Genomic DNA, 72,089 nt, shown 5'->3' on the forward strand with positions numbered 1-72,089 from the left:
ATATTGTAAATAGAAAGATGTGGGGTCCACGTATAATAAGAAGGAGGACACGTTCCATTAGGACGCAGAGAAGGTGTATTCAATTATCAAAAGGACAAAAACGTAAAATCAATCTGTGAAAGTGAAGAACATGGCTTAAAAAATGGAGGAATTGAAACCCATTTGGAACACAGTTTAATTTACAAAATAAATAATTGCTTGGTATTTCCGATTATAATATCAAATCTAATAATTTTTTAAAAGATTAGAAATCTAAAAGCTTAAAGAAGAAATCGGATATGAAGTTCGAAATTTCCTTAGCTTAATATGAAAAAGAAAAAAAAAATCGTAGAAAGAAAAATTAAAGAATATATGATATCTAAGAGCTTCAAAATGGAAACAAGAAATAGATAAACAAAATCAGCACTACAGCAATACAGCAATTAAAAGAGAAACAAAACCAAAAACTAAAAAAATAAAAATAAAAATAAATAAATATTAACAAATCAAAGCCAAATGAAAGGCCAAAATAATGCCTAAAGCAACAAGATAATAGCCAAAAATAATAATAAGAACAACACCACTAAAAGGAGGAAAGGAAGCGGAAAAATTGATAAAAGTAGCAGCTAATTGACGATATGGCTGCTCATTGAGGATACGATGACGGCTAACCAGGATTTTAGAACGACACGATTGAGGAGAAGAACAGAGGTTGGGTTTCAAAGCAAAGAAAGCTGAGATTTGAGAAGAAGAACAGAGGTTAGGCGAAGAAGATAGGGTGCATCACGTAGAAAGATAAGATTTACAGAGAGAAAGTGTCAGAATAAAGGGCAACAATAAAATTTCCATAGTAAATCTACGTGGGATCCAAGTGTCATGTTGATGTGGTATTATCTATGTGCAGCTGCCAAGTCGTTGAATTTAATGTTATCTTATAAACTCTTATATTCTTCCGAGTAATTTTATGGGACTTCCGAAGTATTCTAGCTATCTTGCAGTCATAAAGCCTGTTGAGTAATTTTCATAGGAGCTTTAGCTTCTTCATACTTTTTGTAGATGTGCTTAAGGCATATAACTTAATATGTTTGGATATATATGTTCATATATATGAGATTTAAGTAAATGTATGAATATGAATACTTTAATCTAATTACTTGTTTTTAATGCATACGAGAGAACTTTCATTTACTTTATTGTATATAATTTGAGTAAAATCTTATAAAAGCCATGAATTCATGACAATAAAAAGTCTACTGAGAATTAAGACAAGTTTTATAAATAAAATTGATTTCAGGCCCTTCAGTATGAATTTGATGCTTTGGTACAGGTGGACATGATATATAATATTTATCAATTTTTGCTATTTGGATTTAGGCTATAATCATATGTTTGGCACTTAGTGTCCTCTGTTTGAGCGAATGCACTCTTCTGCACGTAACTACTTAGGGTTGGTTATATATATCTATAGATTTCATTGAAGGTCTACCTATATCAGCTACTATAAATGCTATTTTAGTAGTGGTGGACAAGTTCTCTAGGTATGCCCGTATTATTGCTATATCACACCTATTTACTGCTGCAAAGATTACTCAACTTTTCTGGATAACATTTTCAAACTGCATGATATGCCTCAGAAGATTGTGTTTAACAAGGACAAAGATGTTACCAGTTTATTGTGGAAACAACTTTTCAGGCTGTGGGTACAAAGCTCAACTTCAGTTCTGCCTATCACCCTCAAACAGATGGCCAGACTGAGAAATTGAATAAATGCTTAAGGTGCATGAAATCATCTCCCCGCCCCCATTATTGCCTTAGTTGAGTTCTGGTTATATCACTACTCATTCAGTTAAAGATGTTCTTATATCACTACTCTGTTGAGAGCCAATCTTCTTAATTCTCAACATCGCATGAAGCATTTTGATGATTCGAAGTGGATTGAAAGGGCCATTTTTCCGTGGGTGATTGGGTTTATCTAAAGCTCCAACCTTATAGATAGATTTCAGTGGCTTTAAGGAGAAATTTAAAGGTTTCGGCAAAGTTTCATGGACAATTTCAAACCATTGAGAAAATTGGTCTTTCTGCTTAACAAGTTGCAGCTTCCTCCCTCAAGTCTCCAGTTTTGGACACACAATAGCAGAACCACAGCAGGTTCATATTGCTCGTGTCTACAGTGAGGCCAACACCTGCGCTAATTGGTTGGCTCACTATAGCAAATAAATTTAAAAATCGCATCCAAGCTCTTTCCAAAAGGTTAGTTCGTCCTTTCAGGTAAATATGCATCCAATCAAATTTCCTCTCAATCCTCTTCCTCTTCTACTTTCATCCAATCTGCAAATTTACAGTCTATTAATTTTTTTTTTTTTTCAATTCCAATAGTTCTATATAAAATACAGAGAATAGTGGGTGAGACACGAGAGTTCGAGGGGTATATAACTGGTAGAAGGTATAGTGAACGAACATATAGGCTTTATTATTATTATTATTTTCACTCACTTTGTGGCATCTTACAGATGTGCTCTGTGCTAGCGCGGAAAGGCCAAGATATAATCAAAATTCGCAAGTTTCGTGACATATAAGTGTCTCGCAAAATGTGGTAAAAGTTACAGAAATTAGCGTTGGATTCATGCGTAGGCAAACTATTATATGTTATCAACATATATTTATTATACATCAGATAAATATTTATATATATTATACTGAAATTTCTTCCATCATTTATCATGGATACTAACTCGAACACCATGAAGAAAGTCTGCTTGTTTTACTCTAATCTGCTTCTTATTTACTTGCCCTATCATATTAGGATCTGCACGGACAATAGCATTGGAGAGAGCAGAGTTAACAGCACTGGCAAGCTCAGCCCCGGTCCAACCAACAGTCATGGAAGCTACACGAACAGACATTAAAATCATCAGATTACCTTGAAGAATTCATCCAATCGCTGTAAGTAACAAAAATCCAAGGCAAAATGACTTGCCTATTTGTTCAAGGTTCACATCTGAATGGAGTAAACCACAATGGTTCATCCTTTGTGTGTGAATCTTTAATATGTTTACACGACCTTTCTCATTAGGAATCCCAATTTCAATGCGGAGATCCAGTCTGCCAGGTCTGCACAGAAAAATATTTAAAGTTCAATATTATCCATGGCTGAAAAATATTTAGGGAGAAGTATCTGCAGGAAAACAGCCTCCTGGAAAAACAAGATGATAGAGCAGGCATGTATGGCTGTTAATTTTAATTACCATGGCTTCCAGTGTCTATTTCTAGTTATGCATACGAAATTTTAAATTATGAAATATTTGATAATCTCCTGCTACAATGTCTTTACTCCGCAGCAACAGTACTGTTCTTAGGCCTGAATAATCTCCGATTTCATTTCTCACACTGGCAAGCTCTAATTCAATTTCCTAGTCTAAGCTGAGAACCTTAAAACCCATCTATTTCTTGAGATATCCAAAATGTGTAAGTGTTCATACACTAGTTACTCTTTCTACATCAAAAGCTAGAAACTTTCATTGTTCTTTTAATCATTCTAGAAACGGAAATCGGCGGGAGTAAGTATTAAAAAAGAATACCATTGATGGAGGGCTTTTGTGGGGCTCAAATCCATTCTAATTATGGCTCTCTAAATTAAATAATATTTTGCTTGTTCCTAAAATTGTCAAATTTATTATCAGTTCAATAATTTACTGCTAATAACAATGATTTCTCTGAATTCTGGCCTGATTATTTTATCGTTAAGGATCAAATTTCAAGGAAAATTCTGCTGCACAGACCGAGTGAGCATGGTACATATACCATGCCATCCATTCCAATGAAGAAAGAAGCATCCATGTGTGAGACATTCTCTGCAAGATTGACATCACAAATTAGGTCATCCAAGTTTCAAAACTGCATCTAAAATTGTTAATTAATTTAGTTTACCTTGTCAAAAGTCTTGAATTGTGAATCCTTGTCCTTCTTGTTTACAAGGCAAACTTGCTCGCCTTCCATTAGCGCCTGTTAGTCACCATAGTCGAGCAACCTTTGACATTATTCACTCTGATGTTTTGGGGGCCAGCCCCACTTTTGTCTTCTTTAGGTCATAGATATTGCGTTATTTTCATTGATGATTTTAGTTGTTAGTGTTGAGTGTGCCTCTTGCATAATAAAAGTGATGTCTTCAATATTTTTCAGAGCTTAGAGCAATTGATTTTAGATCGGGGGGAGAATTTCATAAATTAAACAAGTATTATCATCAACATGACATTATTCACCGAATTGCTTGTCCCTATACACATGAACAAAATGACGTCTCTAAACATGGAAAATCCATCATATGTCATATTGTTGATACTGGTCTCTCTTCTTTCTCACTCTTATGTTCCACTCAAATATTCTTTCTTTCACACCCGTACTAAGCATATCAAGTTAGATTCTCACTTTGTTCGCGAGTTGGTTATCCTTGACAAATTGACAATTCAATATGTTTAAGTGCAGACCAAAGCTAGGTCTACTTTCCAATCTAACATTAGCTTGAAGGGGCTAATAAGGAAATATGTTTTTCTATATTTATCTTTATCTCTCAGTAACTAAGTCTATCACTTGTAATCATCTGTAATTATCTTTATCTCAACTAAGTCTATTATACATACATACATGTACATCCACCATTACGAATAAAGAAAACAAAAAGATCCTTTTATGAATCTTCACAAAGGTAATGTTAAGTTTTTGGGCTGTTTAGCGAAGAGTTTTCTAACGGAGAGAGAAGTATTCTGATGCTTATTTGAGAGATTGAAAATCCCCAAAATCGTTCATTTTTCAATCTACCAAATTAACTTTTGGAGGCAATTAAAAATTTTTGTTTCTGATATTATTCATTTTTATTTTTTAAAAGACCCAAATTATCCCCTTTCATATTTCTTTCTTTTTTTCTTCCTTCTCATTCTCCTCTCCCAATTGTTGTAGTATTTAAAATTTGTTCAAACTTCCTAAAAATTATTATATCTAAAATATAATTATAATAATAAGAAGAAATATTTAAAAACATTTTTATAACCATATTTTAATTTTCAAATGGATGTCCTTGAAAATTCAGTTCAGGAAGTGGTGTAGAAAATGAAGGGAAATTATAAATTTGTTCCCATATTATGCCAAAATTAATTTCTGTCCCTCTATTTTTTAAGATACAACTATTTTCTTCCCATATATTTATTTTGTCCAACTTTTTGTCCTTCTATCAATATTTCCATTTTTTGTTGTTAAATTTAAAGAAAAAAACAAAGATACCCTTTCGCTTCTTTCCTTCCCTTCCTCTCTTTCACCATTGAAATGCATGATAAATAGATGTGAGTCCTTGCATTCATTTAGCGGGTTAATTAACTCCTTTTAATTCTTTTTTGAGAAAACATAAGGACAAAGTAATTAATTTTGACATAATATGGAGACAAAATTATAATTTTCCCTAAAATGAATCCTCAACAAAACCATATACAACCAGACAACCCACAACTTCCCAACTTCAAGATTGACCATACAATGAAAGCTAGGAACAAATGGAAAGCTTGAGAAAACACGAGCCAAGAATGATAATCAATGCAAGAAAAAAAATGAAGGTAAAATTCTTAGGTTTTTTTATATCCTAAATTAATTTATTTTCTTAATGTGAATCTTTACGAATGTTCACTAAAATCATGGAAGTTTGTGAACTGTCCATAAGAAAGGACTCATAATTTACCTTTTTTCTTTTTAAGAAAACAAATTTTGGGGGGCTTGCCACATAAAAGCAAGCCTTACCTAAAAAGAATTTGAGTAATTGTATTGAAAAGGTGTTTTCTAATATGATTAAAGAGTTCTACTTGAAGTGTGTATAGGAGATCTACAAAGCAAGCTTGTTGATTTGCATTGAAGAGCAATTATTTATTAATTTTTCTGACGGCCACGTTATGCCAGACAAGAAGTTTAACAATCTACAACGTACAACCTTTGGGAATGACCAGTTTGAAACCCAATTCTTTTTTTTTTTTTTTTTGCAACAGATTATACTTGAGCAACTAATAAGAAATTCAGTAAAGATTAGTTGACCATTGATTAAACTAAGCCCAAAGGATGGCCAATGGCCAATGTAATTGCCCTAAAACCCTAGTAACTAGGGTAGATCACCATCCACAGAAATTCTAAGAGTTTTTTTTTTTTTTTTTTGGGGGGGGGGGGGGGTTCATCATTTTATTTAAATTCCACAATTAATGAAATATAAGCAATCATGCTTAACCGTTCACTGAGGCAATTTGTTCCTGATTGATACCTTTGAAAAATTACTAGGTTACGTATCAAATATAAAAATGCTAGAATAATGAATCATGTGTTATTTCTAACTTCAAATGTTGAAATGCAAATATCATTGACATATTAAGCAATGCAATATATCTAACATATGAGAGGGAGTAGTAGTTACCTCAAGAGTGACTCATCGACTAAATCCATCCTACTCGTTGTTCCAATAATAAAGATATTATTATATGCATTGACGCCATCAATCTGGATTAGATAAGGTTTATGATTTAGTACACAGAAGGAAAAAAATCCACGCTAAAAAAACTTATTTTAATTAAAGAAAGAATTACCATTCCCAACAATTGATGAACTATCCCAGAGCCCTATAAAAGAAAAAGGAAAAATAAAATCATCATGCTTTACTTTTATCTAAGTGCACTAGAACCTACAATGAAATTCAGTCTCATGCATAACTTTTACCTGAGTGAAGCAATCAATTTCATCAAAAATGATCATGTGGAGTGGACTTTGATCTCCTACAAAGGGCAAACAAAAAATTACAATTGCATATCCAAGTTTAAGGAAAACAATAGGGATATAATAATAATCATCCTTTTTGTATATCCACTAAAGAAATTGATAAATAATGCAAATATGTCATACAAACCATATTTTTTATAATCATTTATAGCATCATCAAATAGCTTTCTCAAACTGTGTTTTGATTCATCTCCATAGCTTGACATCAACATAGGCCCCATAACAACCTATAGAAGAAGGCACATCAAATCATAAGATCCAAGCCAAATAACTCTAGGAAGAAAAGACTTCGAAAATATGAGTTCAATATTTTCTTTTTGTAGCCAGTAAAAGAAAATGTAACAAATCATAAATCCACAATTGCTTTCTGAATGTATTACTAATGTATCAGAGACAAATATCGGGGCATGTAAAAAACTGACTCGTACGTAAATTATGCATAAGCAGTTATCCTATCTTCTCTCAATTTGATTTTTAGAACGTCTCATTATTCATTATAGCTATTACAGTTTAAAATCCAAGATATTGCCAAGTAAAAATTTTGTGTGCATTTGTATAATTGTAAAGTGGGAGGGAGATATCAGATTCCTTAGCGTGTAGCATCTTTGCAAGTGCTTTTGCCAATAATGTTTTCCCAGTCCCAGGTGGCCCATAGAGAAGCATCCCTTTAACATTATTGATCTTTAACCTGCAATGTCAAGAACACTGATTTTATGAAGTACAATCAAATAACAGTGAAAACAAAACGATTTCAAAATAAAAGGGCCAAATGATAAATAATATATACATATACAAACTTTTTGCATATTTTAAAAGGCAGTTACAACTTACCTTGGGTGAATTACTATTAAGTTCCTCTATCATAATGAAATACAATAGATTTCCAAAAATTTATTTGATAGGTATTTAACTCCAGTTAACTATTACTGCTGTGTGAAGGGAATTTTCATTCAATATTATGTAAAAAATTGTTACAACCCGATTTATACATGGGACTAAGGCTATATGGAACTACCTAATCTATCCTTTACAATAAAGAATAAGTCACTAAACATATACAAACATACAAGAAAAGACAATACAAGACACTCCAAAATTCAAAAATTCAACTAGTTTCTAAGAAATTCTTTTTTTTTTTTCCTTTTCTTTTTGGGACTGATATGCATTTGGCCCATCTTTGATTCCTATATGATGGGAATGGGATGTGCATATATTAACAAGTACATGAATTTATTTTACATTTGTCTAGTTACTATAGTTGAATATAAAACCTTTTAGGCAATGTGCGTTTAGCATCTATTTCAGAGCCCAATTATTTAACTAGGTAATATATATATATATATATATATATATATATATATATATATATATATATTTTTTTTTTTTTTTTTTAATTCAACATGACCTTGTAAGAAAGAAAGAAGAGATTGAGAGTGAATAGGAAGGAAGCTTGATTATTCCCATACTAGGGTACATATAATACAGAAGATTCTATATGGGTGATTAATCCCATAATTACAACCTATACTGCAGCATATTAGTCCTCTAATTAAAGCCACACAATCACAACCATAATTTCAACATTTGAACACTTCCCCTTCAAGCTGTTATGTACATGTCACATGTTCATAAGTTGTCATAGATGTATTCAATTTGAGAACCTCTAAGAGATTTTATTAAAGACATCTGCTAATTAATCACTTGAATTGATAATGGTGATAGCAATGCATCCCTACTCAATTCTCTGCCTGATAAAATAACAATCTACCTCTACATGTTTTGTTCTTTCTTGAAACACTAGATTGAGGCGATACGAAGTGCAGTTATGATATACCAATTTTATTTGTTTAACTCCTCCACATCTTAACTTTTTAAGAAGTTCATTTAGCCAAGTAAGTTTACAAGTGGCCAAGGCCATATGATCTAGGTACAATAAAACCTCTATAAACTGATAATGTTGGGACCGTGAAATTTTATTAATTCTGAGTAGTATTAATTAATCAAATAATTTAATTATTTATCAATTTAAAGAGTTCTTTTTTTATTCAACAAATATAAATCTAATTATATAAAAAATCATTGTATGTATTTCACTACTATAATGTATCATATTTCGCGAATTAATTTAAAAAGAAAATTCATTTTACATATATAATTACTATTTAATGACATTGTTTTTAAGCATCATCATATTTCGTGTTAAAAATTAAGTAGTAATTTTTATCACAAAATACGAGGGTATTCACTCTTTTTAATAACATTCAACATATGATGATGAAGGGAACTACAGACGAGGCGACCCAGGAATGAAAAGCCCCATTGCCTAGTGCTCTGGAACTCGGTTAAACAAAAAAGGTTCAATCTTGAGAAATCATGTACTATATAAACAATATAGAAAAGTCCTTCAAATCATACCCCACAATGGCTTCTCATCTAGAAGGTATCCAGAGATCAACCATGACTGATCAAATACGTAAAGCATTATGTGGGTATAAGGGAGATCACACCACATGCACTTAAGATAGATCACACCACATGCACTCAAAGCAGTGGCTTGATGAAAAATATAATTTGAAATTTAGTCAAGGTACAATATCAAACACTCTCAAACGATCATCTGAGTACCTTTCGACTAACTTAGAAAAACCAAGCGACACAGACCAGAAACATTTCCATAAATGGAAAAGGTTATTTATGAGTGGTTTCTCCAATACCAAGATCGTGTAAATATAACTGGAGATCTAATTTTGGAGAAGGCAAGGGAGACGATGAAACTTTTATACCCTCAACAGCCTTTTGAGTACCACCTTTCTCAAGGTTGGCTTGAGAAGTTCAAGCTAAGACATGGTATCAAGTCATTATGTTGTTTCGGAGAGAGTGGTTCGATTGACACACAAGACATGGAGAAGAAATTGGAGTCCATAAGGGAAAAAATAGACCATTTCCCTATGAAAGATGCTTTTAATATGGATGAAACTGGTTTATTTTACGGGTTACAAGTTGATCATTCTCTTGCAACGAAGCAGCTTGAAGGAAGAAAACAGGACAAAGACAGACTTATAATTGTTATTTGTTGCAATGAGGATGGCTAAAAAAAAATTCCTTTATGGATTATTGGAAAAATATAAAAATTATACAAATAGATCTATTATTATGTTATTTTAATTATCTTATAATTAATTCAAATTTTTTTTCAAATTTTTTGTTTTTGAAAAATAAGTAAAAATCATGTATTGATGTGTCCTACCACCATCCAACATGTTTATATTTAACCCATTGCTTAACATGTAATTTTTAGGTGATAATGTAATTTTCTTATTATGGAAAAAAATAATGGTGTTCTTGACCTAATTAACACTCGAGGATCCCTGGTTTCAAAAGCTAATTATCAAGTCCCTAAATTTTGATTCTATTAATAGTTTCGTCCTTCTGTTCAAGATTATCAATTTTTCTATTAATCTTAACAATTTAAGATAGTCTAATGAGAGACAAATTTTAATCCCAATAAACACCCCATCAGACCCAAGAACTCCCTTATCACCGACCCAACCTACGCCACCAGCTCTATTTTCACTTTATTCAATGCAGCAGCCTCCTTCACATAGGTCGCTCCTCTTTCACAAGTATATCAATCTCAACAAAAATCAAAGTCTCTTAAAGTATTTAGTCTTCTCCATCAATACAAAACTCTCTATTTTTCCTTTATAATTCTTGATTTTCTTGAAATCAAACTGGAGTGGGTTTCTGAAATCAAAGTAGGCTTGCAAAATCGAGGCATGCCCAGAGGCTAAAGTCATTACCATCAACAAGGTCACGAATTGCATCGACTCTAATTGTGACTCCTTACCAACTGACCTACAGTCCATGCCTCAAACAGATCACATTGATAGCCTCCTCGCAAATTAAAATTACATGAGGTTGTCTAATTAGGTACTTTATTGCTATTTGCAACTATGGTTTGCAAGCTTTTTTTTTTTGTCTTGGGTTTTTGTTGTTTTGGGGGGGGGGGGGGGTGTGGGGGCTTTAGAAAAATTAATCCGCTGGAGATTACTTTCTTTAGGAGCTAAAACCCTTGTAAGTGTTACTTTTCATATGCAAGTATTTTGAAAAATGATGAAAAGTTGTATTTTTTTTGAGATACAATTGAGGAAGGATTTAAATTGTTTGATTAGGTGTAATTTAGAATAAAGAAATAATTTTGATTTTGATACATTGCTTTTAATAGCACATTCAGAGTGCTTTTTAATTTTACATTTTAGAGATTCACTGCAGAAATTCGTTAGGAGTTTGTGGTTGATATTACTACTGATGATCAGTGATTGAGTTGGTTCTGGATTTGTCTATGTGCTTGTCTCTGCATTTTTTGGGTTTCTTTCTTGTTGCAGTTAGGGTTTGTTTCTAGAAATTTGGTCTTGTGGTGGAAGAGGAGATGGTGTTGACAACAGTTTGATAATGTTATTTTTGAATTAGGGTATTTTGTACTTACACATCGATTTGACAACTAGAAGTGAGTGTTTTGAACGGAATGATGCAACTATTAACAAAATCAAAATTTAGGGACCTTATAGTTGCCTCTTTTAAAATAAGGTTCTCAAGTGTTAATTAGGTCAAATCTCAGGGACATGATTATTTTTTTCCCCTTATTATTATTATTTTTTTTTTTTTGCAACCCTATGCATAAGGATGCGAAGCGGCTTTTTTGGGTATCATCCGCAAAAACCTATTCAAAACAGGTTTAGATTTTAATTAAATAAGCCTAGAACAAGTATGGGTATTAAATTCACTACAATGCAGGTCTGGGCCTAGATTAATTAAATATTTCAAGTGAAAAAGTTAAGTGCATGTTAGATTTAAGATAGGAATATAATTTGGGCTTAAAATTTTGTTAAAATTAATATAAATTAACCCATGCCCAAGACTCCAAACCTTAATATCATCAAATGTGAAACAAATCAATCACCAAAAGAAAAATATTAAAAAATTTTACACGACTAGGATTTTGGAATTGTCTATCATTTATGCTTCTCTTTTATAGTTCTTTGTCCAACTCATAAAGCAAGTTTGTATTAGTTAAATGGGTTTAGTACATATGCGGATATTAAAATTTTAAATCGATTTGGATATAGATATTTCAAAAGGAAATTTAAACGGGTTTGGAATAGGCCTAGGTATCAAAATTTTAAATGGATTTTAATATGGTTGTGCCTATAGCACATTTCATAAAAATAACATTATACATACAATCGAAAAATCAATCAAGATGATAGTTTTACCAATATTAAAAATATAACTGGCAAACAATGGTTTCTTGTGTTTTCAATTGGGAGACACAAATCTCAATTTAAGCCTGAGTTTCATGAAGGCATACCTCAATTATCAAATGGGGCATTTTTTGTAACCTTGTGGGGTAAGAATAAGTAATCTAATGAAGACAAATCCAGCTAACACATGTAATCTACAAGGAAAGCCTTAGGTGCAATGGAAAAATCACATTATACATACAATCGAAAAATCAGTCAAGATGATAGTTTTACCAATATTAAAAATATAACTCGCAAACAATGGTTTCTTGTGTTTTCAATTGGGAGACACTAATCTCAATTTAAGCTCGGGTTTCTTGAAGCCATACCCCAATTTTCAAATGGAACATTTTTGTAACCTTTTGGGGTAAGAATAAGTAATCTAATGAAGACAAATCCAACTAACACATGTAATCTACAAGGAAAGCATTAGATAGCAAAGGCGGCAACCTACTCTACTCTATTATAATTTCCACGCTATTCCTACAATAAGGTTAGATTGGCACCTACTCTATTATAATTCCCACGCTTTACGCCTTATGCTCACTTTTTAACATCAACCAAATTCACTTCTAACAACACTATGGAACCCAATATTGTCATGTATCCCTAAGCTATCATGTTCAAGACCAACATGTATCTTCCAATGTGGAAGCCAATACTATTGTCAGGAATTTCTAAGGTATGATGTTCAAGACCGACAACTAAACTTGAGAATAATCTAAGGAAGAAGTGAAATAAAGCTAATAACAGCAACACAATATATTAACTAAAAATTTCCCAAAAAATGCAGTGCTCCATTTAAGTATGAGAAAATGACTTGCAGAGTCAAAGAATTCCCAACTTGGCAATAATAAAATTGAGGCCAAAGTATACAAAGTATGATATATCAATGACTTCAATTGATACAAGCATTTGCATGGTTTGAACTCCAGAAGCAGAATCGGAAATGAAATAGCTTTTTTTCTCAAGTGTTTGATTTGAAAGGGAACAAAAATTTGGTTCCTTACAAAATTGGTCTTTTTAGCGCAAGATTAGAATTAAACAATATATAGTTCACATGGTAATACTGAATAGTTTCACTTGATCCCCATAGGAATAGTGATCTCACCAGGGTAGGTCATTCCCTATTTGGTCTTGATTCTGATTCTAAGCATATTTTTTTGGTGAACGAAATGCCCTTTAGAGGTTTCCAATGCAGAAAACCTCTAACATTGTAGACTCCAGGGAAACTGGATGCATTTAGCCTTCCCACATTGCAAGGAGATCATTGCAGTTTAAACTTTTAACTTTAAACTTTAAATTGATGACCTCCATGTCACAATAGAGCAACTAACTTCTATAGTATTCACAGCAAGTTTCAAGTTTTTTAAAATATAGGATAAAGTCATTGTTTGGTTGAATGAATTAACAAAGAAGGAATGAATCATGTATTCAAGTGGGTTTTACAACACAAATTTTGCAGAACTTTTGCACCGAATGAATAATTTGATTCGCACACAACAAACAACTTAATACCACCTAAATAGTGATCAAGTTCGGCTTAAACCAACCCAACACGAGTAACATGAAGGGTATTAACAAGATACGAACTAGAATCTAGTACTGGGATTTCCAAAAATTTCATGCTAAAATCAAAGTGAAAATTTGAGGAAAAACAATTGCAATGAAGATCTTTTAAGCAAACCAGATATAATGTTTGGGAGGTACAGATATCTTATGTAAAAAGTGGATATATATATGGGTTTTACAACACAAATTTTGCAGAACTTTTGCACCGAATGAATAATTTGATTCGCACACAACAAACAACTTAATACCACCTAAATAGTGATCAAGTTCGGCTTAAACCAACCCAACACGAGTAACATGAAGGGTATTAACAAGATACGAACTAGAATCTAGTACTGTGATTTCCAAAAATTTCATGCTAAAATCAAAGTGAAAATTTGAGGAAAAACAATTGCAATGAAGATCTTTTAAGCAAACCAGATATAATGTTTGGGAGGTACAGATATCTTATGTAAAAAGTGGATATATATATATATATATATATATATATATATTAAGGGTAAAAATGGGTAAAATAACTTTTATCAATATGCTTTTCTGTCAAACAATGCAATCCAAATGGGACGGAGGGAGTATTATTATAATATAAAAATATAAGCCTGACCTACTGATTATAAAAGAAGACTAACAGTTGAGATAAATTGGAAAATAAGAGAATGATAAATTTGGTTTTATCTATTGAGTATTCTCACCGTGTAAATTGCCCAGCGCTTCGCAATGAAGTATCAAACACCTTTTCCATGATAAAATCGTAAATTTTAGCCAATCCACCAACACCAAGTGACATTAATTCCTTTTCTGTATCGTCTTCTAAATCTGTATCCCCTTCGAATGTTATTCGATCACAGGCGGCTACATCATTAACCTGTAAAACAAAATTCATTATTGTTCTGGTAGTCCAGAGTAAGATTTTTACAAGCTTCTTACCTGATGATTTTTTTTCCTCCACAATTTGGTCGGTATGATTATTGTGACAAAAACGTTGAAAAATGAAACAGATTTTCGAATATATGTATCCGACCATGATCGCAACTTCAGAATAAGAGAAGAAATAATTTTTGATCGTGGATCGACTACTATGAGATTCAATGAAGTTTCTTTTGACGGTTTTGTCCTTCCGCTCAACCTCATTCCGATCTGTGAAAGAGAGAAATAAATTTGGAATTTGAAATTGCGAGACTGCTATTTGTTTGTGGCGATAGTGTTCCTGCAGTCTAATGGATTTCCGCGTCAATGGCCCAAAAAGAAATTGAAAGAAAATACATGAGACTACTAATCTGTCAGGTAGCAGGTAACAAGGTTACCGGTTCATCGGGTAGCTTTTTTTATTTTATCTGGCGTTGTTTTCTGAGACAAGAATTTGTCATTTTATTTGTGATAACTTCAAAAAAAAATAGAAGCAACAGAGGGGAAGTGTGAGTCCATAAGTAAAAGCAATAGTGTCATTGGAACAGCGTTTGTCTTAGTGTGTGTTGTACACATGGCGGTAGGGTTTCTGATACCGATTAGTTCGCAGAGAACAGAACAAAAGGACTATGGAGATGATAGGGGGTAAAAGAAAAAAAACTAAAAAGAAAAAATTATAAATATATGAGGCTACCGATCTGTCAGGTAGCAAGTAACAAGGTTACCGGTTGATCAGGTAGATTTTTTTATCATTTTAGAACCTGCCATTGTTTTTCTTGGATAACTCTTACGCCATTTTGATCAATAAAGTTTAAAGTTTTAAGTCAATGGTTGTAGCTTTTGGAATACAGAACCAAATGCTAGTTTCATACTAAAAGTTTTAATATTTATATATATGAAAGGTAAAATTTATTATATAATATGGCCTAATCTACAAAAGCACCTTAAGTTTAGGCGTTGTTCGTACTATCACTCAAAAATTAACTTCTCTCTTCGTCACTCTAATTTTGAAACTTCAATATATAGTCACTTTAGATTCAAAATTCACCTAAGATTTGCAAGATAATAATATAAAAGTGAAATCTACCAAACCAATTTGATTTAATTTAAGCCAACCTCCTAAAATTTATGAAACGCATCGTTTTGATACTGAAAAACAAAATCCCTAATTTCCTTTGTAGATTTATCAAGCTCCTTTTCTTCCTTGTTCCCTCGATAATCTCCTCTATTCAAATTTCGATTTCCTCGTCCTCATTTTCCTTCTCTCTTTGGTATTATCGTCTCTTCCGGACTCAGCAAATGAGCTTATGAGTTGTACAGCAGCTGGCCAACAATAATTTTTCTTTGAATAGTTGTCCTTTTTCTTTCTGTATTTGAGCTTCGATTAATCACACCTAGGTCTATTTGAACTTATGAGATGTTTATTTTCTTTGTGATGTCAGAGGTGTGTTTTTAGCTACTTGGATATTTTTTTTTCTTGATCTCTTTCTCTCTATCTATGACTCATTGCCTGTAGTTTTCATTTTCATAATCATGCAATTGCTTTCGCCATATTTTATTCTCTCTTGTTTAATAATGTATTTACTTCTTTTTTGTCTTTTCTTTAATGGGTAATTATCTAATTATTTACAGTATATATTAAATGAAGAATTTTATTTCTGGATAAAGTGATGGATGTTTTATATTTGTTTATTATGTGGTTTTTGATAATGGAATTATCCATTGATCGATTTTTTTTTGTTTTGCATTTGTTGGTACTTGATGGAGCTACAAATGAAACTAGGAATTTTGTTTTTCAAGATCAAAATCCATTTCATAAGTTTTAGGAGGTTAGGTTAAGTTAATTCAAGTTGGTTTGATGGGGTCACTTTTATGTTATTATATTGCAAAACCCTAGGTGAAATTTAAATCTGGGGATACAATATATCTAAGTTTCAAAGTTGAGATGCCAGAGGGACAAAGGTCATTTTAGAATAATATCACAACAACATGAAAAGTTGAAGATATTTTTGTAGGTTAAGCCATATAATATGCATAATTTTAAAATTAGAGTTGGTTTAGGTTAAACTATAAATTGGTCAGTATGTAAAATGTTTTTTTATTAAGGACAATGTTAAATGGATCATTATGATCTGGATCAAAACCACCATTTAGGAAGAAAACCATTGTAGGATTTAAGTAGAAATAAAACATTGTCCTGACATTGTTTTGGAGGAAAAGCTTATGTGGATCAATAGATGTAATAATTGATAATGATGAAAAAGATTTAATATTGTTCTTAGAAACCTGAATTCTAGCCCTAAATTAATTAGCTTGGAAAAACAAATTTGTTAAGTTGGGTAGTTATTAGAGATAATCACATTTTGCATTGAGGATGGAAAAGTCTAGACCCATAGGGTCAGAGTTAATTCCAACTAAATGAATAAGCCTAAATGGCATCATATTGGCGTTGAAGGAGTGCTAACATGAAGTTTTGTTTTTAGTTGCAATTTGCTTGTTAACATGAAGGTCAAATTTATCACTTAGCTCTTATTTTAATCATATCCATATGATTAGAGGAGAAGGTATATCATTATATTGACTGGAATTGAGGTAAAAGTGAGAGAATACTAGTTGGAAAGGATTGAAAGCAGCAAAAGATTAAACTGCAGAAGCTGAGTTGGAGAAGCTTTAAATATGGAAGCTTGTGATGAAATTAATCGTAGAAGCAGCTATTTAATTGAACAGTTGTTTAGTAATAGCGGCAATGACAGTGATTCTAACCCCTGTGGAGAATCCAATGAACTGGCTGTTAAGTGGTGGAGTTAGTTGCTGACAAGAAATGTAGGATGGAGTTAATGAAAGCATAGAATACACTTAAGATGGATTGTAGGTTGATTTGCGTTGCGCTGAGGAAGGTTCAAAACAAGGTATGTATGTTGGGTTTCAATATCAATAATACACAGCGGAATAATATAATTATAACAAAATAATTATACTAACAGGAATCCATTTAAACGATTAAAGCAATAAAAATTATTTAAAAAAATACCTCTTTTATAGATTCTTCAAAACTTCAATCTACACGGCTAGGTTGTCGCAAACAATAAGCCGTCCAAGTGTCCGGCCTCTTGTAGTATCCACACGAATGGACAATTGAAACACTCTAAAACTATTTTGGAGGGTTGAGAGGTGTTGAAATCCTTGTAATTAGAATAAATATTGTCTTTCTTAATTTAGGTTTATTCCTATTTAGATTACTTCTTATATTGGAACAATCTTTTGTGTATATATATAGTAGAGTAGAGATTGGACAATAACAACACAATATAGAGAAATAAAACTCACTCTTTTCAAAAACTTCATGGTATCAGAGTCTTGCCGTGATTTTTCAGTATAGGTTTTTTGTCCGCAAACAGGTCTGAGTTTCAAGTACCGCTGCTAGGAGAGAAAGTTGGTCATTACCGCCCACTTCAGAAGGAGGAGCAACCGCCGATCATCCTTTCGGTCAAATCCCGTCGCCATTTGGTCACGCGCATGCACACATGCGCCACCGAAAGTTTCTAGCCTTTCTTCACGCGCCAGCGCGTGCTATGTTTTTCAATGACCTTTGCTGACGATTTTTGTTCCAGTGGTCTTGTTTTGATGCTGCAACTCAAACCCACTACTCACTCTCTCCCAGTTTTGACTTTATGGTGATTCCTTTTTTTTTTTTCCATCTTACGTACTGTTGCCTGTGTGATTTCTGGTTCCGAATTTTGAATCAGCTATCAAATTTTTTAAACTGACAGTATGGTTGACGAAAAAAAGGTAGACTTAGATTTTCATTCGGAGAATCCTTCACTCGAGATTAGTCCAGTGAAGTTAGATGGCACAAATTACTTGGCTTCGTCTCAGTCCTATTTGCTATTCATTGAGGCTACAGATTTGCAAGAGTATCTTGACGATGGAGCACCAACACCAGTTTTGACAGATCTGAGTTATAACAAGTGAAAATCAGAGAACTCCCTTATTATGTCTTGGCTAATCAATTCTAAGCAGTCAACCATTTCATGAGGATATTTACTTCTTGATACAGCTAAGAAGATATGGGATGTCGCTTCACTGACTTACTCACAAATTGGAAACTATGCTCAGAGGTATGAATTGCGATAGAAAGTTCATGAAACCAAATAGAGAGATCTGACTATCGCTCAGTATTTTGCTGTACTTAGTGGCTTATGGCAGGAACTAGATTATTACTAAGACTTTCAAGCAAAATGTATTGATGATGCAGCTCAGGTTCAGAAGTTAATTAAAGTAGAATGTGTGTATGATTTTCTAGCTGGCCTAAATAACGAGTATGATCATATTCAAGTCCAAGTTCTTGGACGAGATCCTTTTCCATCCTTGCGACAAGCATACTCATTTGTACAATAAGAGGAGACTAGGAGGAGTGCTATGGTTCACAAATCTACAATTGATAAAGCAGGATTAATTACTAATTCTGCAAGAGAACAGATACAAGTTGCAAAGAGCAGTTCTTCAGACATAGATCAATTATTTTGTGACTATTGCGGTAAGAATAGGCACATTAAGGAGTTATGCTGGAAATTACATGGACACCCAACTAAAGGGTGTGCAGGGAAGTGGGTCAGCTCTTCTAGACCACAGGCACACATATCTGATAGTGGAGCTTTATCTAAGGAACCATCTATTGCTAGTAGCTTTTCTAATAAGGAAGTTCAGTCCCTGAAACGATTGTTGTCACAGCTTGATTCTTCCTCAACTCAGACTGCAGCCTCTAATTTTGTTAATTCAGGTAATGCTTTTCTAACCTTTCTTGCAAAAATTGCAAAACCCTCTTGGATTATAGATTCAGGAGCAAATAAACATACAATAGGCTCTATAAAACATTTCGTCGCATATTCTAAGTATCAAGGCATAGAGAAAATTCGCATTGTGGATGGCTCCTTAGTACCGATTGCTGGCATAGGTCCTATTGACTGTACTTCCAATATTAAACTCTCTTCTGTTCTTCATGTTCCTAGATTCCCTATTAATCTGTTATTTGTTAGCTTAATCACAAAAGCGCTTAATTGCAAGGTAACTTTTTACCTTACTCATTGTTTATTTCAGGAATGGGACACAGGGAGAACAATTGGCAGTGGTAGCTTGCGAGATGGATTGTATCTATTGATGACGTTTGTCATTTTTCAAATCCGAGTACCAATCAAGCTTTGTTTGGAACTTCTAGAAATCCTTCCCATGAAGTTATTCAATGGCATAGGAGATTAGGACATCCCTCTTTTCTATTTTAGGAAATTTATTTTCCACTTTGTTTACTAAGTGTGATTTTAATTCATTAGTATGTGATCCTTGTGAACTTGCCAAACACACCAGGCATTCTTATTCTCCAATTAATAATAAAAGTTTGTTTCCTTTTGCTACATTCATTCTGATGTATGGGGTCCTACTAAAACTGTCTCTCTTTTTGATTATAGATGGTTTGTGACCTTTATTGATTGTTGCACTAGATTGACTTGGGTTTATTTGATGAAAACAAAAAATTAAGTTTTTCCTGTTTTCAGAACTTTCATAAAATGATTTGTACTCAGTTTGATGCGCATGTTAAAATCCTAAGAACTAATAACGGTACTGAATACATGAATGCAGATTTTCATACCTATTTAGATTCTAATGGTATTATACATGAAACTAGTTATGTCAATACTAGTGCTCAAAACGGAGTAGCTAAAAGGAAAAATACGCATTTAATAAAAGTAGCTAGGTCTCTTATGTTCACTGTGAATCGTCCCAAACCATATTGGGGGGATGCTATTTTGACTGCTGCTTACCTTATTAATCATACACCTCTTCTTACTTTAAATTTTAAAATTCCATTAGAGGTTCTTCAAGGAAAAAAAATCTTATATTGTACCTTTTAAAGTCTTTAGCTATGTTTGTTTTGTTCATCAGAATGGTCTAAGCAAATTAGATCCTAAAGCCTTAAAGTGTGTGTTTGTTGGTTACTCTACTACTAAAAAAGGATACAAGTGTTATTATCCTCCTTCTAGGAAATACTTTGTAAGTATGGATGTTACCTTTCGGGAATTTGAGTCTTATTTTCCTTCCCAGTCACCTTTTCAGGGGGAGAAATATTGTAATGCCCCAAAATTTTTGAATCTTAAAATGATATTATTTTATCGGGTCATGAATGGTGCTACAGAGAGGGGGATAATATTTTATTTAGATCCAAGGAAGATATTGAGTATGATTAACTATGAATGGATAGTGATTTACCAGTCTATGAATAGTACCACCAATCTGTGAATAGTACTACCGGTCCGGGAGTCGGTATTATTTTGGTCCGGAAAAATTACTATATATGTTTTATATTTTCTTTAATATTTTTGGAGTATGTATGCATGATTTTTATGGATAGAAAGTAAGTAATGAATATTTTTGGAGAATTTAGATAATTAGTAAATAGTGAATTATGATGCTTTATTAATTAAGGAAATTTGAGGTTTATGATTTGTATGTTAAGTTAAGACGGTGTCTCCGGCACCAAATGTGGCATCCGTCGTCGGGTCTCACAGGACTAGACGGAGGGTGTTACAAATATCATAAGGAAGAGGTGATGGATGACATTCCTTTTTAGAGGGAGATTCATGTAGACATAGATAATAAGAGAGACTAACCACCCAAACCTCAAGGAAGATTGGATAGACCTGATTTGAAAACCTACGCACTGCAGACTAATACAGATACAACCATGGAGCATAAGACCTCTGATCAACTGTCCTCTCCAATTTCATGCTCTGAAAATATAGAAGAATAAGAACCTGGTGAGTCTTCTTTAATCCCTATTGATTCTGATCCTAATCTTGTTTCTAGCCCTTCTGACAATGACCTTGATATTCCTATTGCTCTTGGAAAAAGAGTTAGAACATGCACTAAACATCTCATCTCCCATTTTATCTCATATAATACTTTGTCCCCTTCCTATAGAGCCTGTGTTTTGTTTATTTCTTCTATTTCTATAATGTAGGATTGGCAAGAGACATTATAAGACTCAAAATGGAAGGCTGCAATGGTTGTGGAGATGAGAGCTTTGGCAAAAATGAGACATAGGATCTTGTAATTCCTCCACCAAGAAAGAAGCCAGTTGGATGTAAATGGGTGTTCATAGTTAAACATAGGGCAGATGGTATAATTGAGATGTACAAGGCTAGATTGGTAGCCAAAGGATTCAGTCAGACCTATGGAGTTGATTACTAGGAAACATTTGCCCATGTAGTCAAGATGAACACAAGCAGAATTTTGTTATCTTGTGCAGCCAATCTTGACTGGGAGTTACATCAATTTGATGTTAAAAATGCTTTTCTACGTGGTGATTTGAAAGAAGAGGTGTATATGGAGATTCCTCCTGGATTTGATGATGACAAGACTAGAGGAAAAATTTACAAGCTGAAGAAGTCATTATATGGGCTGAAGCAATCACCAAGAGCATGGTTTGAAAGATTTAGTAAAGCTATGCTTTCTTTCGGGTACATTCAGAGCGATGCTGATCATACTTTGTTCATTAAACATTATGAAGGTAAGATCATATTACTTATTGTTTATGTTGATGATATAGTGATGACTGGAAATAATAAAGAAGAAATGACTCATTTGAGAAGTTTGTTAGCTAGGGAGTTTTAGATTAAGGATTTGGAAAAGTTGAGATATTTCCTTAGGATAGAAGTTGCTAGATCAGAAAAAGGGATTTTTATTTCTCAAAGAAAGTACACCCTTGATCTCCTTAAAGAAACTGGTATGTTGGGATGTAAACCTGCAGAACCACTGATTGAAGTCAATCATAAGCTTCAAGCTGGAGTGGGAAGTCCAGTTAATGTTGGTAGGTATTAGAGATTGGTCAGGAGGTTGATTTATCTTGCCCATACTAGACCAGATATTACCTATGCTATAAGTTTAGTGAGTCAGTACATGCATGACCCTCAGGAGTCTCACTTAAAAGTTGTGCGTTGGATTCTAAGATATTTAAAATTAGCTCCAAGTAGAGGACTCTTATTTTCTAAACATGGCCAGTTGATATAACAGGCTATACAAATGTGGATTGGGCTGGTTCCCTTGATGACAGGAGATCAACCTCAGGTTATTGTGTTTTTGTTAGAGGAAACCTGATCATATGGAGAAGCAAGAAGCAGGCTGTTGTTGCAAGGTTCAGTGCAGAAGCTGAATATAGAGCTATGACACATGGAATCTGTGAACTCCTATGATTGCGCAAATTAATGGAAGAGTTAAAGTTGGTTGAAACAAATATATCCTTATTTTGTGATAGTCAAGCAGTCATCAGTATTATGAATAATCCAGTCCAGCATGATCAAACTAAGCACATAGAGATTGATCGTCACTTTATAAAAGAGAAGATAGTTGAAGGTTTCATAAATGTCTCCTATATAAATTCAAAAGAGCAACTAGCTGATGTTTTCACAAAGGGTTTGAATAGCAAGTTGTTTCATCCTTTAGTTTGCAAGTTGAGTATATGTAATATTTATGCACCAACTTAAGGGCAAGTATTGAAATCTTTGTAATTAGAGTAAATATTGGTCTTTCCTAATTTAGATTTATTCCTATTTAGATTACTTCCTATATCGGAACAATCTTTTGTGTGTGTGTGTATAGTAGAGATTGGACAATAACAACACAATATAGAGAAATAAAACTCTCTTTTTAAAAAACTTCAAGAGGTTAGTGCGTATAATGGTGCTAGCTATCGTAGACTCTATGTTTAATTTTGTAATTATGAGCAATAACTTTTATATTTAGACTAATCTATCTTTAACCTTATATATGAAAACCCTTAGTCATAAATAAATAAATTATAATTATTTATTTAAACCTTTTAAATAAATGAATTATAACTAAAATATATATATCTGTCTATTTATTTATTTAAACAATTTAAATAAATAAATCATAATACATATAGTAATAGGATTTTCAATTTAATCAATTATATTTATTTATTTAACTATTTAAATAAATTAATCATAGTTAAAATATTAAGTTTATTTAATCTTGTCACAACCCGTTTCCGTGGGTCAGACCAGCACTATGGCCCAGGTAAGCTTAAGGCCCCCGAGGCCTGTAGTAAGCCTAAAACACTAGAATCTATTATCTCAATATAAATTTCAACATTCAGCCCTTATGACTATGAAAAATAAACCTCAAGATTTTATTATATCTCAGCCCAAGTTTATCTTCTACAACATTCCACAGTTCGGGCCTAATTTACAATACATCACATCTCTAATATGGGCTCACAGAATTATTTCGTCTATGTTAATACACGACTAAATGTACGTAAATTCTATAACTGCGGAGTCACTAACTGTTTGATATACATAGCTTCTTATACAAATAATTACATAGCAAAATAAGTATGGAACTAGGAAAACTTCTTTATAGCCCTACGGCGAAGAAACATAGCTTAAACTGAATTAAAGAGAAACTTACTTCCTGAAAAATTAAACAAGACATGTGAGTTTTCTAAGGAGTAATAATTATTGCACAACACACGCATTCACACAAATGTGTAAACACATCAATCTAGTCATCCGACTAGTTATATGCTCACGCAGCCAGTCACACAAATGGCATATCACTAGCACTCATAATCACTAACATCTTTATATAATCACATCACGTGGAAATTGGTCTGTGACGTCACCCAAACACCCGATGAGCCGTCCTCCCACATGGCCCATCCTCTCATAACGTGTACACCAGGGAGCCGATCCCACATACATGGCCGACCGGTCTAATCCTCACTTGACCAGCCCTCTCATTGTTTTTTCATTATCTCTTTTCTTTTCCATGCCATTAGGAGACCACCCTGTGGTTTTCCATACCATCCATATCATATCATCAAGCGCACACGGGGGCGCCGATCTCCCCATACATGGCCGACGGTATCGTAGCCCGTCCTCACAGTCCCTTGTTGACCCTCTTCATCCCAATTCCACACAAACATGGCAAAAACATTGTCACATCACAACTAATCAAGCATTTCAATTAAATGCAGACATATTGATCAATTAAACATCGAAATGCAATGCACAATTAGACATCCATACTCAAATGCAAATAAATAAATAAATAGTATTAACAATAATCAACAATAATAAAATAAATAATAATAAACAATAATAAGGAAAATAAATAATTGAATAATTAAATGAATAATAATAAAATAATTAGAGAATTTTATTTATTATATATCAATTTAAAGGATCCATTTGAATAAACCTATTAATCATGTTATTAATTAAGACTAATCTAGATTCTATCGAAATTTCGACAGAACTTCCCCTAAAAAATAGGACTATCTACCTGTTTAGATATCACAATATTATTATATACTTATCAATCAATACACACAGTCCATCCGTCGGGCAATCAATCAACTTAATTTCCATCCTCCTTCAATAGCAACGTCATAGCTAACAAACCATTTAAATCATCTATCCATTATACATTACTCGTTTATACATATATATATATATATGCGTCCTTCTAATACAACACAAAAACTCAAATGATTGATGCCAACTTGCAGAAATCAAAGTTTTCTATGTTAAAATCATGGATTAAACATTAACTAACTATTCCTATCAAAATCAAATTTACAACTTCAATGTACTATACTACGCTACAATTTACCAAAAAAAATAAATAAATTGAAATAATTGCTGCCAAATCTAAAAGTCTAGGCTTCATGATTAAATTTTCATATTTTACATACTAGCTAACTCACTACCCTAGAAGAACTTCATTTACAACTTCAAATACCCATCCCAAACATTATAATTCAAAGAACTAACTAATTAACTGCTGCTAGCTCAAGGAATTCAAAATTTTCTATTTAATACCCAAAATATATCCACTGGTTTGCACATAACTTATTAAAATTCAATTTAATTTACTTAATTACTCAATTAATTTCATTAATTAATTAATTTAGAAGTTATATAAAAATCGAGAATTGAGTCTTAGAGCGTACCGATCGAAAATCGGGCAACGATTCCACGACCCGCACGAAGAGGAGATTATTCTGTCTCTTAGGGCTCGCCGGAGTGTCGCCTGCCGGTCACCGAACCGCCGCTGCCGGCTACTGTTCACGGTGGCCGAAATGTCAAACTTCACTGGAATCGAGCGATTCATACACCATCAGACTCGAAATCTTGTGGGGAACCTGAATGTGATGTCAGTTTGTGGAATTGTTGCGTCAATTAGCTGAAAATAGACCCTTCCGCCGCCGTGCCCACCATTCGCGGTTGCTCTCTAAAACTCCAGCAAAATCACGAATCGATGGAGGGAAAATGTTCATGTGGCGGAGTGGAGTCGGTCGAGACCATCCCCAGCACTTAAGGCTGACGAAACGGCGAGATTTCGTTGGAATGCTCCACCGCACGGTGCTCCACCGCACGGTGCGCCGCCTTCCAAGCACAGTCTCTAATGATTCAAGCCACCATTGCGCAAACCAAAACTACCAAAGTGATTGTCTCGTCAAGCTCTTGAGTTTAGATTCCTTACTTGTCGAAGTTAGTGGCCATTTGGCTGGAAAACGGGAAGGACAGGGAGGAGGAGGCTGCTGCTCACACTGAAAAAACGAAGAAAGAAGAAGAAGAGAGGAAGAAAAAGAAAATAAGTCGGTCTCTAGATCATTTCGGTTCGATTCGAATCGGTTTGGTCTGATTCAATGATTTGGCTCGATTTTCGCTTGATTCTTAGGTTTTTTCATTGGTTTTCAAGTTATTCGTGTGGTTTTGAAAAATCAATTTGATTTCCAGGTCCGGTTCAATTTATTTGATTATTTTAATTAGGTTCCGTAATGTTTCCTCCATTAACTCAATAAAAATAAAAATATAAATAGTAATGATATTTGATTTTTTTTAGGAAAATTAATTTACATATATATACATAATAGATTAATTGCTGGAGTTTCATATTATTTTTCGAAAATTTAACTGTTCTCAATTCAAAAATTTCGACAATAGATTTGGGCTTGGGCCCAACTCGCAAAACCTGGACTCAAATTAAGATTATTTGGTATTTACAGCCCATATCGTCAAAAAAATTCGAATTTTTGATTTAATAAAAATTCTAAAGTTTTGAAAATACAATTTCAGGGTGTTTCAAATCTAAAATTTTTCTTAATAAATTTTAGACATAAATCAATTAAGTCAATACTTAATAATTTAGATAAAATTGTAATTAAATATAAATTGCAATTTTGCACTTAATGTCCCAAAACTAATTTGTAATCAAGTCATACTTGATTCGATTTCTCATTTTCACTTTTTCATATCCATTCTTATGTGTGTGACCTTCTAGGTTCCAAAAATGTTGGCAACAAATATAAATTTAATTAATTAATTAATATTTAAAGGTCAAGTACATTGTCTAGCAACATGTCAAGACTACTCAAATATTTGAAAAGTCAAGGTGGTTTGACTTAACCTTTCAATGCATGAGTTATCAGTGTAATTAATGTCCCTTCATCATTAATATTCTGATTGAGTAATAAGACATGGAGTGTGTCTGTTTTACTAAATCATGTTAGTTTTCTTAATATAGCCATTGATCATTTGAATGAAATTCCAAATCTAATTTGCTAATTTCATTCGAGCTTGCGCAAGGATTTCTTAATCAATACCAGTATAGAACAATTACAACATTTTCTCTGATTTACCTAGGGTAATGAATCCTTTCTTAATTACACAAGTATCTCCATACGGATCCTACTATGTCCAAAAAATCATTGTTTATTATTCATGAATGAATAATGTGTATGAAGAATCAAAATATAGTCATCCCCATACAAGATAGCTTAATAATTTCAAATTAAAGGATCACTTACACAAACATCACTTGAGTATTCCATAGACATAGGTAACTCTCCATATGGAATTCTCATGAAGGTCAATTCAGTGCACTTGTTTAAATAATAAGCACCTACATATTAATTCTAGATATCACATATATCCCAGCTTATGAGAACAGCTGCTTTCTTAAGGAAAGAACATAGTATGTATTAGTCTCAATAGCTTTAATCATCGTCCAATAATGAGGAGAACATTGCCTAAGAATATTTAGAAACATTGCTTTAATGCAAACATAAAACTCATAATTATAACCACATTATAATTTATTTCACAAACCAGTATTGTCCCATGGGCTTTATCTTTTACCAAGATTCAATCAATAGAATATAAAATGTAAATAAATGCCTTCTATTAATAATAAAATACTTATTACATGAAATATTATGTCCAAAATATAACCAATCAAATTGACTATAGGGCATATAACTAACAATCTCCCACTTGCACAAGCCAATTATCCATGTATTTTATCCTATGACATCAATGTATCCATAAACTCTTAGTTTATTAGTTTCGCCATAACTGAAAAGTATCCTTACTTATTTTAATTACTTAAGGATAATTTTACCAACAGTCCAGTGACTTTCATCCGGATCAGATTGATATATTTGCAGGTATCCTCTTTTGGATTCCTCCATGCTAAACCGTTTTAACACTTTACCAACATATGTGGATTCAGATAATCCTAGCAGCCTATCGAATCTATCCTTACAGATTTTAGTACCAAGTATATAAGTCGATTCTCAAATGGAGAAGTTCTTGGATTACCAAACTTTTATAGTAGTAGAATGTAATTTTCTATTATTAATATGTTATCAGCATATAAAATAAGGAATATCATTCTGCTCCTGCTGACCTTCTTATACACACAAAGATCATCCACAGTTTTAATGTAATCAAACTATTTGATTATTTCATTAAAATAGATGTTCTAAGGCTTGCTAAAGTCTACCAATGGACTTTTCAGTCCGAAACTATATTAGGAAATTCTTTTGATTAAAAAATCATTAGATTTGCTATTTAAGAATTCAGCTTTGACATCAATATGACAAATTTCATAATCATAAAATGCTGCAATTGCAAGTGAATGCCAAACATTTCTCCCTTATATTTGTTAGGTTCGAGTCTCTACAAGAAGGTCCAACTTTGTAGGTGCACAGCTCATCCTAATAGATTTACACGGTGGTTCTTTAACCGATGTATTTTGATTGTAATAATTTTTTTTGTTCTGGTTCCATCTTTAATGTTTATTTGAGGTTCTTGAAATTTTCAAGTTCTACCTGGCTCCCACTGCTTCCTTTAAGGATAAATACCTTTTCTACAAAGGTAATATGTTTTGAGATAAACATTTTTCTCTCAACAGGATGGTTGAAGTAATATCCAATAATTTCTTTTGGATATCCCACAAAGGCTTCACATAAGCGTGTTGGCCCATATCTTATATAGATTTGAAAGACTCATCATGGATCGTACTATATCTAATAAGGTACGATTCCTCCTTCCTAACACTCCATTGTGTTGGGGTGTTCTAGGTGGTGTCCATCGTGAAAGAATCCCATTTACTAATAGATAATTTTAAAACTCCTGGCTTAAGTATTCACCATCTCGATCAGATCGAAGTATTTTACTACTTTTTCCAATTATTTCTCAACTTCATTTCTGAATTCCTTAAACTTTTCAAAAGATTCAAATTTATGCTTCATTAAATATATATGACCGTACCTAGTATTGTCATTAGTAAATGTAATGAAATATGAATATCCATCTATGGCTTGGGTTATCATTGGTCCACTTACATCTGTATATATTAGGTCTAATAACTCTTTTGATCTTTCACTCTTTCCAATAAAAGGTGTTTTAGTACCCATTAAACAAGATTCACAAGTTTTATATGATTCATAATCAAAAGGTTCAAGATAACCTCCTTTATGCAACTTAGTGATTCTTGTTTCTTTAATGACCAAGTCTAAAAGGCCAAAGATACGATAAACTTTTATTATCTATTTTGGGTTTCTTGCTGTTTATGTTGAGAATGACTTATCTATAGAAATACTATATAATCCATCTGTATAGATTCCAGTTCCATAACAAACATCCCTTTTGTAAAAAGAACAAGCAATGTTCTCAATAACAAATTTGAATCCATCATTCAAGGCTAAAAATGAAACTGAAATAATGTTTCTACAAAGTATTGGAATATAATAACAATTATTTAATTCTAATATCAGATTCGAAGGCAAAGGTAAATTATATGTTCCTACAGCTAATGCAGCAACTTTTGCTCCATTAGCTACATGTAGGTCCACCTCTTCTTTCCTCAATTTTCTACTTTTCATTAGTTCTTACATGTTGTTACAAATATGATAACCACATCCAATATCTAATACCCAAGAACTATAACTAAAAGTAGAAAGATGAATTTCAACCATAAACTTAAAGCAGGAATTTCAATAAGCTTCTTTCCCTTTTTACAGCGAAACGATTCCTTAAAATTTGGTTCAGTCAGTTTATTAGTATTAAACATGCCACGTAGGTATAGGTTATTACTCATGGTGATAACCGATCTACAAATATAAAGAAATCAATTGTTAATTTCATGCAATACTAAATTAAATAAGGTCCTTAATTTTAATTTAGGTCTCCTACTATTTTATTCAAATTAATAGTCCTTCCTATTAATTCGGAAAATCCAGCGTTCAGATCCCCTAGTAGGCTAAGATCCTAATTAATCCATATAATCTTGGATTTTCCCAACAAGTTATATTGAATTAATTTAGGTAGGTAACATAGCTTATCAATCACATCTTATGTGACTCTTACATCAGTTAAGTAACAACTCTTTGTCTAAGCATATTAAATATATTTCGCCTAACCTTTGCCCTAATATTATATGATCATGAGTTTTCTCATCTAAATCATATAAATTAATTAAGTAAAACCATTGTTCAAGTTATTTGATAGCATTAAACATGTTCGATTAAAAATGACCTTGGATTTCCCAACAAGCCAAATATAATAGAGCTTGTTTTCATGCAATAACAATGGGTAGTAATCAATTATATTCTTAATATGTACTTAAAAATTTTAATAAGTGATTTATTTTAAATTTTAATCGCAGGATTCATGTTTTGGCATGAAGGTCATATCATATATCATACATACATAACATACACTCTTAGCATGACATTCTAATTAGATGATTATGAACATTTCTAAAACTAATTTTCTTGGGCTATTAAGAAAATTAAATAGTCGAAAATCCTAGGTAGCATCTTCTTAGATCTTCATGAGGACCAATAGCAGCTCCTTGGCTCAGATTCTTCAATGCTCTATGTAATTTCTTCAATTCTTCTTTTCTTCTTGGATTACAAAATAGTATCCTATATACATATTTCAATTATCTAACCATTACATAATTAAATGAAACAAATAAGAAATTTTACAATCCAAAATAAAAGAGAATCAGGACACAAAGACCACATTTAAAATTATATAAAACCATTCAACCAAATATTATAAAGTCAATCAAATAGGTCTTTCTAATTTCCATAATCACTCATCATGCATAATAATCATATTAAATACATTTAAATATTATCTTATATAAATAAATATTAATTCTTGGTCTCATGTGCTGAAAATAAAATTTTAACAATTTAAACTTTATTTTGATATTTTCAAAATCAATTTATGAATAAAATAATTTTTTTCATGTATCAAACCTTATTACAACTAATTTTAGAATTTATAAAATTATTTCATAAATCAATTTACTAATTCTAATCATATAAGAATTAATAAATAATTAAACAATTTAATTTATTCCCTAACCCAATTAGGAATAAATTCACAAATAATTTTATTGCAAATTAAACTCTTTTAATTTTCTTTTCTAACTAAATTAGAAAATATTCTAAAATCAATTTTAATTTACTGAAAATTAATTTTAATGGCCTTTATATTTTAATTAAAACCAAATTAATTAAAGTACAATCAAAATTAATTTTAGAACCTGATTGAAACATATTAAAACGAGTTTGGACCCAATTGCAAAATGGGAAAACATGCAGGGACCAAGACGTAATTCACGTCATCATCTTCACAAACGGCAAACTTTTTCGATTGAAAATAGTTTGCCACCGCCGCACATCAAACCTAGTAAAATCAGCGTCGTCGCCGACCTTGCCACAGCTCGATGCAAGTCACACGGTGACTGAAAGACTACGAACAGCTTTGCCTTTTTCTTTGGGGTTACAAAGAAATTGACATATAAGTATGGCGATACATTCAAGTACCAGGTGATAAGTTGCGACTCGAGTCGAAAACCGTATTATGAAAAGACAAGCAAAATGATAAATTGGCCTGCAAGGGTGCATGCAAGTCTTAAAGGAACCGAAATGTGGGTGGTTACAGAAGTCGATGGAGATCATAATCACGAGTTAATCCTTCAATGTCACAGGAAATACCTTGTAGTATGAAAAGAGTGCTGAAGGCAAACTGGATGAACTAAGTTGTTTGCCAAAAGATTGCAAAAATTACATAGAGAAAAGGAGGAGGGAAAGTATACAAGACAGGACGCAGAAGAAAAACATAGATTTTTCGTCCATTTGCAAACGAAAAATACTAATTTCTTTTATCTGATGAAAGTTGATCCCGATGACAAGCTTGCAAATGTCTTTTGGATGCATCCACATGGTATAGCCGCATACCAAGAGTAGTTACTTTTGACACAATATACCTTGTAAATAGATATAGAATGCCGTTTGCTACAATTGATGGAATAAGTCACCACAAACTATCCATTTTGTTAAGATGTGCTCTTATAGCACATGAAGACACAATAACTTTCAAGTGGAAGTTTGAAACATAGCTTGAAGCAATGGGTATGATTTATCCCATGGCTATTACGACAGATCAGTGTGAGAGCATAAGGAAAGTTGTTAGAGAAGTTTTTCCTAACACAGCGCACCCATACTAAATTTAGTCATAATCATCTTGTTTATTGGTATAATAAAATCTAACATAATAGCATAGGCATGCTACCAATTTACCTTGCAGGTTTTGTTTGTGGCATATGTTTTTACAAGTTCGCTAAGAAGTTAAAAGGTGTCAGTGATCATGGCAATAGTGTGACTGTATTTAAAGCACCTGTATTCAAGAGCTTTAGCATAGAAATGTTTGAAAGAAGATGGTCGAATTTTCTGACTGAGTATAGGCTACAAGGAAATGAGTGGCTTTTGAAGTTGTATTTTGAGAAGCAAGAATGGGTGCCAATGTATTTGAATAATTAGTTTTGGGTTGGAACTATATAGATAAGCGAGGTTATGCATGCATATTCTAATGGATATATTAATTCAAGGAGCACACTAAAACAATTTGTAGAGCAATAAGAGATTGCTATATGTGACAAGATAGAGAAGAAATTCCAAGAGGAGCACAATTCAATGTATAAGGTAATTAAATGTCAGCCGAGTATATGTTTAAGAAGCAATTCCAAAAAGTCTTCACTAACAAAGAGTTTAAGAAAGTACAAAAACAGATAGATGACATGATTTACTGATATACTGCCACATTATTCATCCTATAACGGTGGAATCCCGATAAGCCAACAATGAACTAGACATGACAGCTTACAAGGTGATGGAGAGGAACATAATTCAAGATAACTTTCTAGTAATGGATGATGATGATTGTGATGACCTAGAAGCCCAAAAGATGCTTGTGCAGAACACAATTGCCACTGGAAAAATAGAATATGTTAACAAAAATGAAAGCGTTGTAAGTGATCCTCATGTAGTTCGTGGGAGGGGCACACTCGGGTCAGATAGGTACAAGACTTGAGGTTAATTAGAACTATTGTTGATTGATGAATAGAAGAATTAGGATTATTGTTAATTAATCAATAATATATTTTTATAAAGCATTAATTATGGATACATAAAACATGAAAATACCACTATTAGTGATATAATATATATTTTTAGAAAATACCATTATTATTGATATAATATAAAATACCACTACGATTATTTTATTACACACTTTAACTTATAAAATTAGATCAATTGAGCACTTATTAAAAAGTTAAAATTTATGAAAATTATTATTCCAAAAGTCATGCTAACTACATATTAAGTCAATATTTTACAGATAAAAATAAAAATCCTAAAAATTATTGATATCAATGTCAAAAGGTGTGTAATGTTACTAAAATTTAAAAGTTCAAGTATATAATAGGTCATTCACAAAGTTTAAGGTGCCAAAAAGCTAAAATTATAAAGTTCATGGGTAAATTTATGTATTATGCCATTTGAAATAAGATTAAATTTGGTGTCACAACTTATCAAATTTTCTATCTTACTGTCTTAATAGAAAATATTTGCAATCACATGTTTAAACTGTTAAAAAATTTGTCTCCAACTAACATGGCTAGCCAAATTTACAAATAGGAAATGTGGTGTCAAGTCACGATGGAAAGTATGCTGATATGAAAAATTTGCTGAGATGTCAACTGATGATTTGTCAAATTAGTCTCAAGCAAATCAACAGCTTTGCCAAAGCAAATGCGCCCTCTCTCACTTTATCCACCACCGTTGTGGCTTCACCTCTCCTCCAAACCCTAAAACTACGCACCATCGTTGTCGCTTCATCTCTTCTCCAAACTTCAAAAAATTTCATCAAGAAGCCATAGGAGATTCGATCCTAGGTTCATGGAAAGTTACAATTTTGGTATAGTATAAATAGATTGTATTGGGCCTTTAAAGTTCTTACTTGTTTTTCCCTTTTTTTTTTTGGGCAAAATTTGAATTTTTATGTGTAGTTAGAATTTTGTTGCCATCCTTCTAGGTTCTTTCTTGATAAACTTGAGACTAAACCATTTGAAATTGTCCTATTTCGTTGAAAATTGATTTATTTATTTACTTAAAGTTATGGTTTTCGGATAAGGAACTATTGGGTTGAAGAGGATGAGTCTACTAAATGCAATTAGTTTCAAATCTTAAAGTTTTTACACCATATTATATCAAGATTAAGAAATGAGTTTTTGAATTAGGATAGTAGTGATCTTGTTGATGATGGTGATGGAGAAGGATCAAAGTATTTTGATAAAAGGTTTAACATAGTTGATAATGAAGAAGGGTGGTGGGTTTGGCGGTGCTGGCGGCGGCTTAGTAATGGCACCAACATAAGTTAATGTATTATTATTGTTGTTCAACAAACTACAAAAACAAAGCATAAGGTAGCAATAGTAATGATAAACACAACTTTTTAATTGATGGCGGCAGAGAAAGAAAACGATTTTGAGTTTGTGTTTACTTTTGTTTTTTTTTTTTTTTTGCTGCAAATATCAAAATTAGATTTTTTTTTTCTTTTTTTTTTTTTTTTTTTTTTTTTTGTTCAAGAGAGGGAAGAGACAAGGGAAAATAGAGATGAGTTTTGTTATATGGGTTAACATATGAATCTGACGTTGCATACCCACTTAAAATATAATTAGCATATTTCAAAATATCAAGTTGGCTCCATATTTCTTATTTATAATTTCAGTAAGTCATGTAAACCGGATACACTTTATTGAAAATTTTTTAACGGTTTAAACACTTAATTGCAAATGTTTTTCGTTGAGATATCAAAATAAAAAATTTTGATAAATTGAGACATCAAATATATAATTAACCCTTTGAAATAAAATCAAACTCAAAATGCGTGTTAATGTCCTTTAAAAGAAAACAACACAAATCTAATTTTAAATAATAATATATTCTTATGTGGATAAGTCAAGCTAGCAACGTATATACTTCAAAAGTGAAAAGAGATATTATTTCCTTATTTTTTATTTTAAAAATGAATAATCCAATACAAAATGCAAAATATATATATATATATATATATATATATATATATATATATATATTCACCATTTATAGGGCAACAATAATTTTTTTTTAGGAAAAAAAAGACGTATAGAGATTAAAAAAAACAATGGATTTACATTTAAGCATATGTTGTTAGAAATAATAGATACAAAATATGAAAAAATAGAAAAAATTCTTTAATAGTGTGTTTAATATCCTTAAAGAATTAAAAGTCCCCACTATAATTGAATTGCGGATATAATAGCAGTATTTCTCTAGAGAAAACATGATCATATGAGTTTAAGAGCTAGGACTTTTATAACGATAAGGAAACCTTGAACAGATGTAAATTCTGTATTCAACGGACATTTAGCAGTTTATTAATTTCAAAATTAATAACGGTTTTCATAACTGTTAAAAACAATTACTTGTACTATTTAAATAATTAATTTCAAAATTTATTAAATAATAATAATAATGATAATAATAATAATAATAATAATAATAACAATAATAAGTTTGCATAAAAAATAAATTACTTGATTTATTTTAGGTGACTATAAATATACTTAAAAATTTCTTTTGACTATAAAATATTTAAAATTTCTATAGTCAAATTTTGATTTCCTCCATATTTCCCACCATCTATTTTGTTCAAATAGATATACTAATACTAGGTGTCTATAAACACTAATTTACTTTTGTATCTTTTCCATGTGGGATAGAAACTCATATAATCCACTAACATATGTTATAAAATCGGACTGTATAAGAAAAAAATAATAGATATCATATATTAACTTTTGAATTTATTATCAAACCATATATAAAAAATTATTAGAGTAAAGACTTCCTTGATTCATTCTGTCGTTTTGAGTTCATAATAAGGTTAGTATGCTTATTCAATTAGTTACAACTACTAGCAATTGTTATAAACAAATTTGAATAGAATCAAGGTTGTTGTCAAATCAAATTGGATCTAACCATCTTGGTTTGTATGGTTTTAATTATGAAAATTTTTGAAAAACATGACTTTCATTTTAAATGAAAACAATAATGTATGAAGTATAAATTAATGTCTTAATGTTCTAGAACATCTCAAAGCATCGATACCTGAATGACTAAGATCCTTAAATGTTTGACATTAATTTTGAAAAACTTCATCTCAGATGTTATTACAAGTAATATCATTGCACAATATACTTTCTACACTAAGATCCTTCAATCTGGAAAGAGAGAAAAACAGAGATCCCAATGGGAAACTAATTGTGTTGGTTTAAGCTCCAAACCCCAACATTTTTGTTTGAAAAAACCTGTGAGCGGTGAGATAAGTTTATAGGCTATACAACACACAAACGCATTTTATTTATAACACAAGTTTACAATACACACAACAGGAAAGTGGGAGAAAATCTTATATACTCAAACCAACTAAGCTCAGTATCCTCAGCGAATACTGTGGATACCATGGAGAAAATCATATTGGTATAGCCTTATCTGGCTCTCGCAAATGACTCCTTCATCAGAACGTGTGCGATTAAGTGCATGAGAGAAGGCAGATCTCACAACACCAGCAAGATCAGCCCCACTCCAACCATCTGTCATGTAAGCTGCATAGAAAACCAAAACAGGGTTCAAGGAGCAACAAGTTAGTACTGATCTTATTATATATATACACACACAACATTCTATTTTGTCCAAGACTTGAAACAAACTGAAAATTACCAAATAAATCACCACTGCGTTGTTCTTATTTCCAATAATTTCAGAGATGTATTATTTGTTCCAAATCTAAAAGGAAAAAATTACCATACCAAGTTGAAAGATTATGCAACTCTTGTCAAAAACAGGTTTTAGACGTATAATTACTCACCTATCTCTTCAAGGTTTACATCTGGTTGGAAGTAACCCCTTTGCTCCAAAGTATTAGCATGCACCTTTAATATGTTGAAACGAGCTTCCTCATCAGGAAGGTCTACTTTAATGTGGAGTTCAAGCCTTCCAGGTCTGTGTGACAAAACTTAAGTTTCAATAAAGTACAATTTACTGAAAATATAGAAGAAAAGATTTATAATCCCACAATGATGTAGAAAGAAGGCAAAGGCAAACTTAAAGTTGTCAAACTCGCTTTTTCAATTACATTTGTCGAACAGTCCACAAAATTGAAAGATTTTGCAAACTGCCTAAAATAAAATAATACAAAACATTCATAATAAGTCGAATGACAAAAAAAATTGACACATAACAAGTCAAGAATTTCTTTATATATACACATATACGAACAAACATACAACATATATATTGAACAGCCTAAATTTTTGAACAATAATTGTTGACTTTGTTGATTTGGAGTATCCTTGTATAGGCTATTTAGGAGCGTATATTTCTCTTTCCTTATTCGTTCTTTTCCTATTTAGGATTTGATACTTCTGTATAAATAGGATGTATAGGATCTCATTAAAATATAAGAAATACATAACAAATTTTTCCCAAACCTGTTCTTAAAATCAACATGGTATCAGAGCCAAAACCAAACTCTTTTGGCCTTTTTTGAACCAAAACCAAACCAGATCAGAAATCGTATAGGCAGAAGGGTACCAGAACTTTTTTCAAGATTGGTAGGTTTCTGGGTGGAGTTGAAGTACACTGCCACCCCTAAAAGAAAGCCCAGCCGCGGGCGACCCAAACCCTAAAATCTGGTAGCCGTGCGACAAAGCGCATGAGCTCACGCGCCGATTGAATGTCCGGCGCATGGAGGCGCCAGCGTGAAGCCACCTTCCAGCATCCTCTCTCGGCGGGACCTACTCCGGCAAGTTCGTCCACTTCCGGTGAATTCATTCCTATCCAGTACAGCCTAATTAGTGACCATTTTCTATGCTTCGGCTATTTCAAAATCGTTTTTTTCTACTGTTCTTTGGGTTTTTATCTGTCCCTGCACTGTTGTGTTCTCTCATCCTAGTAATTATCTAATTTCAATAAATCATGGGTGATTGATTTAAAACCACGGAAACATGTTGGAAATTACTTCGACGACCGATTAGAGGTCGTGAGAGTAAAAGCATTGGTCGTGGTGGTAAAAGGATCGGTTCGACTAGACTTGTTGCACACCTACCTAAACATCTTCTGCTAGGAATTTTTCTATTGAGGAGGTACAATTGTTACAGCTTTTTGTCAAACCTTCACTCTTCATCCACCACAGCTACTTCTAATTTTGTGTAATCTGGTATGGCCCTTCTTACTAATTCTATTGATGATTCATGGGTTATAGATTCAAGAACAAACAAACATATGACAGACTCTTTTCATAAATGTTTAACCTATTCATCTTGTACTGGCAAAAAAACTGTTCGCATTGCTGATGGTTCTTTCGCACCTATTTCTGGCACAAGTTCTGTTAAGTGCATATCCACTAGTGATATAGCTTCTGTCCTTCATATCAACTAGAAAATTTGGTTCTAAGATTTGCTTCTTATTACAATTCTTTAAGTGACCTATCGTGAATTATGTTCAAACTCATCAAAGGAAGCTTGACACCTTTGGACCTTGTTAGAGAGAGCATCAATCTCAAGTTTGGAAATGATACCTCTTTAGGAAATTATAAAAATAGGAAGTTTAGTCTATTTAGGAATAGACTAACTAAAATCTAGGAGTCCTATACTAATTAAGAATCCATATTTTATTGAATCCTATTTAAGCTAATAAACTAACTAATTAATTTCCATAATTTCTATATCTGTGATGTTATTGAATGGATTAGTTTGGTGCACTATCAAATTCCAACCAAAACAGCCTCTTACACTGGTGCGCTCAAACAAACAAATCTTCACAATCGTAACATAATCCCTTGGCTTATCTTTCCTCCATTTCTGCCTTTGTTAAATTTTTAATAAAGGGAGAGGAGGCGCTGTTGGAGTGAGCAGGAGCTGCGCTACCTTGGGATGCAATTGGTTTGTGAACGGAGTTGTTGGACTTGGTGACAGGAAAAGAGATGGTACCATGGTGGTGCGGCACTGAAGGCAGTTGTTGCTTCTTCTCAAAAGCCCTAGCCAGGCTCATGGCGTGCAAGGGTGGCTGGAGATTGCATCTCAACCTCTAATTGAATATAGTCCATTAGCCCAACCGTGAATAAATCCACCTGTTGATCACGATGCACCGAATTTGCGCAAGCCAGCAGCCCCTGAAACTGACATTGATACTCCTCTACTGTCCCTGTTTGCTTTAAATTGACTGTCCCGAGCAGATTGCTTTGCAAGGGTGGCCCAAATCTGAGAGTACAATATTATGAAAATTTGTTCCACATGAGGTCTGGTTCTTCTTGCTGCAACTTGTAATACCATAGGGCTTCTCCCAACATGTGGAAGGCAGCTAGGCTGACTCAGTCCCTTGCTGCAGTTTGTTGATTAGCTAAAAACTTTTCACATCTGTGCAAACAGATTAAGGGGTCATTATTGCCATCACATGTAGGAAAATCGAGCTTAGTATAACGCAGCACAATTCCGCTGCTATTGATGCCACCAACAGTTTCACTATGCTTCGTTCGTGGTCGCTGCCTATCCTCCACACAACTTGTCTGGCCTAAACTGTTGTGCCCCACATCTATTTCCTCAGTTGGCCCCTTGCCATGCAACTGGTTGGTAAGAGCAAGGAGAGTTTCCAGCTGTTGAGATAATTGTTGATGTTGTGTGTTCATTCTTGTTTCCAATTCTGCCACCAGATTTCTCAATTCCTTGCACTATCCTTGATTGCCCATGGTGTTTGGCTCTGATACCAAATTCTTATGTTACCTAGACCAGGATCTTGTCACAGGGCGATTCACTAGAAAATCTGATTCCAAGATCTACTTCTTATTACATTTCTTTGAGCAACCTATTGTGAATTATGTTCAAACTCATCAAAGGGAGCTCGACATAATGGAACCTCATTCAAGAGAGCTCCAACCTTGTGTTTGGGAAAGATTCTAACTTACTTTATTAATAGCAATAATACCTCTTTAATAGAGGTTACAATGATAAACTAGAAAATTATAAAAATAGAAGTTTAGTCTATTTAGGAATAGACTAACTAAAATCTAGGATCCTATACTAATTAGGAATCCATGGTTTATTGAATCCTATTTAAGCTAATAAACTAACTAATTAATTTCTATAATTTCCATATTTTCCATATGTCCAACATATCACAAGTAAATTTTTAGAATCCGATTGTGGATACACCAGGCTGATTGTTTCTAGTTGGGTTTTATCTCCAATAAGATATCCCTGCAATCCTCCAGCTTTGATAAGTAAGAGACAAGATATTGACCAAATAAGGTAATTAGAACCATCAAGTTTCACTGGACTTATTTGCAAAGATAGATTGTCATTAAGAAAGAATTTTTGTTTCTATTTTATTTTATTTTTGTTTCATCACCCATCACTTAACACCAACCTAATAAACAAACACTAGAAATTAAAAATAAACAGAATCGGAACCAATAGCAAATAAAAAGAGCACCAAGAAAAGAGAAAAAACAAGGTCAAAATCACAAAAAAATTATTTGCTATAACAACTGAGGTGGTTGTTTCCCTTTAGGTGTGTAAAAAAAAAAAAAGAAAATAGGTTGAGCAATAGTTAAGGGAGGTCGCTCAAGCAAAGGAAGTCCTGCGGCATAGTCGCCGGCGAAACAAGAGACTGGAAAGTCACTCACGCACTGGTGCATGTGTCAACACATGGAGGGCCTAACTACCTTTCCCCTATCCATTCCCCTAAGATACTTTATATTCTCTGAAGGCGTAATGGGCATATTACTCGATCCGTTTATTAATGAGCAGTGTATTTTTTGAAAGGAACCAAAAGAGTACAAATAGTACAAATATATGTACTTGAAAGGAACTAAAATGAAGAATTCTAAATATTTTATTTTTGAAGGAAACAATAACAAAATATATAAAACGATAAAAAGCAGGTAGAAGCCAACTTGAGGCGAGTTGGTTGAAGTATTAGGAGCAAAAGTTCCTTGTCAGATCAGGTACAGTTTTCCAAACCCAATCCGCAAGCATCCCTAACCCTTATGCAAGAACACTCATTTCGATAAAATAATCAAAAATAAAATATTCTAATGAAGCACTCAAAATCATATTTGTGATTTAACATGTATGATAATTTGATTATTGAAATATATGAAAGATAATGGCATACCTCAAGAGTGCTTCATCAATTAATTCCATTCTGTTTGTTGTTCCCACAATAAGAATATTATTTAGTTCCGTCATGCCATCAATCTGGATTGATAAAATTATAATTGTTTGAGATTCCAAAATTGAACAAGGAGGTTAAAATAGAAAATAAATAGATATATTACCATGGCTAGCAATTGGCTAACTATCCTGTCAGTCACATTCTCCATGCGAGTTGTTCCCCTTTTCTACATAAGAGTGACAAGAACAAATAGATAGATTTCATAAATTCACACTTCCTAAATTAATCTTTATGCCATAGTTCCAGCAAAATCCTAAATTAATCTCTATGCCATAGTTCCGGCAACAATATATAATATTTTACCGGAGCAATTGAATCTATTTCATCAAAGATAATGATATGAACGGGACTTTGCTCTCCTGCAAAGTGCAAACCAATAATAAATTTACATTACTTCTATTAGGGTAACTGAGTATACAAAATGCAGACACATTATTGTATAACATATACACATCATATACCATATTTTTTGAAATCCTCCCTAGCTTCACGAAACAGCTCTCTAACTTTTGATTCTGATTCACCAACCAAACTAGCCAGAAGTTGAGGCCCATCAATGACCTGCACAAGGGGTAGAAAAATTATAAGTTTCAAATCCAATTAACAATGAGGAGAAAAAAATTCCAGAATATGAGTTTTTGACATATTATAAATTTTCATTGCATCATATTGTATAAAATGCATGAGAAAAATATAGCAGCAGAACATACACCGCAAACACCACATGGCAAATTTATTCATTTATTTTTATGACAGCTAGCTACAAATTGTTAAGAGAACCTTTAGCATGCTTTTAGGACACAAACATGTAGTTCGGTTCTGAACAGAACCAAAACGTAAAAACAAAACTTTCATTTTTATTTGAAATTGAGACGCATAGAAGTAAGTTTGGAAACCAAACCATTCGGTTCCGTCTGGGTCAGAATGGTTCGATTTTAGGCGGAACTTATTTATTCTACTAACCAAAACCGATAAAGTGAACAATCGAACTAAATCTGTTCACAGCGGTTTTTAGTTTTGCGAAACTTTGCTCACTCCAGTTCATGAGTATGTATGTGCGTTGGAGAGGGACAAGAAGAAACCTTAGGTGGCTTGGCATCAATAATTTTTGCAATTGTTTTTACCAACAACGTTTTTCCAGTCCCAGGTGGCCCATAGAGAAGTATCCCCCTGATAGGAGCTATGTTTAATCTGCAGTATTAAGAAAATAATTAGAAAATGAGAGGAATAAAAGATCTATAAAGACAAGAAAATATATAAATGAAACACAGCAAATTATGATGCTTTTTCCTCAACCATTGCAGAAAATTAAATGTGGAATAAAACAGAATTCAAAACTTTATCATTACAAACGCTCGCGATCCCATAAGACGACATAATTGAAACTCAGAATTACCTCAAGAAACGCTTCAGAGAACAAATAATGTTACCTATCAATACTGGATAGATTGTTATTTAGAGGATATTTATCAAGAATTAAGATTTCCCAGCCACATTCTTGAAGTGAGATTCTAAATTCAATGGCAACTATGACAAGGATAAACTGCAAAACAAGTAGGGATACAACTGAATATGAAGATGAAGATAGCAGACAATAAGTCTCAGACCTTTTAAAAAAATAAACCCGTTTAGTCATATGAGAGAGGCAAAAGGAGAATGATTTGCAGCTAAGGTTTGAAAGAACAACAAAAGGGGAAGAGAGGCAAGCAATTCAGACTCTGAGGGAGTTCAGTGCAGAATCAAATAAATGGGGCAAAGTGCAGGTAAGACGTGTTCTGGAATCAAAATCTTCCTCAGGAAGGTGCAAAGGACTGTTTTAAGACAATATAGAAGAAGATTATAGTATTCAAGGAAACAATGGGAGCTCTCTTTTTAATACACAAGCAAAGGGCTTCCTAGGTTTTATAAGAATCTTCCCAAACTATTATTAACGATAAAAAAAAAAGGTATTAACTATATCCTATATGGAAAACTATCAACTTTAAGATTCATTTCTGATATAGAAAAACTCAGATAGACTGGTCAGCATGATCGCAACAATTGTGCATGCACTATTACCAAAGGAAGAAAAGCTATTGCTAGCACTACACAGGATCGGATCAATGCATTATTCTTATTAGAAACAAGGGACTGTTTATTATTGTGGAGATGGAAAAGGTTAGAACTCTTCTAGAAAAAAAAAATTGCAATTGAAGGTACTGATGGGAGTCTTTGTTTAAAATGACAGACAACTTAATTGACTGGTATTTAAATTGTATTTTATGTAGGGAATGGGACTTATATTAAAAAGAAACAACACTGTAAGTTCATCATTGAATTTATTTGATAGAAAAGACAAATGATTTGCAAGATTGCAGATAGTTGTAGTAAGAACATGACCAAAATATGAAGCTTTACAGATAGAAGTCACCACTAGGCATCCCAGCAAGAAGCCGACTCAAACTTAAGACATGTATGTTAAATGGGACCAAAATATAAAGCTTCACAAATAAAAGTCACCAGACATTACAGTAAGGTTCCCAGCCACACGCGAAGGACTCAAACTTAAATCATGTATGTTTCATGTAAAAAGTTTTTGGAAAACATCTGAGTTCCCCAGCATTTTGGACACAACATGCTAAGAATTCATAACTTTTGTGTTTGATTACTATATTTGGATGTAAGACTTGAATTTGATTAAAATTCATCATTTGGATTGCCACATATTTAATGGATTTTGATTTGAATGAAATGCATACCAAATTCTAAAGGTTTAAACATCATCGATTTCAAATTACTTTAATATGGTAGATTTCAGATCAAATCCAAAATAAGCATTGGAAAACGGATAAATGGCACTAAATAGACTGCACCCTTCAGTAAAAGAAGTTAGAAAGGCAAAGTTTTCAGATAAAAAAATATTATTCAGAAAGAAAGAAATGAATGTACACTATGGAGGTCAAGTAATCCTCCTATAATTCAAAGAAAAAAAAAATGGCAACAAAAAACATAGAACGGAAGTAAAGTGCAGTGCCCTCCAATTGAGTAGGATAATATTCAAAGAGACTCCTCTAGAAGCCCAAAAGCATAAACCCCCACAAACTAACAGATATGCTCTATGTTTTGAAGATTTCTCCATAGAAGACTCCTTAGGGCTTTATATATATTTGTGCGTGTGTATATATATATACCAAAGAATATTAGCATCCTTTGTGTAATCAAATCCTCTTCATCAGCAAAGGTCTCTAAAGATTCTAGACAACCATTGCTCCTCCAAAGTGCTAAAGAAGAGATTCCAGATAACCCAAGCCACTTCACTGGGCAAAAACAGGTGAGAATGACGTGTAACACTCGATGCAAGGTGTTAGAGGTTGTAGAAAGGAAACACATGAACACACGCGCGGACACACAAACACATGAATACAAAAAAGGATTTTGAATTTTTTTTTTCACAGTTGGATGGTAAATAGTTATTCATATTCACAACCACAAAAATCAGGGAGCAAATGGCAGACATTAATAATATTAGACTGGAAGGAAAAAAAACAGAGATTGATTCAGTACTTTCTCTTCACTTGATGCTAAAATGGTCATGTCGGGTAAGAAAATTCAAAATTCCGCAGCAATTTGACAATTCAAATGGGTAGGAAAATAGAAAAGTGTTATTGACGCATTTGTGGACAGAAAGACAGAAAGTATACAAGACGTGTGGCACGTGAGGTGCAGAATTGATATTGCAATTTCTCACTTTTTAGTATTCTTTATGTTATTATTATTGCTAGAGTTAGTTTCCTTCTATAAGAAGGATCCTTAATAGTAGGAACTTTTATTTTTATAATAATTCTTTTTAGTAGTAGGATTCCTAATTAGTAGGAACTTCTATTTTATTATAATTCCTCATCTGCTGTACGTCTCTCTTATATAAGAGGCACACTTTTATTCAATAAAGACTCAAGCAAGATTTCTATTAATTACGAGATAAAGGTTCTCCCTACCCTAACAGAGTCTTGAGGTGGAGAACTCCCTCTAACGAGTTCTTAACTCTATATCCATCATAGGCAGAAACAAGAATAAGGGCAATTCCAAGGCCTCGGCCTTAGGAAGACCTGTGACGAGAATTTAGAAAAATGGTGAAATTCAGCGGTACTCAAACCGCTAATGAATTTCTGGACTGGCATAAATGGAGAATAAAGGGAATTTGTCATCACCTTCACACGTGGTGCAGCAATGCAACGCAAAAGACATTGCTTTAAGACAGCATCCATTATCAAGAATAAAAGCTAAGGTTCATTCTTCGTAAATGGATAACCATTTGCAAATAGGGATTTCAAGACAATTTGGAGGAAGACATTGAGAAACAGAAATAGAAGAATGTAGGCAAACTTGCATGAAACAGGAAGGAGCACAAAATAATGATAGAGCTAGATTGGTCTTAAGCAGAGACTTAGACCCAGATATTTCAAATCACTATGCAATCATCATATTACCATGATCAATCACACTTGTAACTGAAACAGAGCCATCCCAGTTGTTTAATAGAGGTGAAAGATTCAGATTGCAAGAAGATCAACAAAAGTACCCTGAGGATTTTTGCAGAATTGAAACATGGGCTCTAAAACTTTTGCAAGTGTAAGTAAACCTATAGGATAACAGGGAAATGATAGAAGACCATATATGAGAATCCAGAATTTAAGATGCACCAGGTAAGAAAAAGAGAGCATGATTATATGATATTCCTTGGCCAGTGTAGAAGAGATTCTGTTATGCCAAAATATGCTAAATGGATAAAACTATGCAATGAAAATAAAATTCTTACTCATAATTGGATGAAAACAAGATCTAGGAACAACCTATACTGATTCTGTAATAAGCAGGAAATAAATTGAAAAAAGATGCATGAAATGACAAGATTGTAAATATAACCAGGTATTAATCTTCCATGTAAGTCAAATAAGTAGCACTGAGGATCTTACCGTCGAGCTAGCTCAGGGTCAAGACTACGAATTGAAAACACCCTCTCAAATATTTCTTTAAAAATTTTTTCCATCCCACCAACTCCAAGAGCCATCAAGTCTTGCTCTATGTTAGTGAAATTTATATTTCTATGAAATATCCTTCTTGATGCTAGAGCTTGATTGAATATCTGCAGAAAATATCAATTTGAACTTGACATGATATGTCACACTATGGAAGACAAGACAAGAGAACATCTTAAGAGTTGAAAAAGAATTTATTACCTTGAGATTTTCACTCACAAAGACTATCTTAGTCTTCTTGTCAAGCATTCCTTGCCTAGAAATGGCACCATTGCTGGCCGCAATGATACGATTAACAGTGAAATTGCCAAGGAATTCACCACACCTAAATTGTATTCTTTGATTTAGATGCATCACCTGAGTTTGACAATTATCATGAGTATAAGTTAACAAATAAACTTAGAGATGCTGAGAATTTTGTTGCAAGGAATAAAGGATAAGAGGCATAAATGGCTACCACCAAAAAGCTGTGATTACAGTCAATATCCATTCATAATCAAAGTAAGAGGTGTGGAATTAAACCCTAAAAGGAAGTAATCATTACCAACACATCAAACCAACCCTAGCATCACACCAAACAAGAAGCAAAATAATTATTCTAATTAAGTTAAATAACCTCAACGTACTCTGGTAGCACGATACATCTGCAGCAATTTTCTATAGTGAAACCAAACTTATTATCTAACAGACATTCAAATTTATAGTGAAACCAACCAAATAATTCAAATTTATCATATTCTTTACAATATATGCACTAAATCAAGACAAAAATTATTGATGAAAGTTGTGTACATTATTTTGCATAAAAATGTAATGAAGTGAAATTCAGTCCACATCCATGTTCTAATACTTTTAGCAGAATTTCAATTAAGAGACCGTCTGGTTTAACTGTTCAGAGCAGCTGATGATAGCTGTGGATAAGAACGTTTAACTGATTAATATTAGTGTTTGGTAAAAATTTGATAGCAGTTCTTGTTTAAATGTAAAATAACCATTAAGGATATACTTGTTTTTATATATTATGGTGAACAATGTATATTTTATTTTTAATTTTTAAAGTAAATATATTTTTTTATCTTAATGTGTTATATAAATAAAAAAAAATACTTATTAAAATTTTTTGATATAATATTTAATAGAATTTTTTTATTTTTAAATGACTATAATAAAATTAATCATTAAAAAAATACTAATTTTATTAATAATTATTTTTATAAGGTTAATAGAGGCTAAATATAATATAAGTACAAATCAGCTACCAGCTCATATAAAAAAGCTCCAAAATGGAGGTGATGAAACCATCAGCTTTGGGACTTTCATCAGTTATCAACAACTTATTAAAATCCTTTCATCAGTTGATTTCATCAGTTATCAAATACTTACTAAAACCTTTACCAAATGCCTACAACATAGCTGTTGGGTACGAATCAGCTGAATTAAACACATCCTTAAGTCTTTACAATGTAAGGTCTAATATGTTATTTGAAGAAACATGTATTAGTTAGTTTGCTGTTAGATCCAACTAACCACAACAAATTTGGCGCCAATCTAATTGAAAATTTCATTAAGTTGGTCTAGTGAAATTTTTAGCAGATTAATTTTGTATTTAGTAGGAGAGTTGGCATGTAGGTTACATAGCAACTTAGCTTATCATGTTTTTGAAAACGTATGAAATAAAAGTATCTTGGATCCACTGTATCTCATGAGCTAATCCTGAATAGGAAAATTCTGCTACATCATTGATTCTTCCGGTTGAAATTATATAATGTTAAAAAATTATAAATTCAACGCCATGTTCAGTAAAGGTTTATGATATATTTAGAGGGTGAGCAAACAAAAAACCAACAAAAATACATATATATATACATATATATATATATATATATATATATATATATATATATATATGTTTTTTCAAGCATGCATATACAGCATAACACGAGGAAGAAGAGGAGCTGAAACCTGGTCATGGAAATTCTTTAACAGCTTTTTCGCCAAGACCTCAGCATCAATCTATTGACATCAAAATATTCAATATCTAGATTAGCTTTGTATTTGAATTAACAACTAAGCTTGTTTCGAAAAGAGAAATGAAATGAGAAATATATCAATACCTCTCTGCCCTGAGGACAATCCATCTCCAGCCATACATTGAGTTCCTCAATCTTTTCAATGCCATTGGTAGCTTCAAATCTTATCATAGTAGGAAAATGAATATCACAAAGAGAAATTCATAAAACTGAAATTTACGGTTTGCTACTTACTTTTCAATAGTCACCATATTTCCTATGGCAGTGTTGGCAGACACGCACTGGTCCTCATTGAGGGCAATTTCATTCTCTCGCAGAGAACCATCTTCAGTATAAGATATTAAGGAACAATTGCACAAAAAAGTTCTTTGCCACAAATATATAAAATTAACCACCGTTTTGGATTAGATTTTGTTTGGTATAAATGAATTATTCCATGAAATTTTAAGGAATTCATTTACAAATCCATTATGTCATGTTTTGCATAAATGAAAATTCAATTAAAATAAAAAATTCTGATTCTACGGAATTGATTATGCTTGAACCAAATTTTATCAAAACTTATAGAATCCACAGATCAACTCTAAACTTTTGTAAGTGTGCATGCTATAATAAGAATTACTTATGGATCTACTCCAAAGAGTCAGTTATGCTTGAACAGAACTCTAAACATAACAAGTAATTAATTAACTCTAATCACAAGCTCAAAAAAGTTTACTTGTAACCGAAAACTTTTAATGAAAATTCATTTGCATATAATTTCTTTTGAATAAATTTCATTTCCATAATCGATCCAACGACAAAGTGCCAAACTACAGAACGGTATAAATTTAATTTCATGACATTAAATTTTACGGGCTAAAATAAATATTTCCATTTATAAGATTTTTTTCATGGAATTTCATTTATAAACAAGAAAAAACAAGTTACGAGTACATACTTCGAAAGGATATTCCAGACTCACAACAAAATTGCCGCCATTGAGTCTTGCATAGCGAGGCTTGGAAACGCTTTTAGGGTAAAATCCAATCGGAAAGCAAGGAATTGGGCGCGGGTTTGCCCCAGATAGATATTTCAAATAAGCTTTATTGGTGTGTCTATTACCATCATGAACTGAGATGACCAACATTTTCGACTCCATGAATAATGGGGACCAAGGAGAGAGATTTCAGGAAACGGCAAAGATACTGGAAGAGAGAGAAAAGTTACAGCAGAAAAACAAGAGAGAAATCAGGAATCGCGGTTAGATACTTGGAGAGAGATAGTTGACAGATTATGAAAAGGGTATATTTGATAGAAGGCTCGCCACCCTAGGACGCCTGAACTGTGACAAACGGAATATGGTAAATTGTCAAAGACGAATAAATTTTTTAATTTATGTTATAAAACAAAATTTTCTATTTTCGTTTACTTGTTTTATATGAATGGTCAAAAAGGATAAATGGATTGTTTTTTTCTGTTTTTTTTTTCTTTTAAGATACTAGAGGAAGGGATGAAACCCCAGGAAGAAGACAAAAGATCCGGTCTAAACCCAAAACAGGATCAGGGGGTTGATGAAAGAAGGCTACACCTATCAATAGCCATCTTCGAATCGACATATGGGATTGTTTGAGAACAAGGGCCAAGCATCATTAATCGTTAATTGAAGTAGTATAATTTGTGGGCTTATTTTCACCCGTGGTTCCTACAGAGAGTATTGCTCAGTAGACATGGCTACGGCCGGTTTCGGTTCCAAAAAATCGAAAATTAACGGTTTCGATTGCGGTTTGAAATCGAACGGTTTTGGTTTTAATTTCGGTTCGTTAACGGTTCTAAAACCGATGGTTCTGGCTGGTTTTCTAACCGATTTCGACCAATTCTGACCGGTTCCTAACGGTTCCGACTAGAAAAACCGATTCTGACCAATTCTGACCGGTTCCGAACGGTTCCGACTGGAACTGAAATTTTCAGTTCCAACTGGTTTTGGGAACCGACGGTTTACGGTTCCAAAACTGGTGAAATCGAAATCGAACCGATTCAAACCGAACCGAACCAATTGGTTAATTCATATTTTACTTTTTCGTACAAACTACTTGTAATATTATTTTGTATGCATTTAATTCTATTTTTATATAACGAAGTGATCTCAAAATAAAGTTCAACTCAATCCTAAGACCTAATCTTTTAGTCCCTAATTTATAAATACAGATTCTTAAAACTTTAATAGGTGCTCAAAAACAAATCTAGCCACCACTCAACCCCCAACTATTGCTCTCGATCCCAAAATCAATATCTATATAGGTAAAAGAAAAAAAAAAAAGAGAGAGAGAAAATGATTTGAATTGACAATGGTAATCACTTTTGCGATAGTGTCAATATTACTTAATAAATTTCGCACTTCATGCGCGGTATTAATAAATTATTTGAATAACTATTATTATGCTATTTTGAAAAAGTTTTGATTTATAACTTGATATTAAATGATAAAATCTTAAAACAATAACAAATTATCCTATTTTTAAATTAAAAATGATTGATTATTTAATATTTTGAAATAAATATAACAATATATTTTTTAAAGATTTTCTTTAATAAAACCTGTAATGTTTTGCATACATACATAAGAAAATATGTGTGTAAGACCATTAATAATGTTGTAGAGGTCTAAAATGTCGTAAGCGATATTTTTAAGGACCGGTTTTAGTGCTTTAAACCTTCTTTTATAGAATTCACACATACTTATAAATGCCATACATGTTTCAACTTGATGCTCTTTTGAAAGACAACTTGTCAAATTTGAAGAATTGCAAGTTCCTAAATTTGAATTGCTTTGATGAGCTGAGAAGGATCAAGATTATTATCTAAGCCACCAGTCCTTTTTTTTTTTCTTTTTATTGTGTTTGCAAGTTCTAAAATATATAAAATAAGCAACTTAATCATATTTTCCAAAATTCTAGTTTTTGAAACATCATGAAACTATATTCAACTTAAAAAATAAAAAATAAAAATAAAATATTATCACTTAGTCGAGTAATTTAGTCGTCTTCTCCGCTATGCACTCGGTTGTATAAATTATATTTTTGTTTAAATTTCCTTTAATTATTTTATAAAGTGAAATGGTGTATAAAAAATATCAACAAATTTATTATATAAAAAATATAATTACTTTCATTAATTTATTTGTATTTCACAATGAAAAAGAATATTAATAATATTTTTATTTTTTTATATTTATCCAAACTAAAAATTGCCTACAACAAGTTTTAGAATCCAATCTATGATAAAATTGCTACAATTACATTATCTACACCATTAACCCAAAATAACTGAAAATACATTAGTTGCAATCACATTGAGTTGCAAGAATTTCCAGTTAACAATATACAAAAAATAATGATTTAGGGCCAAAGAGAAATAAAACAAATTAAAAAAAAAAAAAAAAGTTAAAAGTTGGCCAAAATCCATTTTACTATTATATTCGGCTTCTAAATTGATAAATAAAAACTACAATATCGTTGAGAAGAGAATACTAATATTTGATTAAAAAGAAAATACATTATAAGAGGTTAAGATTTGCAATTGAAAGAGACCTCAAAAAAGATCGAGAGAGCTAGAGATTTTCAAATACAAAAAGGTTTAAAGACAAAATGAGAGAAATAGAATAAAGAGCATTAAAAGTTCATTTTATATATATATATATATATATATATATATATATATATATATATATATATATATATATATATATATTTATATTTAAATTTTTTTTAAATTTAATTACTATAAAAGAAGGTTTAAAGCACTAAAACCGGTCCTTAAAAATATCGCTTACGACATTTTAGACCTCTACAACATTATTAATGGTCTTACACACATATTTTCTTATGTATGTATGCAAAACATTACAGGTTCGACCAGGTTTCAGCTCCTCTTCTTCCTCGTGTTATGCTGTATATGCATGCTTGAAAAAACATATATATATATATATATATATATATATATATATATATATATATATATATATATATATATAAGGAAAAAAGATTAAAAAATTTAAATATTATACAATGATTAATATTATTATATTATAATAGTTAAGAACTTCATAAAATTGGAGAAAAGTGAAAGTAAAAAACTGAAAAAATTGTAGAAAAGTAAAAGTAAAATACTGTTATTTGTTAAGTAGAAACTAAAAATTCATCTTTGTGAGATATTTAACATTATCAAAATAAAAAATTTACAAAAATAAAGAAGAAAATTCAAAAATATAAATATACAGATCGTAGAAAAGTAAAAGCAAAACACTCAACAACGTGATAAATAGAACCTAAAAAATTCATATTTAAATAGGTAGATTAAATGAGTAGATTAGATTAGATTTCAAAGTATATAAAGTTTTAGATAGATTAGGTTGAATGATTGGATTAGATTTCAAAATTATCAATTATCATTATTATATATTTTAAAAACCCCAAAAATTGACTAAAAAAAAATATAGTTCTAGTTTCTTTTCAATATTTCTAAACAATAATTTCTTTCAAGTCAAACTGATTTAGTATCAAAGAGAAAAAATATTAAGAAAATTAAAAGTGTTTAGTCATCAAGAGACTGTCTATTGTCACGACCCGATTCCATGGGCCGGACCGGCACTAGGCCCCAGGTAAGCTTAAGGCCCCCGAGGCCCGTAGTAAGTCTGAAACACTAAAATTTGCTATCTCAATATAAATTTCAAATATTCAGCCCATATTACTAAAAAAATAAACCTCAAGATTTTATTTCATCTTGGCCCAAATTTATCTTCTACAAAATTCCACAGTTCGGGCCCAATTTACAATACATCACATTTCTAATATAGGCTCACAGAATCATTTCGTCTATGATAATACACGACTAAATGTAAGTAAATTCTACAACTGCGGAGTCACTAACTATTTGGTATACATAGCTTTTTATACATATAATTACATAGTAAAATGATTATAGAACTAGGAAAATTTCTTTATAGCCATGCGGTGAAGAAACATAGGTTATACCGAACTAAAGAGAAACTTACTTCCTGAAAAATTAAACAAGACATGTGAGTTTTTTTAAGGAATAATAATTATTACACAACACACGCAGTCACACATATGTGTAAATATATCAATCTAGTCATCCGACTAGTTATATGCTCACGCAGCCAGTCACACAAATGACACATCACCAGCACTCACAATCATTAACATCTTCATATAATCACATCACGTGGAAATTAGTCAGTGGCGCCACCTGAAACCCCAACGAGCCGTCCTCACACATGGCTCGCCCTCTCGTACATGTGCACCAGGGAGCCGATCCCCCATACGGCCAATTGGTCTAATCCTCACTGACCAGTCCTCTCATTGTTTTTTCACTCTCTCGTTTCTTTTCCATATCAACAGGAGGCAACCCGGTGGTCTCCATCCAATCTAGATCATCAAGTGCTCACAACAGGAGGCACCCTGCGGGCTACAATCAAATCTAGATTATCAGGTGCGCAACAACAAGAAGCCATCCTGTAAATCCCCATATAATCTATATCATCAGGTGCACAAGGGGCGGCCGATCTCCCATTTTCCGGGCCGACGGTCAAGTATCATATCTTATTCAGGATCCATATCACAGACCGTCCTCACAAACCCATGGTGGTCCACTTCATCCCAATTCCACACAAACAAAGCATAGCATAAACACAACACAATTAATCAAACATTGCAATTAAGTGCAGACATATTGATCAGTTGGACAACGTAATGCAATGCATAACTAGACAACCATTCTCAAGTGCAATTAAATAAATAAATAATATTAAGAATAAACAAACAATTAAATAAATTATAATAATGGAAATAAATAAATAATTGAATAATTCGATGAATAATAATGAAAATAATTAAATAGTTAGAGCACTCTATTTAATATTTATGAAGTCATAGAATTAATCTAAATAGACTTATTAATTATGTCATTACTTAAAACTAGTCTAAGTTCTATCGAAATTTCGGCAGCATTTCCCCTAAAAATGGGACTATCCACCTGTTTAAATATCAAAAATTTCATTCAATATTAACTCAATCCACACAGCCCATCCGTCGGGCAATCAATCAAATCAAATACCCATCTGCCTTCAATAATATATCACCAATCAACCAAAATTTACAAATCAAAAGACCTTCAACTATTCTAGGAATATTATCAATAATTCTTTGCTTAAGGTATAAACAATATCATTAAACATTTATTAAAGTTCTAGACTAACTATTAAGAACTAATATTTCAATTAAATTACAATTTAATAAATTCTTCTACTAGATAACTCAACTCGAAACTTAACATATAACTAAAGCTTCATAAATTTCTCCGTCTTAACATAAAAATACCACTTCTAGATATAGCTAAAGAGTTTTACAATTGAATCGTTAAATTTGCAGGAATATTGCTATCAAGCAGTAACCAACACTAACCAACATAAGAGTATTGAAAATATAAATATATTTACATACATCTGTTTCCATACCAATTATTTAAAATGGTACGAAGTACCTGAAATAGCTACTGCGCCTAAGAAAAATATATTTTTGCTTAAACTTGAGCTCATATCGCATTAAGAACTTGGTTTATGACTTCGCATATTCATCCCAAACACTATAATTCAAGAAATCAACTATATAATTACTGCTAGCTCAAGGATTTCAAGATTTCCTATTTAGTACCCATAATATATCCCACGGTTTTGCACATTTTTTTTTTTTATTTATAAAAATTCAGTTTATAACTCATTCAAATTGGAAACAATTCAATTCCTCCTACCTAGGATATCGAGAACTTGACCATATAGCTAACTAGTTGTTTTTAAGCTAAAGAATGCTTATTTCTTCACAAGGATTTATAATAAACGCAATAATCTAACCATCCCAATATAGGAATCATTTATATACCGATTTCAAGAGCAAAAATTCAAAATTTCCATTCACATTCGCCTAAACAGTAGCTAAATTTATGAATTCCGGCATAGATCAAGTACTAGCGATAATGTTGCTGTCATAATCATGCTATATCTATTCTTAACTAAAATTCCCTTGTTCATGCTAAACTTATCCATTAACTTAGCTAATAATTTAAACTAAATTAGAGAATCAAATTTTTCCTTAAAAAAAAGATGTATGACAGTAGGAGCTAGGGTCTAGATTTATGTAATAGTTTTATTTACGATTCAAAACCTCCATCTTTGATCAAGGAATTCATAAATTAAACTGATGAAGGTTGGGGATTGACTTACTCAGCTGGAAAATGTCGGAAACTTGAAGGTGAAAGCAGGTGACGCGACTGTCTCGAGTGAAATGGAATCGCGACTCGCTCGTGATTTCCATGCTTCGCCAGAATCGGAGACGAAGAAGGAGAGGGAGAAGCTCGCTGTCGATGAAGGGGAGGACTGGAACCGTTCGGTGGTGACAAGGTCGCCGGAAAATCAGTGGAGTTGCAATGCAACTTCCCGATCGAATGAATCGCAGGCTTCCTGCGACAGCCGCGCTATCCAGAGACAACAGAGGTGAGGGAGAGAAAGAGCGGCACGGGGAACGGCGGCGGGAGGCGATGGGAACGGCGCTGGCTTCAGGTGACCCGAAAAAGCGAAAGGAAAGCGAGAGGGTGGAGGTCGACGCCGCTGGAAGAAGAAGAAAAGAAAAAGAAAAGAAAAAAAAGAAAAGAAAAGAAAGGAGAATTCTAAAGCTTCTAGACCATTCCGGTTCGATTCGAACCGGTTTGGTCTAATTCTATGATTTGGCTCAATTCTAAATCGAATTGGTTTACGGGTCCAGTTTAGCAATAATAAAATACTAGCTGGTATAATCTCATTGGTTGAAATAAAAAATTTAGTTTTTAAATGAAAATTCTACGAAATTAAATTTTCGGGTCGTTTCATCTATTTATTGTAAGAGAGATATAAATATCTTACTAAATTAAAGTGAATTTATACACAATTCGTTGTAGTTATTTTATTATTTTTTTAATTTTATTTTGATTATAATTTAAAGTGTTTTATTTAGGAGAGAGATAAAAATAGCAAAAAATATATTTGTTTATTAATATTCTTTCTTCTCTATGTTTTTTTTTTTTTTTTTGAGAAAAATCAAACTAAAATTTCATTAATTGGAAACTATATAAATTCACAAGATACAGATTAATATGTTTTTATATTTTTGTATAGGATGCCTAATAATAAACATCGTATACAAACTTACAAAGAATAAAAAAAATACAATTTTGATTTGAAGTATCTGATCGAGTTGACAGAACATAATATTTATGTCATAGGCGATCGCTTGCTCCACTTGGTGGCTATTCATGGTCACTGTTCGACTCCCTAGTCTTTCTACAAGTCCGATCTGATTACTTTCAAATTTCTTATTTCTATTGAAGAGGAGATCTGCACTTCTTTCTGCATAACTATCCAAATAATAAAGGACGCTAGACAAAATCACAATAATGGTGATAATAATAACTCAGAACTAGATCTAAGGACAAAATTTCAATATATGGACAACAATAAATTTCAATATATGAGCGATAATTAATCAGATCTATAAACATGTCTGATGATTATTTGCAAAAAATCAAACAAAACAAGAAAAAAAAAAAAAGGAAATGGGTGACCACCGGTGATAGCTTGTGGCCTCCCATTTTTTTTCTTTATGTTTGTATGATTTGATTGGATATATTTTTTAAAAATTAAACAATTTATCCCATATATGATATCTAAGAATAGAAAGAGAGGAAGAGAACGAATAGAAATAGTAAGCTGAAAGGAATCGTATAATATATTTTGCATACTTTGCACTTAGCTGGAATTATTCAATATGTTCAAAAGAAATATTATTATTAGATTAAATATTTAATATTATATTAATTAATTGTCTAAGATTTCCTCAAAAAAGAAAACTTATATTTCTTTTTAATTTTAGGGATGTTTTCTAATTTTAAGGATATTAAAATATCAGATAAAACTGTTTCAGGTTGGTTTTTAGTTTTCATGGATAAACTAAATTTTTTTGTTCGGTCTTTATTTCTAGTGAAACCAATTGAACTAATTAGATTTTGGACTAAATGTAATGTGAGGTTGTTTTCATTTTGAAAATTCACTTTAATTTTGATTTAATTCGGTGTGGTTTCAAATTAAGGTGATCGTGTATGCTCACTTACTTAAAATTAGTATCAAAAGTTATCCTTCATTTTATTAAGTAAAACCACTTGATTAAAAATTGTAAAACAAAATTTTTTTTACAATATCATATATAATGACTTTCTTACTTGGTCAAACATGTAAAAAATCAAAATTTTTATAATTATCCATAAGTTCTATGAAATATAAAGCACAATTTAACTGTTTATTTGAATCTTATCTGGTTTAAACAAATTTTATATAATTTATAGATAAATTCACATATATTTTTTATTTAGTATAAACAAAAATTTTTTGGAGTTTAGATTTTTTTTATTTATTAATTTGATTATATTTGAATTAATTTTTTTTAAAATTGATAAAATTTATAAATAATTTTCAAATTAAAAGGCATACAAACTATTAAATACCAATTATTTTAAAATATAAATTATTTAAACTCACATAGATTTAACTTGATTAAAACATTTAACTTATTTTTAACTATTTATGCATTCTAAAATTAAAAAAATTATACACAATATAAAAAGAAAAATTATAATAAATATTTAATATTGTATATGAAAATAAACAAGTATAAACTACGAGTATTAAACGAGCTTTGAGATTTTAATTTATAAAAACAAATATGTAGGACTTTGAATTTTTTGAATTTAATCTCATTTACATCTATCTATAAACTTGATAAAGGATCTTCCATTACGGATATTGTTGTTTGCATATTGATCCCATATGGAGCTAAGAACTTTAAGCAAGTCATTTTTAGATTTTGTTTTAAAGACATGGAGTCCAAAACATTACATACTATTGATAAAATTTCAGATTAACTTTGTCTAACAAAAATAATTAATGTGAAGATCAAATTTATATTTTATATTGTTGCTATATAGAGCAAGTCTTGATTTATTAGATTAATGTCATAACATTGCCAAATTATAAAATATTCTATAGTATGGTAAATGCAAATTTTTAGTGATTTATATAATCAATTAATAATAAAATTATATTTTTTATTAAAGAGAGAAACAAAAATATTGTCTTCTTTTTACTTAGATAACAACAAAGTCAACATGCAACGCACGTCATAAAAGAACTAGTAATAAATAAAATAAAAATCATGTTAAGTTGATATATAAAATCATATTCATATAAAAATTATGGTGAATAAGTATATTGCAGTGAGTATTTGAATAATTATTATTTTGACATATTTAGTTATATAATTTTTTATATATAAATACTTCAATCATTTATGATATAATTATGAATAATAATAATTTGTCTATACATTAAATAAATGACATTATATTCTGGACTTATCTATGACATATATTAGAAAAAAAATATTCTATGTAAATAATTGAAATAATTATTGTAATACTTATAATTAACTATTCTATAATTATAATATTTAATATCATGATAAAACACACATACCAACTAGTACTAATATAAATATTAAACATAAATAATAATTAAATATCATCATTATATATATATATTTTTTATACGTTGGAGGGGAGACAACCCTAAGAAAAACAAGACTAACGTAAGTTAGGCCCAAGCCGAGGCAAGCTGATTCCCTGCAAATCCCAATTTTGAAATTGAAGCACTTGAACCGGAGGATGCGAAATGATCGTCTTGACTAGACGCCCCAAGATAATGAGATTAGCCTAGCTATCTGCCACTTAGTTGGCTTCACGAAAGCAATTTTGCAATCGGACAGTCCAATCCTTACTCAAGAGAGCCTGAAACTTCATTATCAACCTTCTTAGCCTAATATTCTGCAATCAAGCATCTTCAAGAAATTGCTTCGACACCCAAGTCCATCTCCGCAACAACAAGCCTAAAACCCATGTCTTAGGCCATTTGCAAGCCATTCAAAATTGCATGCAACTCTGCTTCCATAAATGAGCAAAGTCTCAACCTAACCATATAGCCACACACGAATGACCATAACTATCATGGAGGACACCACCACATCCGCTTCTTCCTGGATTCCCCTTAGAAGCCCCATCAGAGTTGATTTTAATCCAACCCACAAGAGTAGGCTGCTAAGAAACCCCAATCAGCGCCTTATGTGTAGGAGTGTTACAGAATTGCCATGCCATATAGACAAGTTGGCTTTTAGTTGGCATTGAAGAATATAGAGCTTCGAAATAAGAGGGCGTGTATCCTACTGGAAAATAAAGGCATTCTGCCACTTCCAAATCCACCATAAACCAAAACATAGAACATGAACAGGATTAAAGGAGGGGACGGAAGGACTTGACAGAGTTGATGCCTGGACCAGCCAATCACACACTGCCACCTAGAAAAGTCAACCAAGGAGTTTGGATCCTATACCAGCTCCCAAACCATAATACCTCTTTGATCAAGAATGTTCTCTAACTCCGTCCTCAACCGTTGTTCTAAGCCCATAATAAGGTGCACCAGCAAGTTTAATCTGAACCCCTCTAATGCAGGCTAAAAGCCATCTGATTTATGGTAAATGTCCCCAAAGATATTATTTTTCCAAAAATCAATTTGATTTCTGAAAGAGAGAAGGTTATCCAGGAAAGGACCTACAGCACCCCAATTACACTTTGTAAAATTAGCAAACCCAAAGTGGCAAAACCAGACAGATTGAAAATGGAAGGCAAATTGCCTTTGAGGATGTGCTTGTTCCTCCAAATGGATTAACAAGAGACAATGATCAAAGAGGACCCTTTCTAGATGAAGCACTGACGCGTTAGGAAAGAGAGCTCACTATTGAGAATTATAGAGGGCTCAGTCAAGTCTTGCAGCTTTGAAGGACAAGGTATTACCTCTCCACCAAGTAAAGCGGGCACCTACAAAACCCATATCAATAAGCCCCATATACTGCACCCATTCTCTAAACTCGGCGCACCGAGACTCGATATGAGGCCCAATACTAATAGTCTCCTCAGGGGCCATAATAGAATTATAATCACTTGCCAAGATCCAAGGGGCATTAGAGGATATGTTAATCGCCAAAAGTGAAGAGAATAAGGAGGAATGATGTTGCTCACAAGGCGATCCATAAACAGCAGTAAAATTCCAAGACAACACTAGAGGGTTGTCAACTCTACAATGGATGAACTGAGCATGAGCGTAAACAGCTGAAACTGATCCAAGCGAACCAAACAACCCTACTCAAGCCCATTGCTTCCACACGAATCCGATCATTAAACCCTAGGTTTAAAGAAATTCCATCTGCATGAATGCCCGAAATCTTCAGTTAAAATAAAATGAGAATACCCGGCTTAAACCTCGCATAGTAATCTTTGAGGACTCACAAACTTCTCTTAGCTGGAATTCCTTGTATATTCCAAACTACAATGGACATAAAGGCAACCCACGAGAGAGAGAAAAAGAAATACCCCATTTAGAAGGACAAGAGCCATTATTGCACACCCAAAAGGGTTTCTTCATCTTCCAAAGAAGAGTAGGGCACATGAATAACACTAGCTGGATATCCATTAATCGAAACAATAGGAGCATCCGACATCTCCAAATTCGATGCAAAATTTTCAACTCAGGAGGGATGCTTTTTATCGAGATGATGAACATCATCGATTGAAAATACCACGTATGGGTTTGAACAATTTGCACCACTCCCAACTATGCACATAACTGCATCTGGATCTAGAATTTGAATAGCATTACTCATATCCTGAGTCTCCATCGTGCTCATACCTTTCTTGTCAACCACCACTGTGCCAGAGCTCATGGCTGTAACAATAATTAGAGATTTTTTAAAGGATGGGAAGAGGGGTAGGATGGAGGAGGGATAGACTCACAATTATCGGGTTGGGCTATGGAAAGTTTATTTACCTTGCTGTTAGAGGAGGAAGCGGGCTGATAAAGGACAAGCCCAGCAACAGGCTTAGTGAAGGATTGATTGAATGGAGCTTTTTTTAGGGCTTTTGGGTTTATAAATAGAGCCTGATGCAATAATGGGTTGTGATCTGGGAGTAGATGGGACCTTATATGCATAGATACATTCTGGGCCACGGAATCAGTGGGATTCACATCCTTTTCAAAATCAAACTCCAATAATGAAGTAAATCTAGAACCAGCAGTACTAGAGGCTGCGACATTAACGGGAGCAGAGTTAAGAGTTCCTTAACAATTTACCTTATTTGTTCCTTTTGTTGACTTTCCGTCTGAGACATGTTTTCTTGGGATACGTCGTCCTGGATTCCTTGCCAACATCTAAGGTCCAAATTTGTCGAACGGCTTCCAGTGAGAAGGAGGGGTCATAAGGAGGGGATGGGGGAGCAAAATGTTGATATTTCTAGGGTTTCCTGGCGTGGAATTTGCGTCTCTTGAGTCTCTTATAGGTTGACTGGACTGTTCAAGTCTTTGCATGAATCCATGGGGTGGCTATGACATTCACAGTTAAAACATATTAAATGAATGCCTTCGTACTCTATCCTTTTGATTTGTCATTGTAGTCTAAACTTAGATAGAATGGGGGTTTAGACAAGTCCACTTCTTCGCAAATCCTAGCATACTTCCCCTAGAAGCTTCCAATGTGGTGTCATCCACCCTAATAGGTTGCCAATGCGCCTACCCAGTCTGAGGAGAAAACTTTTGGTGTAATATTCAATAGGCAAGTTGGGAATACGGACCCACATCATAGTTTTATCAATGGTTGCCAACTCAAGGTCGAAATTATATAGTAACTATACTGTAATCACTTGCATTCTAATTCATCATAATTATAGACATTCTAATTATAACTAGTACTATAATCACAATATTATAATCATAACTAATCTTCTAATAATATTATAATTATCATCTTTTTCATTGTAGTTATGATTAATACTAATACTATAATTATATCACTCAGTATTATAATAACTAATAAATATGTAGTACTTAGTAATGAAATATATTTAGCTATTTCATATGAATTATTTATACATAAAGAAAATAGTTATAATTATTTAATACTTCATTATTGTATAATTAGAGTTAGTATTCTAATAGTATTATAAATATAATTATTTATTTATAATTATTATAATTAGAAGTTTAATTATATGAATTAATTATACATAAAAATTTACATAATTACACGTTTTTTTCTCACCTGATACATCCAACGCAATCACCATCCTCCTTCAATCTTCTCTCCTTCATCTCTTTCTCTCTTAGGTGTTTTGAGAGAAAAGAAAGTAATTAGATGGTGGCTAGAGTTTCATTTTTAGATATTATCATACAATGATAATATTAGTTATTATTTATATTTAATTCTTATATTAGCACTAGTTATAATTTATGTTTTATTACTAATTAAGTATTATAATTATAGAGTAGTTAACTATAAGTATCATAATAGTTATTTCAATTGTTTATATTCAAAAATTTTCATAATTGACTATGCTAAGATAATAATTATCGAAATATTTGATCCAATACACTTATTTACTATAATTTTTATTTATGGGCACGATTTTATATATCTATTTAACAATTATTTTATTTCATTTATTTATAATTTATAAATTAATTTAGTTATATAAATAAGTACCTTTGAAAGAACAAATGTTTGAAGTAGTTAGCACCCAAGGTGATAGTCCGGTGATAAAGATGTTGATCATCCGCCTACTTGATCTAGGTTCGACCTCCATGATAGCATCCTATTACGCATAATGTCTAAACATTGACTCGACTGCCTAAAAGCTATGGTCCACTTTATGGGCTGCCTTAGGCCGGAGGGTATGTGATCCTGCAAGGGCGTGTTCTTACTTGAAATGCTATGAATGATAAACTTATGACATAAGTATGTAATTTCCTTGTATGAGCATGCTTGATTGGATTTTGAATTATTACATGCTTTATGTCTTTGATTATATTAAATGATGAATTTGAATGATTTTATGAAACCTTAGTAGCCAATACAACTTATGAATGTATGAGTATGTTAGCACAACTAACTTAATGGATGATGTATTTGAATGGATCTTTTCTTCTGATGTATGCCAAAAATGCAAAAATGAATCCATTTCTTATCCTGGCTTGTTACAGCCTCTGCACGTTCCTACTTAGGGTTGGTTATATATATCTATAGATTTCATTGAAGGTCTACCTATATCAGCTACTAAAAATGCTATTTAGTAGCGGTGGACAAGTTCTCTAGGTATGCCCGCATTATTGCTATATCACACCCATTAACTGCTGCAAAGATTACTCCGCTGTTTCTGGATAACATTTTCAAACTGCATGATATGCCTTAGAAGATTGTGTTTAACAAGGACAAAGTTGTTACCAGTTTATTGTGGAAACAAATTTTCAGGCTGTGGGTATTAAGCTCAACTTTTCAAGCAAAATAATAGGCGTCTCGCAAAATGTGGTAAAAGTTACAGAAATTAGCGGTGGATTCATGTGTAGGCACACTATGATATGTTATCAACATATATTTATTATACATTAGATAAATATTTATATATATTATACTCAAATTTCTTCCATCATCTATCATGGATACTAACTCGAACACCATGAAGAAAGTCTGCTTGTTTTACTCTAATCTGCTTTTTATTTACTTGCCCTAGCATATTAGGATCTGCACGGACAATAGCATGGGAGAGAGCAGAGTTAACAGCACTGGCAAGCTCAGCCCCGGTCCAACCAACAGTCATGGAAGCTACATGAACAGACATTAAAATTATCAGATTACCTTGAAGAATTCATCCAGTCGCTGTAAGTAACAAAAATCCAAGGCAAAATGACTTGCCTATTTGTTCAAGGTTCACATCTGAATGGAGTAAACCACAATGGTTCATCCTTTGTGTGTGAATCTTTAATATGTTTACACGACCTTTCTCATTAGGAATCCCGATTTCAATGCGGAGATCCAGTCTGCCAGGTCTGCACAGAAAAATATTTAAAGTTCAATATTATCCATGGCTGAAAAATATTTAGGGAGAAATATCTGCAGGAAAACAGCCTGCCGGAAAAACAGGATGAGAATACTGCCATGTAAGGCTGTTAATTACCATGGCTTCCAGTATCTATTTCTAGTTATGCATAGGAAATTTTAATTTATGAAATATTTGATATCTCCTGCTACAATGTCTTTACTCTGCAGCAACAGTACTGTGCGCAGGCCTGAATAATCTCCAACTTCGTTTCTCACTCTGGCAAGCTCTAATTCAATTTCCTAGTCTAAGCTAAGAACCTTAAAACCCATCTATTTCTTGAGATATCCAAAATGTGCAAGTGTTCATACACTAGTTACTCTTTCTACATCAAAAGCTAGAAACTTTCATTGTTCTTTTAATCATTCTAGGATTGGAAATTGGCAGGAGTAAGTATTAAAAAAGAATACCATTGATGGAGGGCTTTTGTGGGGCTCAAATCCATTCTAATTATGGCTCTCTAAATTAAATAATATTTTGCTTGTTCCTAAAATTGTCAAATTTATTATCAGTTCAAAAATTTACTGCTAATAACAATGATTTCTTTGAATTCTAGCCTGATTATTTTATTGTTAAGGATCAAATTTCAAGGAAAATTCTGCTGCACAGACCGAGTGAGCATGGTACATATACCATGCGATCCATTCCAATGAAGAAAGACGCATCCATGTGTGAGACATGCTCTGCAAGATAGACATCACAAATTAGGTCATCCAAGTTCGAAAACTGCATCTAAAATTGTTAATCAATTCAGTTTACCTTGTCAAAAGTCTCAAATTGTGTCTCCTTGTACTTCTTGTTTACAAGGCAAACTTGCTCGCCTTCCATTAGCTCCGGTTAGTCACCATAGTCGAGCAACCTTTGACATTATTCACTCTGATGTTTGGGGGGCCAGCCCCACTTTTGTCTTCTTTAGGTCATAGATATTTCGTTATTTTCATTGATGATTTTAGTCGTTAGTGTTGAGTGTACCTCTTGCATAATAAAAGTGATGTCTTCAATATTTTTCGGAACTTAGAGCAATTGATTTTGAGGAAATTCAATACCAAAATTAAAGCCTTTCATTTAGATCGGGGGGAGAATTTCATAAATTAAACATGACATTATTCACCGAATTGCTTGTCCCTATACACATGAACAAATAACGTCTCTAAATGGAAAATCCATCATATGTCATATTGTTGATACTGGTCTTACTCTTCTTTCTCACTCTCATGTTCCACTCAAATATTCTTTCTCTCACACCCGTACTAAGCATATCGAGTTAGATTCTCACTTTGTTCGCGAGTTAGTTATCCTTGACAAATTGACAATTCAATATGTTTAAGTGCAGACCAAAGCTAGGTCTACTTTCCAATCTAACATTAGCTTGAGGGGGCTGATAAGGAAATATGTTTTTCTATATTTATCTTTTATCTCTTAGTAACTAAGTCTATCACTTGTAATCATCTGTAATTATCTTTATCTCAACTAAGTCTATTATACATACATACATGTACATCCACCATTACGAATAAAGAAAACACTAAGATCTTTTTATAAATCTTCACAAAGGTAATGTTAAGTTTTTGGGCTGTTTAGCAAAGAGTTTACAGACAGAGAAGTATTCTGATGCTTATTTGCGAGATTGAAAATTCCCAAAAATCGTTCATTTTTCAATCTATCAAATTAACTTTTGGAGGCAATTAAAAATTTTTGTTTCTCATATTATTCATTTTTATTTTTTAAAAGACCCAAATTATCCCCTTTCATATTTCTTTCTTTTTTTCTTCCTTCTCATTCTCCTCTCCCAATTGCTGCAGTATTTAAAATTTGTTCTAACTTCCTAAAAATTATTATATCTAAAATATAATAATAATAATAATAATAATAATAAATATTTAAAAACATTTTTATAACCATATTTTAATTTTCAAATGGATGTCCTTGAAAATTTAGTTCTGGAACACCTAGCATAGAAAATGAAGGAAATTATAAATTTGTTCCCATATTATGCCAAAATTAATTTCTCTCTCCCTCTATTTTTTAAGATACAACTATTTTATTCCCATATATTTATTCTGTCCAACTTTTTGTCCTTCTATCAATATTTCCATTTTTTGTTGTTAAATTTAAAGAAAAAAACCAAGATACCCTTTCGCTTCTTTCCTTCCCTTCCTCTCTCTCACAATTGAAATGCATGATAATTAGATGTGAATCCTTGCGTTCATTTAGAAGGTTAATTAACTCCTTTTAATTCTTTTTTGAGAAAACATAAGGACAAAGTAATTAATTTTGACATGATATGGAGACAAAATTATAATTTCCCTAAAATGAATCCTCAACAAAACCTTATACAACCAGACAACCCACAACTTCCCAACTTCAAGATTGAACATACAATGAAAGCTAGGAACAAACGGAAAGTTTGAGAAAACACAAGCCAAGAATGATAATCAAGGCAAGAAAAAAAAAAATGAAGTAAAATTCTTAGGTTCTTTTACATCCTAAATTAATTAATTATCTTAATGTGAATCTTTACGAATGTTCACTAAAATCATGGAAGTTTGTGAACTATCCATAAGAAAGGACTCATAATTTACCTTTTTTCATTTTAAGAAAACAAATTTTGGGGGCTTTCCACATAAAAGCAAGCCTTGCCTAAAAAGAATTTGAGTAATTGTATTGAAAGGGTGTTTTCTAACATGATTAAAGAGTTCTTCCCGAAGTGTGTATAGGAGATCTGCAAAGCAAGCTTGTTGATTTGCATTGAAGAGCAATTATTTATTAATTTTTCGGACGGCCACATTATGCCAGACAAGAAGTTTAACAATCTACAACGTACAACCTTTGGGAATGACCAGTTTGAAACCCAATTCTTTTTTTTTTTTTTTGCAACAGATTATATTTGAGCAACTAATAAGAAATTCAGTAAAGATTAGGTGACCATTGATTAAACTAAGCCCAGAGGATGGCCAATGGACAATGTAATTGCCCTAAAACCCTAGTAACTAGGGTAGATCACCATCCACACAAATTCTAATAATTTTAGGACCAATTAAGAGTTTTTTTTTTTGGGGGGTGGGGGTTCATCATTTTATTTAAATTCCACAATTAATGAAATATAAGCAATCATGCTTAACCGTTCAACGAGGCAATTTGATTCTGATTGATATCTTTAAAAAATTACTAGGTTACGTATCAAACATAAAAATGCTACAATAATGAATCATGTGTTATTTCTAACTTGGAAATGTTCAAATGCAGAGATCATTGACATATTAAGCAATGCAATATATCTAACATATGAGAGGGAGTAGTAGTTACCTCAAGAGTGACTCATCGACTAAATCCATCCTACTCGTTGTTCCAATAATAAAGATATTATTACATGCATTGACGTCATCAATCTGGATTAGATAAGGTTTATGATTTAGTACACAGAAGGAAAAAAATCCACGCTAAAAAAACTTATTTTAAATAAAGAAAGAATTACCATTCCGAACAATTGATGAACTATCCCAGAGCCCTATAAAAGAAAAAGGAAAAATAAAATCGTCATGCTTTACTTTTATCTAAGTGCACTAGAACCTACAATGAAATTCAGTCTCATGCATAACTTTTACCTGAGTGAAGGAATCAATTTCATCAAAAATGATCATGTGGAGAGGACTTTGATCTCCTACAAAGGGCAAACAAAAAATTACAATTTCGTATCCAAGTTTAAGGAAAACAATAGGGATATAATCATAATCATCCTTTTTGTATATCCACTAAAGAAATTGATAATAATGCAAATATGTCATACAAACCATATTTTTTATAATCATTTGTAGCATCATCAAATAGCTTTCTCAAACTGTGTTTTGATTCATCTACGTAGCTTGACATCAACATAGGCCCCATAACAACCTATAGAAGAAGGCACATCAAAAACCATAAGATCCAAGCCAAATAACTCTAGGAAGAAAAGACTTCGAAAATATGAGTTCAATATTTTCATTTTGTAGCCAGTAAAAGAAAATGTAACAAATCATAAATCCACAATTGCTTTCTGAATATTACTAATGTATGAGAGACAAATATAGGGGCATGTAAAAAACTGACTCATACATAAATTACGCATAAGCAGCTATCCTATCTTCCCTCAATTTGATTTTTAGAACGTCTCATTATTCATTATAGCTATTACAGTTTAAAATCCAAGATATTGCCAAGTAAAAATTTTGTGTGCATTTGTATAATTGTAAAGTGGGAGGGAGAAAATCAGATTCCTTAGCGTGTAGCATCTTTGCAAGTGCTTTTGCCAATAATGTTTTCCCAGTTCCAGGTGGCCCATAGAGAAGCATCCCTTTAACATTATTGATCTTTAACCTGCAATGTCAAGAACACTGATTTTATGAAGTAGAATCAAATAACAGTGAAAACAAAATGATTTCAAAATAAAAGGGCCAAATGATAAATAATATTACATACACAAACTTTTTGCATATTTTGATAGGCAGTTACAACTTACCTTGGGTGAATTACTATTAAGTCCCTCTATCATAATGAAATACAATAGATTCGCAATTCCAAAAATTTATTTGATAGTTATTTAACTCCAGTTAACTATTACTGTTTTGTGAAGGGAATTTTCATTCAATCTAATGTAAAAAAATTGTTAAAACCCGATTTATACATTGGACTAAGGCTATATGGAACTACCTAATCTATCCTTTACAATAAAGAATAAGTCACTAGCCGTATACAAACATACAAGAAAAGACAATACAAGACACTCCAAAATTCAAAAATTCAACTAGTTTCTAAGAAATTTTTTTTTTTTTTTTTCTTTTTGGGATTGATATGCATTTGGCCTTCTTTGATTCCTATATGATGGGAATGGGATGTGCATATATTTACAAGTACATGTATTTATTTTACATTTGTCTAGTTACTATAATTGAATATAAAACCTTTTAGGCAATGTCCGTTTAGCATCTATTTCATCGTCCAATTATTTAACTAGGTAATATATATATATATATATATATATATATATATATATATATATATATATATTTATTTATTTTTTTAATTCAACATGACCTTGTAAGAAAGAAAAAAGAGATTTGAGAGCGATTTGGAAGGAAGCTTGATTATTCCCATACTAGGGTACATATAATACAGAAGATTCTATATGGTTGATTAATCCCATAATTACAACCTATACTGCAGCATATTAGTCCTCTAATTAAAGCCACACAATCACAACCATAATTTCAACATTTGAACACTTCCCCTTCAAGCTGTTCTGTATATGTCATATGCTACTAAGTTGTCATAGATGTATTCAATTTGAGAACCTCTAAGAGATTTAAGTAAAGACATCTGCTAATTAATCACTTGAATTGATAATGGTGATAGCAATACATCCCTACTCAATTTTCTGCCTAATAAAATAACAATCTACCTCTACATGTTTTATTCATTCTTGAAACACTAGATTGGGGCGATATGAAGTGCAGTTATGATATACCAATTTTATTTGTTTAACTCCTCCACATCTTAACTTTTTAAGAAGTTCCTTTAGCCAAGTAAGTTTACAAGTGGCCAAGGCCATATGATCTAGGTACAATAAAACCTCTATAAACTAACAATGTTGGGACCGTGAAATTTTATTAATTCAGAGTAGTATTAATTAATCAAATAAATTAATTATTTATCAATTTAAAGAGTTCTTTTTTTATTCAACAAATATAAATCTAATTATATAAAAAATCATTGTATGTATTTCACTACTATAATGTATCATATTTCGCAAATTAATTTAAAAAGAAAATTCATTGTACATATATAATTACTACTTAATGACATTGTTTTTAAGCATCATCATATTTCGTGTTAAAAATTAAGCAGTAATTTTTATCACAAAATACGATGATATTCACTGTTTTTAATAACATTCAACATATGATGATGAAGGGAACTACAGACGAGGCCACCCAGGAATGAAAAGCCCCATTCCCTCGTGCTCTGGAACTCAGTTAAACAAAAAAGGTTGAATCTTGTGAAATCGTGTACTATATAAACAATATAGAAAAGTTCTTCAAATCATACCCCATAATGGCTTCTCATCTAGAAGGCATCCAGAGATCAACCATGACTGATCAAATATTTAAAGCATTATGTGGGTATAAGGGAGATCACACCACATGCACTTAAGATCGATCATACCACATGCACTCAAAGCAGTGGCTTGATGAAAATATAAATTGAAAATACAAATAGATCTATTATTATGTTATTTTAATTATCTTATAATTAATTCAAATTTTTTGTTTTTGAAAAAAAAGTAAAAATCATGTATTGATGTGTCCTACCACCATCCACTATGTTTATATTTAACCCATTGCTTAACATGTAATTTTTACATGCGATTATTTGCTCTCTCAGTTTTTGGGTGATAATGTAATTTTCTTATTAGGGAAAAAAATAATCGTGTTCTTGGCCTAATTTAACACTTGAGGATCTCTGGTTTCAAAAGCTAATTATCAAGTCCCTAAATTTTGATTCTATTAATAGTTTCACCCTTCTGTCCAAAATTAGCAACTTTTCTGTTAATCTTAACAATTTAAGTCAGTCTAATGAGAGAAAAATTTTAATCCCAATAAACACCCCATCAGACCCAAGAACTCCCTTATCACCGACCCAACCTACGCCACCAGCTTCTATTTTCACTTTATTCAATGCAGCAGCCTCCTTCACATAGGTCGCTCCTCTTTTGCAAGTACATCAATCTCAACTAAAATCAAAGCCTCTTAAAGTATTTAGTCTTCTCCATCAATACAAAACTCTCTATTTTTCTTTTATAATTCTTGATTTTCTTACTTGAAATCAAACCGGAGTGGATTTCTGAAATCAAAATAGAGCGGGTTTGCAAAATCGAGGCATTCCCAGAAGCTAAAGTCATTACCATCAACAAGGTCACGAATTGGATCGACTCTAATTGTGACTCCTTACCAGCCAACCTACAGTCCATGCCTCAAACTGATCACATTGATCGCCTCCTCGCAAATTAAAATTACATGAGGTTGTCTAAGTAGGTACTTTATTGCTATTTTTAACTATGGTTTGCATGCTTTTTTTTTTTTTTTTTGGGGGGGGGGGGGGGGGGGGCGGGGGGGGGGGGGCGGGCTTTAGGAGCTAAAACCCCTGTAAGTGTTACTTTTCATATGCAAGTATTTTGAAAAACGATTAAAAGTTGTTTTTTTTAGATACAATTGAGGAACGATTTAAATTGTTTGATTAGGTGTCATTTTAGAATAAAGAAATAATTTTGATTTTGATACATTGCTTTTAATAGCACATTCAGAGTGCTTTTTAATTTTACATTTTAGAGATTCACTGCAGAAAT

At 32.3% G+C, this 72,089-nt stretch overlaps 3 protein-coding genes across 3 annotated transcripts in view; all 3 read right to left on the minus strand.

Annotated features, from left to right (window-relative positions):
• Nucleotides 1–2,523: 2,523 nt before the first annotated feature.
• LOC105628983 (vesicular-fusion protein sec18) lies at nucleotides 2,524–14,887 on the minus strand. The gene is made up of 9 exons (XM_089721387.1): nucleotides 14,577–14,887; nucleotides 14,342–14,514; nucleotides 7,365–7,465; nucleotides 6,905–7,003; nucleotides 6,718–6,773; nucleotides 6,588–6,620; nucleotides 6,419–6,501; nucleotides 2,957–3,090; nucleotides 2,524–2,866 (listed from the first exon to the last, which is right to left on the minus strand). Exons 1-9 carry the CDS (start codon nucleotides 14,778–14,780, stop codon nucleotides 2,691–2,693), a joined length of 1,059 nt encoding a protein of 352 aa, XP_089577513.1. The 5' UTR covers nucleotides 14,781–14,887; the 3' UTR covers nucleotides 2,524–2,690.
• A 21,546-nt stretch (nucleotides 14,888–36,433) lies between these two features.
• Nucleotides 36,434–49,965, minus strand: LOC105628984 (vesicle-fusing ATPase). The gene is made up of 13 exons (XM_089722014.1): nucleotides 49,555–49,965; nucleotides 48,836–48,931; nucleotides 48,686–48,764; nucleotides 48,534–48,584; nucleotides 46,773–46,928; nucleotides 46,509–46,678; nucleotides 42,639–42,747; nucleotides 42,018–42,117; nucleotides 41,860–41,915; nucleotides 41,660–41,722; nucleotides 41,497–41,579; nucleotides 37,193–37,326; nucleotides 36,434–36,929 (listed from the first exon to the last, which is right to left on the minus strand). The coding sequence occupies exons 1-13, from the start codon at nucleotides 49,740–49,742 to the stop codon at nucleotides 36,766–36,768; spliced, it is 1,449 nt and encodes a 482-aa protein (XP_089578140.1). The 5' UTR covers nucleotides 49,743–49,965; the 3' UTR covers nucleotides 36,434–36,765.
• Nucleotides 49,966–64,107: 14,142 nt separating this feature from the next.
• Nucleotides 64,108–72,089, minus strand: part of LOC105628985 (vesicular-fusion protein sec18) — an 11,732-nt gene continuing 3,750 nt past the window's right edge. The window contains exons 3-9 of the mRNA XM_089721514.1: nucleotides 68,964–69,064; nucleotides 68,503–68,601; nucleotides 68,317–68,372; nucleotides 68,187–68,219; nucleotides 68,018–68,100; nucleotides 64,528–64,661; nucleotides 64,108–64,437 (exon numbers count right to left, since the gene is read on the minus strand). Coding sequence (XP_089577640.1) covers nucleotides 64,262–64,437; nucleotides 64,528–64,661; nucleotides 68,018–68,100; nucleotides 68,187–68,219; nucleotides 68,317–68,372; nucleotides 68,503–68,601; nucleotides 68,964–69,064 — 682 coding nt within the window. The 3' untranslated portion in view covers nucleotides 64,108–64,261. The remainder of the gene's footprint in view (nucleotides 64,438–64,527; nucleotides 64,662–68,017; nucleotides 68,101–68,186; nucleotides 68,220–68,316; nucleotides 68,373–68,502; nucleotides 68,602–68,963; nucleotides 69,065–72,089) is intronic.

Source organism: Jatropha curcas, chromosome 5 (assembly GCF_041381405.1).
Source record: "Jatropha curcas cultivar XTBG-Jc1 chromosome 5, XTBG_Jcur_1.0, whole genome shotgun sequence".
In the NCBI taxonomy this organism is placed as follows: domain Eukaryota; kingdom Viridiplantae; phylum Streptophyta; class Magnoliopsida; order Malpighiales; family Euphorbiaceae; genus Jatropha; species Jatropha curcas.

Bases quoted from the DNA above. Each gene is read 5' to 3' on its own strand.
- LOC105628983 (XM_089721387.1), bottom strand. From the start codon at position 14,780: ATGAGGTTGAGCGGAAGGACAAAACCGTCAAAAGAAACTTCATTGAAT. The intron at 7,004-7,364 runs AATCTGATATCT...TTCTTCTATAGG, and splicing joins AAAGATGCTACACGCTAAGG to TTGTTATGGGGCCTATGTTG. The intron at 2,867-2,956 runs GCAAGTCATTTT...CTGTTCGTGTAG, and splicing joins TGTGAACCTTGAACAAATAG to CTTCCATGACTGTTGGTTGG.
- LOC105628984 (XM_089722014.1), bottom strand. From the start codon at position 49,742: ATGGAGTCGAAAATGTTGGTCATCTCAGTTCATGATGGTAATAGACAC. The intron at 46,929-48,533 runs GTTTCAGCTCCT...TGTCAAACTCAG, and splicing joins TAAAGAATTTCCATGACCAG to GTGATGCATCTAAATCAAAG. The intron at 41,580-41,659 runs GTAATATATCTA...TTATCAATCCAG, and splicing joins TTAGCCAATTGCTAGCCATG to ATTGATGGCATGACGGAACT.